Source organism: Xenopus tropicalis, chromosome 1 (assembly GCF_000004195.4).
Source record: "Xenopus tropicalis strain Nigerian chromosome 1, UCB_Xtro_10.0, whole genome shotgun sequence".
Classification (NCBI taxonomy): domain Eukaryota; kingdom Metazoa; phylum Chordata; class Amphibia; order Anura; family Pipidae; genus Xenopus; species Xenopus tropicalis.
The window spans coordinates 93,355,721-93,427,809 of record NC_030677.2 but is presented as its reverse complement, the minus strand read 5'-3'; the positions used below and the strand labels follow the sequence as shown (position 1 = coordinate 93,427,809).

Sequence of the window (72,089 nt, the reverse complement as noted above, 5' to 3'; positions counted from 1 at the left end):
GGCAGTGCCAAATTCACATTTAATGCCCACATAACATTATTCAAGTGCCAACTTCAAGTTTAATGTGAAAGGATTGTAGTAGTTTTTACTTCCCTTCTTCAAGGCCTACTTTGTAGTGTGCACACACATATACAGATATATAAAGTGGGAACAAATATATACAACAGCCCGGTGGGGACAATCTTCTATACTGGGATGAAACTACAAAGACTCAAAAGCTCCAGTATGCTGGGGGGGGGGGGGAGATAGATGTCCAGTACATAATGTTTATCAATGTATTTGAGAAATTTTTATAGTAAACTCTACAAGAGTAACATAAGTATGTTGTATTTTCTTAATTGGTGGAGTGGGGGGTCAAAGTGGAGGGAACTGGGTTACCTATTTCTAAACTCCATTTGGCAATTAAGCTGCTCAATCATAATCTTTACCTTACATAAGTAAAATGTAATTCATCAGCCTTCTAAATCTGTTTCAAAGGGGCAATCTTGTATCAAAAGGAAATTAAAAAGAGGAGCCCAAATAGAGAATCTGATACCACTGGATTTTGGAGTACTTTAGATTCCTTACTTTCTCTAGCTGAACAGAGGCAAAGTAAAGCACCAAGTGCATGGAGGGAGGATGCAGAAACATGCCTTCCCCTACCTTTTTATAAAACTATTGGTGGAGTAAAGAAGCCACAGACTGAAACCAATACCTAATTCTATAGCTCAATTCTATAACACAAGGTAGAAGCAATACACTTTTGTCACTTATGCTTAGTCTTGAAAAAAAAAAAAAAAAAGCAGGCAGAACCTCACAAGTCACCTCTCATGAAACACCAAGAGAAAAATACATCTGCTATAGAGTATGATATATTTTTTTAATTTGTATTTGCTGATGTACAGTACATAATCTTTATCACCATACTTTGAGAAATATTAACAACAAAATCTACAGTTTTAAGTGGCAAGCATGTTGTATTTTCTAAATTGGTGGGGGGTGGTCAAAGGAAAATGTACTGGGTAACCTATTTCTACATTCCATTGTGCAATTAAACTGCTCAACCATTATCTTTACTTAACATAATTAAAAGGAAAGAATCTCATACCATTGCATTTTGGAGTACAGATTCCTTACCATCTCTAGCTGATCAGCTGCAAATAACAGCACAGTTAGCATGGAGGGAGGAGGAAGACACGTGCCCCCCCATGTATTAAGTATCAGAAATCACTTCACTGGCATGCCTTGAGAGGTCCCCTTATTAACATTTGTTTTAAAAGTGAGTTGACAGTGTTCAAGCCTTATTTAAACCGTCCCCATAAGCACAGTCTCTGTAGGCCAACTAAAGTTAACACATTAGTATCCTTAATTTTTTTTTTTTTACAAGATACTGTAAAGATAGATCAAATTAAATGTTTCTTCTAAATGTACTTTATAAAGACAACAATGAGCGTCTACAGAAATTCCCCAGGCCAGTGCCGTTTTAGCAGGTAAGCAGCTGAAGTGGAATTACTAATTGTATTTTGATGAAGCTTTCTCGACACAAATTATAAATGTACTCCATAGGCTCCTATGAAGGGAGCGATGTAAGAAGACTTTTAGGAAATATTTATCTCTTCACTTAACTAAGAATAGGTAGTATTTAAATGTAGTTATCTTCATCTGGTTGAATAGAAAAATAATTACTTACAAATATATAATACAAAAGATAACCCAATACTAACCATGTACACAAGGAATTAATTGCATATGGGGCACTTGTGACTGTGCCGATATATTCAAATATTTTCATGTCACAGTGGCTAAGATCCCTTTCATATTGCTGTGTTTCATACCACTGCCCTTATGCTTTAGGGATATTTCATGCGCTACGTTCCACCATTTCTTTGTTTTCATACTCTTAAAATAATATGGATGCTCTTTTGCCATTGGCATTTCTTTAGGCTTATCAGTCAAACAGATATTAGATGAGGTTGCACTACAGGAAATAGTACAGTCTGAACAGAGGAATCTAGCCATAAATTCTTGGAGGTCTGATGGTTTGGCTCACAAAATAAAAAACCTGTGTGTGTGTCCATCAGTAGCTGTATAAATCAATGACAGAATTCTGGCTGAAATCTTGTTTTTGCATTTGCAAAAAATTGGAAAACCACTGAAACTTGTTAATTCATGTATACTGGAAAGTTAAAATTCAGTTTTCTTCTTCTTTAACAATACAAAAAACAACTTCTTGGGCATTTTCACACATGAGAAAATTAAAGTGAGAAATAATAAGTAGACAGAAGTGAAAAACACACAAAATACTCCACTTAGGGGCAGATTTATCAAAGTACGATTTTCGTACCTTTAAAAAGCAAGATACAAAAAATTGTATTAAATACGATTTTTCTGTATCTAAAAATTTGTACATGGAAGTACGAAATTATCGTGGTAATGTCTGAAAATATGACATTTTCGTATCCGACGATCATAAACTTTGATCCTTCTGTGCATGATTTTGGAAGCCTCCCATAGGACTCAATGACACTCTGCAGCTCCAACCTGGCCAAAGGAAAGTCACGATACCGAAGATTGAATGAATTTGAAACCTTCGTACTCGGCACGACAAATACAATTTTGTTGCACAGATTGTCGCACATTTTGTCTCAAAGTACGAAAAAGTCGTGCAAATGTACGAAAAAAACGCAGAAAATACGCAAAAGTTGTAACCTTTAGAAAGAATATGAATTTTTTGTATTTGGACTCAATCGTACTTTGATGAATGTGCCCCATAATATCAATTTCTCATGTGTCTAGAAGAATTTTCTAAATTTGATATTAATATGGTATTAAGATTAAAAGGAGTACTCAATGAAAAAATAAAGATAACCATGAGAGAGAGGCAATTTAATGACTGTTTAAGTAAGGCAGAATCTGCAAGCTGTTAGAATCATCTTATAGAAGCTAGGGGTATCCATGCAAGTTGACATAACAACTAGGATAAAAAAAATCTAAGCAGATGCTTAAAAATGATTTCCCATGGACCCCAATGCAAAATGTTTACTTTAGTGATAAATTAAGAGAAATGCATTAACACAATAAATAAATATCACAAACATTGGCAGAATGCTTTAATACAGTAACATAACTTTGATAAATCCACTATGTAATAGCAGCCAGCAGAAAATAGGTGCACTGTCACCAAGAAACAGGAATTCACACTGGATTATTTACAATTTACAGACAAAATGGCAGGTTGGTGCCTGCTTACCTAGAGCATCCAGGTTATTATATTCAGGATTTTATTTCATGGATATAATATACTAAAATATTTTTGTTTTATATTCACAACACAATCTAAGTACAAAACATACACTGGCACACAGTCCAGAAAATAAGGAAAAATTATAATAAAACAAATATATTTGAACACAATTCTTCTCAAAACAAATATTTTATGGCCATAATTACTGCTTTAACAGATCATAAACAATATAAATATAGAACCTTTCACAACATTAATTATACAAAAAGCAATGCACAAAAATGCAAAATGTGCAAAAGACTCGAGAACTAAATAATGACCAAGGGATAACCCTGCTTACACTCTTAATGAAGCAGCACAAGGTATTTATGTCCCTACGTTTCTTCTTTTACAGACAAGATAACTGGGTGTGCCTGATGGCAGACATGGAATGAATTAAATAATATGCTACTATAGAAATATTACATCTTATTATTTAATTATAGTTAGTGCTGCTACTTTAAAGAGTATGTGTGAATGTTAAAGTAGCTTAAATAAAACTAAACATTTAAACAAAAAAGGAAAATGTTTTACATTAAATTGACATAACTATCAAACTGTGAGAAGTCTTGCAGATGATTTTAGAGCATATATCCATGGTGGTATCTTATTGCCTTTTATATAAAGTTGTAATTACAGTGTTAGCCATTTGTGTGTTGCACAAGGGCAAGTATATAAATGTTAACTAATGAAGAGATGAAACCATTCCTGAATGGAAGTATATCATCAGCTTGTAAATGTTACAATATGGTTGAAACTAATGCAGAAAATACTTAGTTGTTTAGTTATGTTTGTGTAAGAATAAGTGGAGGGCTGCAGGGGTTCAGGATTATCTTACACCCATACACATACACAGTAGAATTGTTTACCTAAAATTAAGGGGCATATTCATAATTTATAAAATTATTTGCTAAAAGAACTGCTGTTTCTGCTTGCTCCTTACTATTCCTTTTCAGTTTTGCTGGACTACACAAACAATGTATTCAGTGGGCATCTAGCTTGCCACCTGCTTACCCCCGCTTCTAAACCACCTACCACTCTATTCCTGCTAAAGGCATTGATGGTCCAGAGGGGTCTGGCCAATTTCCAGACACAGCACCTACTTCCTATGTGTGACAATAGGGGGAACATGCAAAGCATTGCTGGAATAGGAGTCTTAATTGGAAGCCAGCTGAATACCAATTTAATGTTTTAATGATATGAGTTATCAGGAAAGTCGGGAGGCAACTGCAAATGCCACATAAAGGTTTGGGCTCTATTTTCCACAATACCGGGAACCTTGCTTTTTGGATGAGTTTTTCCATAATTTGGATCGCCATACTTTCAGTTTACTAAAAAAGCATCTGGCAACATATTTAACATCGAGTACAACATGCTGTTTTATTATTACAGAAAAAAGAATTTCTTAACATGGACTCTATGGCAGATGCTCCTCATGCAATTTCAAACTTTCTGCTTTGAAATGAAATTACATTTACAAATAACTTTTAAAAAATGTTTAATATAGGAAAGTTGCTTAGTATTACATTTTCTTTCAATTGGGCTCATTTATACACAGGGCAATTTGCACATGGCCAATAATCCATACCAACCAATCAGTGATAAGATTTTTTTCAGCCAATGAAGGCAAACATTTGCTTGATTACCAAGGATTACTGGCCTGGTATAACTTTGCCCAGTGTTTATAATATGTTTTAACAACAAATGGTCTTCTGTGTAAAAACATTGGAAAAGAAAATGCCCTTTCATATCCATCTTCCATTTTGATGGACCACTAGAACCCTAGCAACCATTGCAACTACAGGTTTGGGATCCATTATCCGGAAACCCATTATACAGAAAGTTTCAAATTATGGAAAGGCCATCTCCCATAGACTCCATTATAAACAAATAATTCTAATTTTTACAAATGATTTCCTTTTTCTCTGTAATAATAAAACAGTACCTTGTACTTGATCCCAGCTAAGATATAAATAATCCTTATTGGAGGCAAAACAGTCCTGTTGGGTTTATTCAATATTTAAATGATTTTTTAGCAGACTTAAGGTATGCAGATCCAAATTACAGAAAGATCTCTTATCAGTAAAAACCCCAGGTCCAGAGCATTCTGGATAACAGGTTTCATATCTGTATACACTTTGGAGCTGCAGAAAAAAAAGTTAAATAATTAAAAAAAAAATAGAGATTAATGGCAAATATTCTTAGACTACCATTTCCTTAAACAGTACCTAGAACAGTACCTTGTACTTTATGGTAACTAAGCTTCATAAATCCATATAGGTGGTAAAACATTCCTATATGGTTTAATATTTAAATGTTTTTTTAACTAGACATATGGTGATCTCATTATCCAGAACACCCTAGATCCCAAGCATTCTGGATAAGAAATTCCATTTCTGTAACACTCTTTACCAATACATTATCTTACCAATTGATTATGAAAAAACTAAACACCCTCAAACACCCTCCAAAAGCTCTAGATCTAAAAGAGTTAATAATTATTACTTTAATATTTTTTGTATCCATAGCTTTAACAGATCTTAACATGTTTTTGCTGCATATACAGAAAACAGCAATACAAGTAAAATCAGGGCTTGCTGTAAACTTTGCACTTATGAAGTATTCACACCTGCACTAATGCACTGTATGTAGACATTTAAATAAAATAGCTTAAATTGCAAAAAATATATCAATGCAATTTGTTGACAATACGTTGCTAAAAAAACAGGCAGCGTATTTACCAAACTTTAATTGCCAACATTTGCTTCAATTAGATCCTGGGTTCCCAAAACAGCAGATGCTGTGATCACTTGCATCTGTAATCACAGCCTTTTTTTTTGTTCTTAAAAGAAGGAGTTACAGACTCCCTCAAATCACAGTTAGCATTTTCCTTGCCAGGGGAAAACATGGCTATTAATCACAGCACAAATAAGTTGGATTTCTGTGTAGCATTATCCTTATATGAAGAAAAATGCTCTTCTTTTTCTACAATCTTCATTGTTGGGTGTGCCTTCTATGTACTCAGAATGACACTAATAGTCCCACTTAAGATACCTAAATATACTTTTGGTTTATATTTTAACAGAAATTCTAATCTTCCATTTGAATGTGTGTTAAAAACAAATTAACCATAGTATTATTGAACAAATTACATTTCAACTACATTTTCAACAAATTACATTTCATTCACAGGGATGCTTTTATAACTAGTAGCAGGGCCAGATCTAGTAGGCACCACTGTCCCCGGTGCTCGCCCCTTGCATGCACACGAGAGAGGGGGGGGGGGGTGAAGTGGCCGTCTGGGTTGCCTGGCCATCTAGACTTGAAGATAATTGACACTTTCCCTTTTAAAGGGGTAGTTCATTTTATTATGATAGTGATAGCAAACAGTGATATTTTAAGGTAATGTGCAACTTGTCGCAACTTGTCAAGTTTTTTTTTTTATTTTTTTTTACTTCTTGTTCAGCAGCTCTTCAGTTTAAATTTTCAATTTACCCTAATCAGGTGATTTAAACAACAGACTGCACAAATGGATAAATGGGAGAGGGCCTGAAACAAAATACAAGTACAGGTATGGGATCCCTTATCCGGAAACCCGTTATCCAGAAGGTTCTCAATTAAGGAAAGGCCATCCCCCATAGACTCCATTATAAGCAAATAATTCTAATTTTTAAAAATGATTCTCTTTTTCTCTGTAATTATAAAACAGTACCTTGTACTTGATTCTAACTAAGATATAATTAATCCTTATTGGAGGCAAAACAATCCTATTGGGTTTATTCAATATTGAAATGATTTTTAGCAGACTTAAGTTATGAAAATCCAAATTACAGAAAGATCCCTTATCTGGAAACCCCCAGGTCCCGAGCATTCTGGATAACAGGTCCCATACCTGTAATATATAAGTTCTAAAGTATTAATAAAGCACTAAGTAATAAATATAAGTAATAAAAAGTTTTAACACATAGCAATTGTTTTTTGGCTGCTGGGGTTAGTTTAATCTTTCCATGAGATGCAACATTTTGTCCCTGCCAGAAAATAAACAAACCAAACAAATTAGGAGACACCCAAACAGGTGTTCCCTTAAAAGACTTCAGTTATATGCACCATTACCCAATTATATCATTAGGTCAATTGGCTGTCAGGAAATGATGTGATATAAGGATTAAAATTTAACCTTTATTTAATTTTAGAATAAAACCAAAATAATATCCCTAGAAAAAAGAAACCCCGGTAAAACTAGCAGGGGGTGAAAGCCAGTCTGAATAATGGCCATAGAACATCAGTTGCTTGCCTCTAACACTCGTTCAGGCTAGCAGAAAACATTGTTGCCGTTTTGTTAACAAAGTAAATTTGTAGCGAATTTTTCCTTCCCAGCTCCAGCCTTACAGTGGTAGGGAAAGTACGTTGGAGAATTTGCAACAATTGTAACAAATCTTCTCTCGCACGGAGAAACACCATGCCTTATTGCTATTAATAGGATACAGACACGCTGGAGTGCTTATAATACAGCGCTTCTATCACAGGGTATATTCTATACTTTTCGGTCAGGTCGAGGCTGTTCACACAAACCTCCCCGTTGCATGTCCCAGACACCCCCCTGCCACGTGTAACGTTGTATCCCCCGGCAGTAGGGGATAAGCTTCAGGTCATTAAGGATCAGGACATGGTAGCTAAACAACTCACTCGCATCAATGCAGAAATTGATAGTTTGGAACATGAAGTTATAGATCACAAACGTCAGAAATATTTGAGGGACATAAACGATTATGATTTGGGGATGGTTTATAAGTGGTCTAAACCCATTCGGAGGTCATTTGGTGACAAATCCCTTGGGCTAACCACATCTGCATCAGAACTATCTGACATAGATACTACATCTATTTCTATGGATACATCAGCCAGTATGACCCCCATTACTTCCCAACAACCTTTTTTAGGCAAAAGATAGTACGGAAGGGGGGCATATCCTCGACAGAATCCGTGGGAACCCCAGAGGGGGCGGGCACGGTTCAGGGGACGTCGATATTGACGATTGTCAATTTAAGTGATCATACTTTGACCCCTGCCCAATCTAGCATACTGTCGAAAGGTTTATCTTTTCCCCCTAGTTGCAATGTATCAAAATTTCAACTCTATAAAGATCTCTTCCTTTTCTGTCGAAAACTCCTGGTGAAGAAACATTTTGCACAAGATCAGGATTGTCCTTTGAGTGAAATGAATAACCCTCTCTCGGTCATTCCTGATAGATCTAATCCCCACGACTTAGTGTGTCCAGAGAATGACACAGATTTCCAACAGGCCGTGGTGGATCTTAATGAACTTCTTCTAGAGAATCTAGAGAGTAAATCAGTAATTAAGCCGAAAAGCACTTTCATGCCCCCGAAAAATACTAGCTCTGCCGTTAATATCTTTGGTGAACTTGTGATTGGTAATTTTAGAAAATCACCCGACACTGGGCCTTCTAATTTAAGTCTAGATTAGAAAATAGCCATCAAACAAATCCAGAGTTGGGAGGATATTGTCATCAAACCCTCTGACAAGGGGGGCAATGTTGTAATATGGCCTAAGATCATGTATGTGGCTGAGGCACTCAAACAATTATCAGATGCCAAATGTTATAGTAAGCTACATCATGACCCGACAACCACTTTTAGAGAGCTTTATAACTCGATTATTCAAGATGGGTACCAGACAGGACTATTAACGAAACTAGAATATAAAGCTTTGAGGAACATACATTCCAGAACTCCAACGTTCTATATGCCCCCTAAAATTCACAAAAACATGACTAAACCTCCAGGTAGGCCAATTGTCCGGGAAAGGCAATTTATGTGAAAAAGCAAGCATATAAATTGACAAAAAATTACGATCCTTTGTAACAAAACTACCTTCCTATGTATGTGACACTAGTCATCTGTTATCCAAAATATATGAGGTCAAGGTATTACCAGGGACTATACTGGTATCATGTGACGTAGAATCTCTTTATACCTGCATCTCACATAAGTTCGGTCTCATGGCGATCCAATTTTTTCTGGAGACAGAGAGTGATTGGGATCCCTAGTACATTGAGTTTATGGTATCCCTAACTCAATTCTGTTTGACACACAATTTTTTCATATTTAACAATAAATTCTATTTACAACAAAGGGGGGTTGCAATGGGCGCAGCCTTTGCTCCCACGTATGCAAACCTATTTCTAGGGTGGTGGGAGGCTAATTGGGTCTTCAATGAAGAACTGGCCATTTACACTAAACATGTAGTCGATTGGTTCCGTTATATCGATGACTTGTTCTTTCTTTGGACAGGCACGACTGATATGTTAGAGGACTTTTTAGATAAGCTAAATATAAACTCTCTCAACATTAAATTAACTCACACATACAGTACTGAGAAGATTGATTTCTTAGACATTTCCATTCATATTACAACGGATAATAAGCTTTCGACTGATCTTTACCGGAAACCTACCGCTACTAATTCTATTTTACACTTTAATAGCCACCATTGAGATTAAACTAAAAAAGCTATCCCCTATGGTGAATTTATCAGATTGAGATGTAACTGCTCTGATCACATCAATTTTGTGAAACAATCTAAAGCATTGATGTGGAGGCTAAAGGAGAGAGGTTACAGTAGAAGAATAGTCAAACAAGCATATCACCGGGCCTGTGGGCAGACACACAGCAACCTCCTGGTGACAGGCCAAAGACAGGCAAAATTAGCAGATGTACGGTGTACGATTTATCAGTACCTATAATAATCAGTGGTCTGCTGTTAGATCGATTCTGAACAAACACTGGCACATTCTGAAAACTGACACAGTCTTGCGGAAACATGTGGGTGATTTCCTCAGCACATGTTGTAGAAGATCACCAAATCTAAGGGACAAACTTGTGTCCAGTCACTTTCAATCTTCAACACAGCCATGCAGCCAAAAACTTAAGGGAACTTATGCATGCGGCCGATGCAAGGCTTGCAAATACATATGCAATCTGAATTCAATCACCGATAGGTTTAATTTTAAGCACATTTTGAAAAACTATTTTAATTGCCGCACTGAGGGCATGATATTTCTCATCACATGCCCTTGTAATAAACAGTATGTGGGCAAAACCGTAAGGATGCTCAAGGACCGGCTTTTTGAACATATTAGGAATATTAACCAGTCAAAAACTGATGCCCTGACGGATACTAAAATGACACCTATTGCCAAACACTTTTTGGAAGCCCATGAAGGGAGAAGTGCAGGTCTTAAAATAACAGGTCTAACTAGAATTAATTTAGGACTATGAGGAGGCAATTTGGATAAAGCCCTAATTCAAAAGGAAAGTGAATGGATATTTTTGTTAAATACACTCTCCCCTAAAGGTCTCAACAAAAGTATAACCCTGAACGTATTTTTAGATTAATTACTGTTCATTAATTTTTCAATAATACTTGTGTGACAAAAAGTTGTCCCTCAGTATGATGTACTAATATCTGTATATATATATGACCATGAACTAAATCACCCGTTTTTATTAATATTATGAATATCAATTAAGGATCATAAATAACAGATTCCAGATGAATTCCCCTTGATTCCAAGTTAGGTATATATTTAGTATATTTAGAATATACTTTAAAATCCTGCCCCTTTCTGTTTGCCTTGAAAGAGATTTTCTCCTTCTGGTTATGGCTAAACTGCAGGAATCCGAGTCCCTATGTGACATCAGGTGGGCGGAACTAAGGAGGGGCGATTGGACCAATCAGAGCAGAAGAAGGATTTGAAAAACCGGCATGCAGAGGGGGCGCGCTAGCCCTTGAAAAAGCTCCATTGTGAGGAGCGAAACGTGCGTCGGGCATATTGACCAGGGGGAGGCTGGGGTGTTGATGTTGGGTGCATGTTGGGGCCTTCGGTTTAAGAGGGGTGGGAAGAAGTGGGTGCACGACTGATGTGCAATTTTTGGTTACTGCCGGGGGATACAACGTTACATGTGACGGGGGGGGTGTCTGGGACATGCAACGGGGAGGTTTGTGTGAACAGCCTCGACCTGACCGAAAAGTATAGAATATACCCTGTGATAGAAGCGCTGTGATAGAAGCGCTGTATTATAAGCACTCCAGCGTGTCTGTATCCTATTAATAGCAGTAAGGCATGGTGTTTCTCCGTGCGAGAGAAGATTTGTTACAGTTGTTGCAAATTCTTCAAGGTACTTTCCCTACCACTGTTAGGCTGGATGCGAGATAAGATTTGTTATAATTGTTGCGAATTCTCCAAGGTACTTTCCCTACCACTGTAAGGCTGGAGCTGGGAAAAAAAAATTTGCGACAAATTTACTTTGTTAACATAACGGCAACAATGTTTTCTGCTAGCATGAACGAGTTAGAGGCAAGCAACTGATGTTCTATGACTATTATTCAGACTGGCTTTCACCCCCCTGCTAGTTTTATCGGGGTTTCTTTTTTCTAGGGATATTATTTTGGTTTTATTCTAAAATTTGATAAAGGTTAAATTTTAATCTTTATATCACTTCATTTCCTGACAGCCAATTGACCTAATGATATAATTGGGTAATGGTGCATATAACTGAAGTCTTTTGAGGAACACCTGTTTAGGCGTCTCCTAATTTGTTTGGTTTGTTGTATATATAAACACTTTGTTTGCACGTTATCCGGAGATTTTTATCTCCATTTTTCTTATCCCTCTAGCTAAATATTGTTAACATTTATTTAAGGTTAACACAAGTATGGGAGGTGCAGCTACTCTTTCTTTATATACTAGTCAGAAAATAAACAACCCCGCCCCCCCCAGACAAAATGTAACTGCAAACAAAACGGCACACACAGAGAAATTGTAACAATTATAAAATGCCAAAGAGCAATTCAATTTTTCAGTGGCCCTCTTTTCCATTAATTAATGGTAATGGAATATTGAAAAATGTAACAGCAGGGATCCCAAGATAATCTCTACCCCCATAGATGATCAGCAATGACTACTGTTAGTACTGTTAGCCAAAATATCATCTTGGGAATCTGTTCCATCTCAGACCCTTACTGGTGGGGCTCTACTGAAAATTAATTTCCTCATTGTCGGAACATTTAAATCCAAATCCCTGTAGCCTATTGATTCACTACTAGCAGGAACTATATTAAGCAACTGTAGATAAATTGTGTATTGAACTACGTAGGCTGTTTATTTGCCTCTGGTATAGCGTAGCAAGTATGGTATTTGTTATCCGTTATATGTAAACTTTCAAAATCCTTTTTTGCTCTAGTAATCAAGTAGTACCTTGACCCTACCTAATCTGCATAATTCCATATTAATGGTAGAATGTTCCAAAGCATTGGGTTATTACATTTTTCACATTTTTTGTAGACATAGTAATCCAAATGATAAAGATACCATGGAAAACCTAAACCTAAAGTCCTAAATTTTGCCATTCCTGATAATAGATTCCATACCTGTATTTTGTTATTGCAACTTTGGATTCTTAATTAAAGAATGGAAATAATATAAATAAAAAAAACACCTGGAATTAAGATATATCTATAACTTTTAAAAAGGCATGCCTTGGCAGATGGGTCAGACATTTTCACCAAGCTTAAAGGTGTAAAATAACTGAATTTTGTCATGATAAAATGCAATGCAGTAAACGGAGAATTATGTTATTTTTCATTATCTAAAAAGCCCGGCTCACTGGTAGCATGATGAGTATCCAGGGAACACTCCATCTGCCTTTGCAAAAGATTAACAGCAGAGAATGCCTCATTTGAGCTTTATATTACCTTGCCACTCCAAAGCTCAACTCATAGGAGGGGAAAGCTCTCAAATGGTGACAGACTTTTGTTTTTACTTTCCTAGCAGAACAGTTTATTTCTTTGGTTTCCTAGAAAACCTGCATGACTGCAGGTTTCTTAGGAAGTTTATCAGGAAAGACACAAAGAATTAAGCTTTTTAACACATTACCCTATTTTACACCCACTGGGCCATAAAGACCCAGATTAATAAATGCTACTTCAAAGTAAACTCAATACACAGTAAAATATATATTTAATAAATATATTCTAAAATATAGCATTTACCTTAACTGTCTCTAATTGGTTCTTCTAAATTTCTTGTGCATTTTGGAATCTTACTGAAATTCAGTTTTAACATTATTAGCTGAAAAGTACACACACCTAATTATTCACAGATCTAAAACTACAAAAAGGAATGTAGGTAGAGTTATATCTAAATAATTTTCAGCCTAAGTCACATGAAGGTCTATTTAAAAGAGTATTATATAAAATCAGCAGGAAATTGTAAAGTATATGTAAACTATGGTACAAACGAATTATTGACACCGTTTAGCTGCAAGACAAAAACCTACATACTGCAAGTGCAGTGCAGTGCAATGAGGACTAAAAAGCTAACTGGAACAGAAACAACCCATGGATTTGTTGTGTGCATAACTTTGAATGCATGGTAAAGAGAGGCTATTGGTATAAATACAGATATAGTGCATGTTATTGTATAGAGTGTAGACAAATCACACTCAGCTGTTTGAAACTATGCACAATCTTCTTTCTTCTTCACTGCAGCATTGACAGATATGATGCAAAGCCGAAAGAAGACATTCTCTGTTCATCTGGAATCTGCATAGTGTGATTACTATGAGGAAAAAAAAAATTGTTAAAGGAATTGTTAAAGGAATAAACATTTAACCGCATACCAGCAAACTGCCAGATAACATATTAATTTAAGAATCTTAAGGATATGAGTACTATCAGGTAATATTACTGAAGCCATTTTTTGTTCTATTACATCTAATTCAAGGGTTAGTACCGAGACCCACTTTCAACATCATCCTATTAACAACATTCAGTAACTAGGAAGATGCAGACAATTCAGTCCAGCTTACTGCCCATCAGAGATGGATTATCTCATGGTAGATATAAGGTTGCCATACACGTTCACATTTTAGTTGTCTTCTGACAAATGTTCGGATATTGATCGTACATTTAAATGCAATGATCTAAAAGATTCAACTAAAATTGTAGGATAAAGGCCTAAAAATAACAAATCGGAGGATGTTCTAAACATGAAGTAATTGGTAGAGAACAACTGTATGAAAGTGACGTCCCGGAAATGCATTGTAAGTCACCTAAGGATATCATGAAAGATACGCAATACACAGATTTTATCGTTATCCGACCAAACTTTTTAACCTGTCTGATCGACTAAATGACTGATCGCCATGGTATGAAAATTATCGGGGCGATAATATGAAGCCCACGCACAGTCTGAAAATCACACAAAAAAAGTCCTTAATCAACCATTCAGTGTTTCTAGAACAGGTGCCTTTCCAAGTTCAGGCTCCATGACCGAGTCTTTATGGCTTATTTACCAATAAACAAGGTGCAAAACCTCTAAAGTTAACCCCTGGCGGACAAATACAATTAGGCCTGTCTGTTGTAACACTATTAAAGCACTGGGTGCATGATGCTATGACTGGGTAGAAAATGCTGTGCCAATGCGGTAAATAAAAGTCCTAATTAAGAGGGTTAGTAAATCATCACTGCTGACAAAGTGTGTTAGTAAAACTGGCTGCTGGCATTGCTTGCGCAGCATAAAGTTACTATCTGTTGAAAGTAAAACAGCAGCCATTCAACATGCATTGTTGATAAAGTGAAAATGAAAGATTTCCCAAAAACCTATTCACGTTTCTTAAAAATTTGTAAAGAATCTTCTAATTTCCCATTCATAAATAAAATAATGATATGGTGACCAGACACCATCAATATATTGTTTATACCAAATACATTAACATGTCGATTGCTTTCACTTACTTTGTCACTTTCTTCATCTGAGACAGGCTGTACCTCAGTATTATAGTGGAGCGGGGAGTACACCCAGCTCCGGTCATCTGGAGGCTGAGAAAGTGGTAAGAAGAATAGGCCATGCGGAAGCAAAGTAAGAAAAAATGAGAAAGAAGAGAAATAATATATGTAGGAGCTAAATAGCAATCTGTGCAACCAAAGGTGCTGTGCAAAGTTTACATAAAATCTTTAGCTGCAAGATATAATTTACCATTATGATTACAATGAAAAATCACTCAATTCACACTTAATCTCCGTACCACCCCTACAGTCTGTTGCAGACCCCCTTTGGCAATAAAGGAGTTAAGGCAACAGCACTACTCACTCACAGAATCAGTAGATGTGGATGTGGATTTCTTGCGTCTCAGGCGGGGAGAGTACACCCAGTATCTCCCATCTGCGAACTTGATGCAAGAAGGAATTCAAAGAGAAAGGTGCAGATGAAAGGTAGAAAAAAAGGAATGAGAAAGTGGAGTGATGTGGAAAGCCAATGGTAAACAAACAATAAAACATGTTAATGTATTTACAGTCCCATTTAGTATATCATTATAATAAAGGGCTGTGTAACATAGAGGCACTATGTAATTTGATGATTGATGATATCAGAAGGTAATTTAATGAAAGTGGCAATATCTAGACGTTTATGAAAGTGGCAATGTTCTAGTAACTCACTGACATAGGTCACACAGATCATAACCTGTCCCTTGTTTTAAGGCCATGCTCAGTTCAAATCAGATGGTCCTAAATTTGCAGACAGCAGTAAATGAAGACTGCAAATTAGCAAAGCAAAATTCAGGAGGAATTCTGGTTCTAATTCTAGGAAATAGCTATTATTGCTTGCCTGATGTCCTAATTGATATGCTTTTTTTATTAAATAGATTTCAGTACAGGGTTATGCTTGAGGAGCACTACAAATTGATGCATTTTGAAAGAAACATGTTACTTCAGGACAGTATCTCTTTAGGGTAAACCAGAGTGATATACTATGCTCCTTTTGCTTTCTTTACCAAAGTTACCAAACTCTAACCAGTGCTAGGACTTAGCTGTCCATTGATATATTATAATTACAGAGATTTCAGGGCACACTGTGAGTGATCAGTTGCTGACTTAGGTGTTTTGGGCCCACAAGGGCTGCCATCTCAAGCATCCCCCCCCCCCCACCCCACTCTAAAGCTCCTGCCTGGGTCTGTGGGGCCAAAATTAGCCCTCTTGTGAGCGTAAAATAAAACACACATAGTTCAAATAAAGACACACACAATAGTCCCTCCACCAGACGGGGCCAGTTATAGGGGCTTAATAATGAAGCTGTGGAAAATGTATGCTATGAATCATAATCCCCGAAACCATCCATTACAAAAACACTAGGACTTCATTTATAAAGACCATATAAACATACTTCCCACCCTGCCCACTCCTGCAGAGCTGCCAATTTCAGGTAGTGTTGTATTAATGCAGAAATTGCAGATTCTTTAGCTCTGACCTGTGGGGCAGCGTGCAAAGTGAGTAAAACCCAGTGCAATGAGTATGTTTTTTTTGTATTTTGAATACAAACACCATCATTTGATTTATATGTCACCTGCACTGATCCATTCTTAGTACAGCATCCAAAAGAATGTGCCATAATTAGTTTACGCAAACTGAAACAAGAATTTCTAGCATTAGAATTACCATCTAGAATTATTAAATAGGGTGGATTTTCAGTTTAGCAAGAACTGAATAGAAGCATTCTGTACACTTTCTATAGTAAGAATATAGCCTTACTTCTCCCAGTGCTAAAACTCTACCTGAATGACTGACAAGTGTCCAAAGCCTAGTAATACGAGGATGGGATCTATTATGGTGAATACTTGGGAACTGAGGTTTTCCAGAAAAGGGATCCTTCTATAATTTGAATTGCCATACCTTCAGTCTACTAAACCCATAAACATTAAAACACTTATGTCACTAATACAGATTTATGCAGCTAAGTTAGGATCAAGTGCAATGTACTGTTTAATTACTATAGACGAAATAGGTAAGCATTTAAAAAAAAAAAAAAAATGTACTCTATGGAAAGATGGCCTCTCTGTAATTCAAGCTTTTGGATGAGAGATCCCCACCTGTACCAAAAAGAGATCCCACACCTGTACCAAAAATTAAACTGTCCAAGTAGTTTTTGAGAAACAAAGACATTGACATTAGGACAGGCTGGAGATTGGAACACCCTGATTTGATACAGCATAAAAGCAGGACAAAAACAGGACATCGTTACATAGTTAAGTTGGGTTGAAAAAAGACCAGTCCATGAAGTGCAACCCTTCCAAACAAACTGCAACACACATACATAAACCCATATCGACCCATCTATACACTCACATATACAAACTATATATCCAAACATCAATGCTAATTGTAAATTTCAGTATCGCAATAGTCTTGGATATTATACTTGTTAAAGAAATCAGCCAAGGCATTCTTAAAGGTATTAACAGAATCTTCCATCACAACATCACTCGTAAGGGCATTCCACAACCTCATTGACCTCACCATAATAATACACCTATGCTGCTTCAAATGAAAGTTCTGCTCCTATAATCTAGGTGGCCTATGGTGCACTAATTGTCTTTATGGGGGAAAAAAACAACCCTGTCTATAATCCCCTCTAATGTACTTGTATAGAGTAATCTTGTCCCCTCGCAAGTGCCCTTTTCCAGAGAAAACCCCAAACTTGACTATCCTCATAGTTAAAATATTCCATCCCCTTTACTAGTTTAGTTGCACGTCTCTGCACTTTCTCCAGTTCATTAATATTCTTCTTAAGGACTAGAGCCCAAAACTGCACTGCATACTCAAGGTGAGGCCTTATCAGAGACCTATAATGGGCAAAATTATGTTTTCAACCCTTAAGTTAATGCTGTTTTTTATGCAAGACAGCACTTTGTTTGCTTTAGTAGCCACAGAATGACATTGCCTGGAATTAGACAAATTGTTATCTACAAAAATCCCCAGATCCTTCTCAATTAAGGATTTCTCCTACTATTTAGTGTGTAACCCGCATTTATATTATTTCTAACAAAGTACATAACTTTGCACTTTTCAACACTGAACCTCATTTTCCGTTTTGCATTGTGCTGCCCAGTTTTCCAATTTTGTCAAATCGCTCTGCAAAGTGGCAGCATCCTGCATGGATTTTATAGTTTTGTACAATTTAGTATCATCTGCAAAAATAGAAACAGTACTTTTAATGCCCACCTCTAGTCATTAACTCAAGTTAAAAAGCAAAGGACCAAGGATTTTGACCCCTACAGTGCTCCACTAACAACACTGGTCCAATTAGAAAATGTTCCATTTACTATGACTCTTCTCTCATTTCAAGTACAAATATTATGTTCCAGGCCAATATCCCTCAATTTTATCACTTTTTGTGCAGTACTGTATCAAATCATTTAGCAAAGTCCAAGTAGGTGCCATCCACTGCCATCCCAGAGTGGAGGTTCCTGCTCACCTCCTCATAAAAGGCAATTAAATTAGTCTTGCAAAGATCGGTTTCTCATAAAACCATGCTGGCACACTTATAATATTGTGATTTGCAATGTATTCAAGTATCATATTCCTTATTACACCTTCCAAAAAGCTTTACTGCCATCGATATCACACTAACAGGCCTACAGTGTTCAGGTTGAGAACCCTTTTTGAATAACTGCACCACTTTAGCAATTTGCCAGTCTCTCGGCACCATGCCAGACCTCAATGAATACTTAAAAATTAAGTGAAGAGGTTTGGCAATCACACAGCTAAGCTCGTTTTATACCCTGGGATAAATATCATCCAGTCCTGGATCTTTGTTTACATTTACATGTTCAAATCTCTCTTTAATTTCTTCCTGAGTGACCTATGCATAAGTAGTTATATTACTAGGATTGGGTCTATTAAAAAGGAAACCTTAGCACTTCATTTGTGTAGACAGATGAAAAAAAAGTTCAGATGTCTGCTTTTTCCCTGTTCTCATCAGCCAACTGACCCCCCTGTGATAATATGGGTCCCACCCCTTCTTGCTTAATTTTTTACTATTTACATATGTAAAAAATTATTTTGGATTTCTTTTACTTCTTGCTGTAATACCCTTTTCTATCTCTATTTTAGGTTGCCTGATAGGATACCATGTTATGATCACTGTTCCCTAAATACTCACCCATCCATATACTAGAGATAAGTTTAGCATTATTAGTTCTCACCAGGTCCAAAAAAAAAAAAATAATTCCTGCCCGATATACAGGGTGGTACAGAGCAACAGAATTTTTCTGGCCTACATGGTGGAGGGCCGCTAATGGAAGCCAGTTTTGACCACTCACCTTTTTAAACTACACCTACTTCAAACCACATCCATGTTATCACAAGAGCTTTTAAGACCATACCCACATTAATGGTGGAAGCACAGCAAAAACCCAAATAGCTGGTGCTCACTATGGGGATATCACCCATCATTAATATGTGAAAGAATTATATTATGTTATATTAAGAGACACCCTTAAATCTATATGCCTCCCCTCCCCTGTGGATAGCACAGCAACCCCCAGCATATAATTACACACCTTATGGACCATTTAACGACTATTTCCAACTGCTAACAAACTCCCAGAACAAACTCCTGCCAGGTTCACCTCCCACAGGCAGCATAAGGAAGGCAAAGTATGGCACACACAGACAGCACAGGGCAGGTAGGGTATGGCACACACAGGCAGCATGGGACAGGCAGATAATGGCATACTCTACCTGCCCTATGCTGCCAATGTGTGTCATACTCTGCCTGCCCTATGCTGCCTGTGTGCGCCATACACACAGGCAGCATAGGGCAGGCAGTGCATACAGTGAAACAATTCTGGCACTGCTCCTACAGTCTGTCTGAAGTGTGAACAATTAAGGGACTAAAAGTTATGAACAGTACAGGGATTGTATGTTTAAACAATACAGGGACTTACAGCCTGAATCTCAGATGTGAACAATGCAGGGGGCCAGTTAATCTCAGTACTGATTCCATTTAAAGCTTACACAAAGGTAAGCGGTCACAGCAGCCAGACAGGTGGGGCTGCCACAGTTGGACAGCACTGGTTTAGAGCAATGGTTTTCTAGGAATAACCAGTACAGCAAATAAGCATTGCCCCATAACTTTACACCAACTTCAGGGTTAGTTACCCATTTTAAATACACCCGAATGTGTATTTTCCAAAAATATATTATTTTTTTTTGTGGGGGGGGGGGTCAACATATTTTTTTGTGTTTTTACCCCACAAAAATGCAGTAAATGTGTTGAATCACAATTTCTATGCAGTAACTTCCTTTTGGGGACTCTGAAGTCCAGATACTTTGGTAATCCTTTGCACAATAGACATTAAAATGTTCAGTGGACCCTTGACTTTCATATTTAGGATGTTTTTTCTTGGTACCTAATGCTATGAGGGAACTCCTAGCCTTGAAACTCCTGGATGTCTTGTCTTTTTTTGTATCACTAACCTTCTCTACACCCATAATCTGCTGGATCCTATGTAGTCTGGTTTTCGGCCAGTGCACTCCACTGAGACAGCCTTATGTAGATTTGCAAACGATCTCCAGAAGGCCAAGACCAAAGAACACTACTCTGTTCTGATTCTATCCTCTGCTTTTAAAACCGTTGATCATTCTGTTATGCAAATTCTCTGTTCTCTGGGTATCTGGGATCAGGCTGCATCCTGGTTCTCTTCCTATCTTTCTAACAGCTCCTTCTCTTTTGCTTTTTATAACAAATCCTCTTCCCCCATTCAGCTTGTGGGAGTGCCTCAATGTTCTATACTTGGTCCTTTGCTGTTCTCCCTGTACATTCCCTCTTTAGGAGAACATATCTCTTCATTTGGTCTTTAATATCACTTATATGCAGATGACATCCACATATATTTAGACTCCCCTTCAATAACCAGTGATGTTCAAACCCAGATTGGTAAATGATTTCTAAAGTGTGATGTGATTTGTGCACCTTTCACGTCACACTTTACAAATCAGTATAGAAAGTGTGAGTAAAGAACCGAGCATTGTTTGAGAAACCCTACCCCTTCTGTTGTTTGTCTCTAAATATATCGCTGCCTGTCTTATCCTGTGCTAAATTTCTGGGGTCAAATTAAAAATGACTGTGCATGGCATGATTCACTGAGCATGGGCGAGATTTCAGATGCGCACAGCGCAAGGGCAGAAGAGAGACACACCAGTTTTACAACATGGCGATTTCCAGCGGCTTTTTTTTATGTAAGTTATAAAAAGTGTCTTTAGCAAGTAATTTTAAAATAATATAGAACCTGTTATGATGTGTACCATATTTGAAAACACTTCCATGCAAAAAACTGACAGGTCCTCTTTAAACTTAACCTAGCCAAAACAGAGCTCATGGTCTTCCCACCCAAACCTAGCCATTCTCCTCCTTTCACCATTACTATTGACAGCATGACCATTAACCCTGTTAATTCAACTTTGACTAGTCCCTCTCCTTCTCTAACCATATTAATAAAACTGACAAAACCTGCTGCTTTTTCCTCTGCAATATTGCCAAGATGTGGAAATACACAAAAACAGATTTAGATCTAAAAGCTCAGGTTCTCCTCATAAAATCAATGTATAGTTTTACTAGGAAAACTAAAAATTCCCCCAAAGAAATAAACCTAAATTGAGACAGCACAAAAAGTTTAAAATCCGTCTGGCATTTCATGCACAAAAAAAATGCAAAATTCTTCTGGCACTTAAAGGGTTAAACCCACCTTCCTTCTATTAGTTTAAAATGCACTTACAAAATAAATATCTGTCACAGGCACGTCATCCTCTTCTTCTGACCGCTGACTTCCTGTTTCCTCAACTGGCCCAGTCCCACCAGAGCAACCAGAGGCCTCTCTAAAAGAAGCAATGATTCAAAAAATATGTCAGACAACCCTATTGTCATAGCACTACAAGGCAAGAATTGAGAAAAATGAGATATGCTCCATAGTTGAAAATATGAGGACGAACAAAATAATTTCTTAGGTGATGCTTTGTCCATTTACCCTCCTTTATCAGTCAGTATTTGTATATAATTGTATACTTAAAGTGTACTCTGAATATTTTGCTGTCATAAAAGTAATTATACCAATAATAATCAATACCTGTCTACACCCTTCATCAACAGATTTCCTTCACCTTTTTACACTATCCTCAGGATTTAAATTTAACCAACACACATATGATCTTTAACTATTTTGTCCTTCCTAAACGATGTTACACCCCTTAATTTCTTCTATTTCTTCTACTGGGTCACTTTTCTTGTCTGCATTTTTTTTTATTTTAAATACATAAATATATACACATATATTAAGTTCTTTTGCAACTTCTGGAATTTCCTCCTCAGTAGGCTTGTGTCAAGTCTTTTCTTAAAATAGGTACACAACTGACCCTGTCTTTAACTACTAAATACCTGATGTATTTTTTTTTCACAAACATACCCGATTGCACAAATTGAAGGGAAGCAATTAAACTCTGATAAACAATTTCCAACCCCCCCTAACTTTACAGTGTAATGCAACTAATTCTAGGACTAGGTCTATCTGCTTTCCATAGTGGGTAGGCACAGATTGCATGGAAAGTCCCAGAATCTATCTCTTCAAAATGGAACAAGGTATGGGAGGGGTTTTGTTACATTGTGAGCCTAAGTAGTTGGGAAACTAGTTCCATCAAAAATAGATAGACTATCATGGTTTCATTTCAATCTGTGGAGTTGGGTATGTCTGTGTGAAAGAAAAATACATGTATATGCACCTCTTTTGCTGTGCCACTGCTGGGGGAGGGGAGGAGAACAATTAAAAATGTGTAAAAACAACATTTTTATTACCCTTGCTCTTCCTCTTGAGGTACTTGTAGAGCACTTGGACATCTAGCTTCAACTTCCACTGTGATCTGCTGAACTTCATCCTCAACATGAGATTCCTCATAAGTTCTGAGTGACAAAAAATAAGTATATGCTTAATATTCCACCCAGACCACAATCCCAGATGTCTGTGATACTATATCAAATCTGAAAACAGCAACTGAATAAACAGTTCTGAGTAACCTCTTCAAAGCAAGTTATTACATCATTATCAATTAATTACAGGCAAGCTGTTAGTTGGCCCTTCACAAAGCACTCTTAGCAATGCTAACCCTGAGAAAAGTCTGAGAAAAGCTCCATGAAAATAGTATTTACTAATTAAATATAAGATCCATGTAATTAGTGGAACAAGGGATACTATCCTAATCAAAAAGAAAAGCTAGACATTTTTAAAGGGACCAAGTCAATATGCAGAGAATACACAGTAAAATTTTACTTGCCCATTTGTTTAGCACCCCCAGCCCAGTTTGGGAACTTATTGTGTACACAATGTAATGCTTTCATTTGGAGATTTTAATCTAAGCAGCTGTGCAGATATGTAAGACTCCTTACAGGGGGACATAAGGTTAGTAGTGGAGGGTTGGTGATGGTTTTTAGCTACCACTGGAGGCAGTTAAATCAGTTCCACTTACACCTCTGCTCTGGTAAAAGACAGAACAGTTAAACACCACCAAATAGACCGGTGAAACAGTGACATTTGGGGCATAAATTTTAGTGAGTTAGATTAGATTTAGAAATTAAGTGCGCTGGTTCAACCAATTCACTGGAGTCCTGTGCCGTTTCTGCAGTTCCTATAAGTCTGAGGACAAAAATTATGCTGCCTTTAAATCAAGTTATTACAACTTAATCACCTTAATGTTTCTTTGGGCCAGAAAGGAGATAATACCATGACCTCAGATGAAACTGAAAGAGTAGAATGTTTTGGGTGGTATTATCAAAACTTCTATAATGTACTTCTGGACCTAACCAGCCACACAATGGCATCCTTTCTGAATGGTACAGAGATTCCCCACATCCCAAATGAAGGGGCCCCACTCCAAGAACATATTACTATGGATAAAATGACAGTAGGTATTGCCATATTGTCACCGGGAAAATTACCTGGTCCAGACAGAATGCCCTCAGAGTGGTACAAACAGTATTCCAAATACCATCCCAATTTCCCCAGACACCAATTTGGCTTTCTGAAAAAACTCTAGAAGTGTACTTGCACACAATAGACTTAAAGGGGTGGTTCACCTTCAATGTCCAAATCTTAAATCATCAACAATGCTCTCAGCGTGTCAAAAAATCAATTTTCCATAAAAAAAATTTAAAGGGCACTGTAAAAGCTACTTTTTATACCTGTTACATCAGTCCTTTTCATATCTCTACGATTAGCTTTCTGAAGGGATTGGAGTGGCCTATTTTCCACCTGACACGCTGAGAACTTCCTATGTCTACATCATCATATCAAGCCTTTGCCCTTATGTTTTTCCTATTGGACCAATTCACTGGTTCCTTGTGCAATCAGGCTCAGCTTATCAGTAATCAGTAATGTTAGATTTGCAGCACAGGCACAGGAACCAATGTTAGACTGACAGAAGACACAGCCAATATGAATTAAGTCTGCTGCCAATACTATGCATAATATCATATAAGTAAAAAAGCAACTGTAGTGTATATAGGGATCCCTGACCCCCCCCCCCCACAGCACAATGTCTGTGCAGAAGTGAAGGAAAATGGAAACAGAGTGAGAATAGAACTACCTCAATGATGAAATGTGGGAAGGGGCAATGGACAGAGTGTCTCAACTGACCATGTCAGCAGGCACAGGTAAATCCAAAATAGGTAGGGTCTACTCAACTCCATAGAGATTATTTGGTGTTTACCAGGGTGTCTTGGACCAGTGCCCTAAATGTTTAAATTGCTTTCCCTAACATACTCTACCCGAGTGGCTGTGGGGGGGGGGGGTCAGGGATCCCTATATACACTACAGTTGCTTTTTTACTTATATGATATTATGCATAGTACTGGCAGCAGACTTAATTCATATTGGCTGTGTCTTCTGTTTATTGAGGATAATTTAAGAGTTAAATATGCGCAGCTGGAAAGAACTTGGTTAAATTAAACTCCCGACTGTTTCTGGGCGGCTTTATTACCCCCAGGCTCCCCCCTCTTCTCACTTTCTCAGATTTTATGTTTGTTTTAACCTCTTCCCTGCCAACAACGTAGGTACTACGTTGTTTTAATAAAAGCAGTTAAGTGCCAACAACGTAGTACCTACATTATTGGTACCTAAGCGATTCTCTCTGCACCGGTGGCAAAAGCCGCCGGTGCAGAGACAGATGTGCCCCCAACTCCTTCGACAAAAAGCTGAGGGCGTTGGGGGGGTCGGTCCTGCGATGTGATTGTTGCAGGACTGTCCTACAAGTAGCAGACGCAATCGCATCTGCTGCTTGTACTGCTTCCTCCTTCCCCCCCCAGCATCGCCTCCCACCTACTTCCTCCTGAGGACTGCAGCACTGAGGGGCAGGCAAGTGATCTGATCTTCAGGATAGGTAAGTGCGATTTTATTTTCATTTATACACACTTTTACACACACTTACATACATTTACACACACATACAACACACAATTTAGCACAGGTTTTTTTTTTCCCACTTTGCACACTTATATACACACAACTTTTACATGTGCACATTTATACACAAACTCACAAAAACTTTTTCAATTTTTTTTCCCCTAAAAACTGTTTATTTTGACAGAGTGACTATAAGTTCAGATATTCTGACCACCAATTATGCTGCCATGTGACTTATTTTGTTGTTTCATTGATTTGCACAATTTTTGTGGTTTTATTGCATTTTTATCCCTATATTAGTGTTCCTGATCTGATTTTAGCATAGTTTTGCCATGTGTAACTTTGGTGTACAAAAATAACTTTCTATATTTTAAATTCTTCAGAATGTGTACTTTCCAAAAATATATGGTTTTCTTGGGGTCTCTGTATAGTTAGGGGGTGTTACGGCACATAATATGCTGTCAGGGGGCTCTGTGCAAAAGCTGAGTTGGCAGACGAGAAATCCATATGCACTATTTTAATTTTGGGTTCAGTACACACCACAAACTTTGGTATATCTATGCATATTGGGCATCAAACTGTTCAGTAGGCCTCTGGTGTTCCTATTTGGGGTGATTTGCCTTTGTATGCAAGAAATTGTGTGAGATAAATGCAGCAAACTGCAACATTTTTATGCGATTTTCTGAAATGTCATAAAAACCATTCATTTTAGGAAAGCTTTGCAGATTGGTACTGTGGTGTAGAAAGGACTCTTTACCCATGTTGGATTTGTCAGAATGTACTTTCCAAAAATATAGGGTTTTAGGGGTCACCCTACATTTTTGCAGCTTTTACCCCTCATAAAACTGCCATGTGTTTATGAATTAGGTAAAGATAAGCCATGAAATTAGTGTGCACAAGGTATATTTGGGGGGTCTCTAAGTGCCATGTGCTTTTATAAACCTATGTACAGTGGGCGTCAAACTGTTCAGTAGACCTCTGGGGTTCATATTTAGGGTGTTTTATCTTCCCCCAAAAAGTTTTTTAAGTATATTAATAGTAAAAAGATGCAGGTTGAGGGTGTGGCCCCACTGAGTTATAATAACAATATGGTTACAGCGGATACAGAAAAGGCAGATGTGCTTAACCAGTTCTTTTCTTCTGTATATACAATAGAGGAGCCAGAGGGCCAAGTCCCACCCAATAGATTCACTGTTGCCTCAGCTCCAACTACACAGTGGTTGGCACAGGATATGGTGCTTAAAGGGTTACACACGATAAATGTAAACAAGGCACCTGGGCCAGATGGAATACACCCTCGGGTATTGAGAGAGCTAGGGGCAGAATTGCAGTGGCCCTTGTTTCTGATATTCTCAGACTCTCTTTCATCAGGTATGGTACCTAAGGATTGGAAGAAGGCGAATGTCAGTCCTATATTTAAAAAGGGAGTAAGATCTCAGCCTGGCAATTATAGGCCTGTAAGTTTGACATCCGTGGTGGGCAAGTTATTTGAAGGCTTGTTAAGGGATCACATTCAAAATTATGTAGTGGAGAATGGCATTATAAGCAGTAATCAGCATGGCTTTATGAAGGACAGGTCATGTCAGACCAATTTAATTGCTTTTTATGATGAGGTAAGTAAGAAGCTGGACAGTGGGGATGCAGTAGATATAATCTATTTGGATTTTACCAAAGCATTTGATACCGTTCCCCACAAACGACTGCTTTCTAAGCTAAGGTCTATTGGTCTTAGTGAAGTCATTTGTACATGGATAGAAAACTGGCTACAGGATCGGGTACAGAGGGTGGTTGTTAATGGCACATTCTCTATTTGGAGTAAGGTTCTCAGTGGGGTCCCTCAGGGTTCTGTACTGGGTCCACTTTTGTTTAACTTGTTCATAAATGACTTAGGGGAGGGTATTATGAGTAATGTATCAGTGTTTGCAGATGACACAAAACTCTGCAGACCAGTCAATTCTATCCAGGATGTGACATCCCTGCAGCAGGATCTTGACCAACTGGCAATCTGGGCAGCTAAGTGGCAGATGAGATTTAATGTGGATAAATGTAAGGTCATGCACCTGGGATGTAAAAATATGCAAGCCCCGTATACCCTTAATGGGACTGCACTAGGCAAATCCATAATGGAGAAGGACCTTGGAGTCCTTGTAGATAATACACTTGGCTGTAGCAAGCAATGCCAGGCAGCAGCTGCAAGGGCAAACAAGGTTTTGAGCTATTTTAAAAGGGGTATAGATTCACGGGAGGAGGGGGTTATTCTTCCCCTTTACAGAGTGCTGGTAAGGCCCCATCTAGAATATGCTGTTCAGTTTTGGTCTCCAGTGCTCAAACGGGACATTATTGAGTTAGAGAGGGTCCAGAGAAGGGCAACTAAGCTGGTAAAGGGTATGGAAAGTCTCAGTTATGAAGAAAGACTGGCCAAGTTGGGTCTGTTTACACTGGAGAAGAGGCGCTTAAGAGGTGACATGATAACTATGTATAAATATATAAAGGGATCATATAATAACCTTTCTAATGTTTTATTTACCAGTAGGTCCTTCCAACGGACACAAGGACATCCACTCCGTTTAGAAGAAGGGAGGTTCCATTTAAATATTTGGAAAGGATTTTTTACTGTGAGAGCTGTGAAGTTGTGGAATTCCCTCCCTGAATCAGTCGTTCTGGCTGATACATTATATAGCTTTAAGAAGGGGCTGGATGGATTCTTATCAAGTGAGGGAATACAGGGTTATGGAAGATAGCTCTTAGTACAAGTTGATCCAGGGACTGGTCCGATTGCCATCTTGGAGTCAGGAAGGAATTTTTTCCCCTCTGTGGCAAATTAGAGAGGTTTCAGATGGGGTTTTTTTTTGCCTTCCTCTGGATCAACTAGTAGTTAGGCAGGTTATATATAGGCATTATGGTTGAACTTGATGGACATATGTCTTTTTTCAACCCAACTTACTATGTTACTATTTTGGTACCTAATGACCTGTAGAAAATAAGGTCCTGCATGTTGGAAGTTTTGAGGTGATTTTTGGAAATGCCATAAAAATCGTCAAACTTAGGAAAGCTTTGTGGCTTGGTACTTTGGAGTAGAAAGACATGGGTACCCATTTTAGATTCGGAGAAATGTGTACTTTACAAAAAATATATGACTTTCTGGGGTGAATGTACTTTTTACTAGCGTTATCCCACATATAATGATGTTGATTTTGCAGAAATGACAGATCATATGGGGGTATGTTCACATTGGGGCCCCTACATGCCACATACTTAGGTAAACCTATACATATTGGGCATCAAACTGTTCAGGTTACTTTATGACCTTTAGGAGATAAGATACTATAGACTGAAAGTTTTGAAGCGATTTTTAAAAATTCACAAATTTTGAAAAAAAACAATAAATTTAGAAAAGCATTGCAACTTGGTAGTTTGGAGTAGACAGACAGTTGTGCCTATTCTGGATTCCCCAGAATCTGTTCTTTCTAAAAATGTATAATTATCTGGGATAAACCTTCTGTTAGTGAAATTATTTGCCTTAAAATCTATTCAGTATATAAATATAAAAAGTATTCAGCTTTCTGGAGCAGTGCTTAGGAAATTTGGTAATGTACTGCAGGGAGTTTTTGACCTATACAAGTGAGAAATCTCCATAAAACTATATATATTTGGTATTGGCACGTTCAGGAGACATGGGACTTTCCAAATCAGTTGTATTGTCATGCATAAAATAATTTTTGTTTTGGGTGTGTGTTTATATTACGGAAAATATATATATATATATATTTTTTTTTTCATTTTTAACACATTTAGAAGCCTATATCTTGTTACAGAATTGGAATTACACAAAAATTATACCATATTTTAAAAGCTTAGGTTGTCCTGAAAAAAACGAAATATTGTTTTCCTGGGTAAACTAAAAGTCCCCCCGAGGAAAGGCCCCTAAAGTAAAACAGTGCAAAATGTTGAAAAACTGTCTGGCAGTAGGAGTTCCGCTTTGTCCAAAACAGCTGGCATTGAAAGGGTTAAAATTTTAAATTAAAAACCTTAAAAATTTATTTTTTTCCTTGAGCACTTTAGATCACATCTTCTATTTGTGCAACACAGAATGAACCCAATACATGAAAGCATGACTGAAGTGTGAAATTACCTACCGAGCTTCATACCCTGAAGACTGAGTGCGCCTCCTACAGGAGAAAGGGTAAGAAGATTAAAAATGGCCCAAATCACCACAAGTCACCAATTGTATAAATTCTGCATTGTCAAATGGGATTTAAACCCCACAAAAACTGCCTACTTAAAGGACAAGGAAAGGCTGCTGCTAAATTTCACACTATCTTATAGAAGCCACTTGAACGTACCTGATCGTTGATTTTTTTTTAAATACCGCCCCTCTCTTCCGTAGCACAGTCTCAAATTTACTGCTATTCTCCCTTAGTTGCGGCCACCATTTTAGCTTGAATGATGTCATTAAGATGGCGCCGGTAAACTAAATGTGCACGCGATAACGTTGTGCCTCCCCTGGATGCGAGCACATCTATGAAGCTTATGCTCTGATTTTTGCTACTTGCAACAATAACAGCACAAGCAGGCTGGTAGGACACAGCTAAATTGTAGAAGGGGGCAGGAGCTGGAGTAAAAGACACACCAATCAGCTCAAGGCAGGACTCGGTAATAAGGACCTGCTGATTGGTGTGTCTTTCTTTTTTAGCTTCATGCGTCAGCATGGCAACCAAACTGGGCTGCTGCTATTGGTGCACACTTTAAGAGGGTAGGGCTTGGCAGTGCTCGTTCTCCTGAAGTAGTAGGCTTCTGAAGTTTTGTAATGCTCTCCCTGATCCGTCATTATTCTGCTCATGGCCACCAATCTTGCCGAAACAGAGACACATCATGGGAATTTTTGTCACTGAAGTTAGCGGTTTTGCAGAAATTGCAGGAACTAAAGTGAAAATGATCTTAATACAGAGGGGAATGGCAAGGCAGATAGCATCATATGGCTTTAGAAGTTAACTCTTTCGTAACCTTTCCTTGTCCCTTATAGAAAATGTAATTTTAAACAACTTTTCAGTAATTTCAGTGACTTAAAAAGTTAGTAAAAAGTTGGAATTCACAATTACAGCAAGCAGGCAGCAAACATTTTGTTGAAGCGGTTATCAAGGCAAGATTTGCAGCATGCCAAAATCTTGTGTATATACCAGAACGGAGGACCTGATGACCATGATCAGGCTACACAGTTATAGACAGTGACATAAACAGATAAACAGGTATAGGATCTATTATCCAGAATGCTTGGGACCTGGAATTGTATAACAAAAAGGGGTAGAAATTCATTTTTTCAGTGATCTGTTATCATTTTTATCCCTGTTCTACCTCTAATTTTTTTTCTTTTCAACTGTATAAAATGCAAACTATTACCCAAATGCTGAAGTTAGCAGTTTCGCAGAAATTGCAGGAACTAAAGTGAAAACGATCTTAATACAGAGGGGAATTGCAAGGCAGATTGCATCATATCTGACTTTAGACGTTAACTTTTTCATACCCTTTCCTTGTCCTTTAAAGAAAATATAATTTTAAACAACTTTTCAGTAATTTCAGTGATTTAAAAAGTTACTTGTAAATGTAAAAAGTATGTGTAAATGTTAATAGTTGAAAGCAGTTTTGGTCTGTATGCACAGCTGGGTTGGACTTCAAATGTAGCAAATTTCACCTCTACCTCATTTTCTACATTTCAAGAGCAAAAGACACAAAGAAACCCCTTTAGCAGATGTGTGAAGTTTTTTCTTATTACTAAGTACAGAATGCTTTTATTGAGAAAAAACACCAAAGGTTCACCATCTCTTATAACAATTTTTCTACAGGTCATATAATTGTTCTTAGTTTTGACTAAGAACACCTACTGTAAACAGTTGGAATGCTGTTAAACGTTTGTAAAAACATAAATTACATTAATTGATTTGAATTAATGAAATTAAAGTAATGACAATAACCTCCCTGCAGTGTCCGGTTTCGAAGACTCAGCTGTAAGCAGGAACACTTACCGATGTACAAATGAAGGGCTCACTGGATACTAAATATGATTGTGGAGAAAGATCAGAGGCTCTTATTTGCAACTTCAAATATAAAAAAAAAACAGAGGTGAATTTATTGGAGAATTGTGGTGCACATGGGTCCTTCTGCAGATGTTTAGTTACAAAAGAAACTACACATGCTACAGAGGCATTTAAGTTGGTAAACCACAGATTCATGTTTTCTTTTAAATATTTCCCTATGTTGGACAGATATCACCTCAATATTAAAACAGTTCTTTAGTTCAACTGAGGCTACGGGAAGTCCTCGGCATATAAATTCTTTCAATAATTCAATCACAATGGTGCAATGTACTTACATTGCACCCTTGTGATTGTATTATTAAATGAGTTTTGGAATTCACAATTACAGCAAGCAGGCAACCATTTTGTGGAAGCTGTTATCAAGGCAAGATTTGCGGCATGCCAAAATCTTGTGTATATACCAGAATGGAGGACCTGATGACCATGATCAGGCTACACAGTTATAGGTATAGGATCTATTATCCAGAATGCTTGGGACCTGGAATTGTATAGTGATCTGTTAACATTTTTATCCTTGTTCTACCTCTATAGTGATCAGTGATCTGTTAACATTTTTATCCTTGTTCTACCTCTAATTTTTTTTTCATCTGTATAAAATGCAAACTATAACCCAAATGCATGATTAGCCATTTGAAATAACCGTTTCTTAACCACAATTTATTCTCTTACCGGTAACGAGGCTGTTCTGAGGTCTCGGAAGGTGATCTTTCTGGGATTGACAACGAGGTGGATGACAGTGTTGTAGCTATAGAGGCTGTTGTAGCTTCTTCAAATGATGGTGGTGTGCAGGGCAAGAGATCAAATCGACCTTCATAGTAAGAAAGTGGCAATAAGCTTCACCTTTTCCACACCATGCATTTTTACACCGGACGACAGACATGATTGTATATACTGTACCATATACAGGCTACAGAGGTCAATGATTAGAGGCAGGGACAGGACTAGGGAACTATCATAGCACAAATATGTACCCAAACTGTAAGTTTAATAAATGTTTAAGTGAAAAGATGTTTAGAAAACGTGTTTTGTATGTACTTTTTTGGCATGCTACCTTAAAGTAACATTTTTCACATGGTGCATTGCAGCAAGGGATTCCAAACTGAAGAGTAATGATGGCTTTTTTTTTTTTTTTATTAACCATAAAACTGCCAAGAAAAACATACTCCTAAAATTATTTGGTAAAAATATTATGAAGGGAAATTGTATAAACTGTGCAAAAAAGACTATTCCCATTCTACTATTTTAAATAAGCAAATGCAATTTAATTCAAAATCAATATGTTCATGAAGGTATATAAAATATTCTTTTTGATGTTTTAGGGGCATGGTTTATTTTAGCTACTGTTTTCCTTTAAAGATGATCTAAACATAAATTACCAATTAACACTTTGGCTAATAAAAGAAAATCTTATGTAATCTCAGCTTGGTATATCTTTGGGATATTATATAACTGAAAATAGATGAGACAGTATTAAGTACTTTTACTAACATTGTGCATACCATAAGCACTGTTAAGTGAGTTATATTGGTATTCCGTTTTATCACTTTATCCTCATTAGTACAAGCTTTCACTATCTGTGTTGTAATATTTGTTATTTGTATTAAATACAGTAGTGAAGTGACAGAGGCTTGATTAACCTAGTGCAACGCCACAACAGTCTTATTTAGAGATAATTTTGCAATTCCCTTAGGTCCACTACATTTGTAAATGTATTTATCTTTTTCACCTTCATCTTCCAGAGTGGGGAAACTGCGCGCAATACGCAGATCATATTTCCCGTCTTCTTGCTCTGTTGGAATCTGTCCTGCAGATAATGCTGTTGATGTCCCTAGGGGTCGGGGTACCAGCAAAGCACTGCGTCCCTTTTTGGAAGGCGAGGATTTCAGGGCTATTACATAAAAAGTAGTTATGTATTAGCAGCCGGCACCAAAACATATATATTTCAACAGTATATTTAAAGGGAATGTCAACCCCAAAAATAGTTGTTTGCCAAATAAAAGAAAACATGATTCTAAGCAACTTTCCAGTGTTAATTTTAGTGCTTTAAAAATTATTTGTAAATGTAATTGCTATTGAAGGCAGCATTTATTAAACTCCTAGTTATTTTTAAACAATGTTGCAAATGTCAGTCTCCCCCAGCAAGACAGGTCTGGCAATCTGCTGGCTTGTGATACATTGTTTCAAAAGTTCCACCAGGGCAGAGAATAAAAAAGGGTAGATTATAGTGGAAATTATATATACAAATAACGTAAAAAAATTATACATTTATAATGAATGTATATTGCATAGTTGCTTAGAATTATGTTTTCTTTTTTAAGGCAAAAAATTATATTTTGGGTTGACTTGCCTTTAAACCTGTATTAAAAATAGTACAGAATTATTATTATTATTGTTGGAATTAGTTTAAAAAAAAAGGGGGGACCTGTATAGTGTTGCCATTGAGTGAGTGATGTGGGCCTGGTTGCATATAAAAGTAAGCTAACAAAACAAACATCACTATAAAAGTCTTTATTTGATAAATGTGTCAAATGTCACAATGCAAATTTGATAAAATCCAGTGCATTCTGCTCCTTTATCTCTTTTACAGATCAAGTAGCGGTATACAGGGAAAGTATCCTGAGATAGTTCTATTACAAGCCCAACTATATATATATATTATACACACACACAGTATATATATATATATACACACAGTATATATATATATATATATATATATATATATATACACACAGTATATATATATATATATATATATATATATATCTCACATCATAACAATACCCCCTACAGTCTGCCAGGCATACAGTGCTAAAAAAAATTTTTTTTTGTATATTCTTTATTCCATTAAAAGATTAATACATAAACAAAGAGAAAAAAATAAAGGTCTGCACCCTTTTTTCCCATTACATATCAGCACCAAATACATGCAAACAATTGGTTAACACCAGGGCACAGTACTCACAAGAAGTCTTTCGAAATACTGTGTTGGTCATAAATTTGAAGAAGCGTTCAGCATAGAAACTGGGCCTGTGTACAGACACGGTGTCCTTAAAATTGAAAAATTGAACTGGAGTTATTTACAGCATTTATATGCAATATATTACAAGAAACAGTACACCATAAAAAATCATGACAGGATCCCTAGGCTTTTCATGAAAAATCATCACATAACCATGCTGCCTATTATAGGAGACATATAGCATAAAAAACAATAATAAATAATATATGGTGCTGATTTTACTCTGTGCCAAAAATTATCATCATCATCATAAAAAACAGACCACTTTATTGGAGCTCCCTATAGATCCTCCCTGGTCCCTGTCCATGGTTTAAATGAGGGGTGAGCGTCTGGTCCCTGCCAAAAGCACAATAAAAGGGAGATAGACAATCACAGCCCTGTAGTCACACAAACAAAGCCAGGCATCAGTTCCCTATCAGGTAAGCCTAGCTGCTGATTGTTTCCTGTCCTGCAGTGTAGCGTGCCAAGTGCTGCCGGCTCCCCTGCACAGCTTGGGAAAGGAGGCAGCATTAAGTTGAAAAGATGTGAGGGGTGAGTAGGGTTTTGGAAAAAAATTCAATAAATAAACACAAAACAATACTTTTCTCAGCACATTCCTTGTATATTTAGGAGTATAATGCACTGGCACATTCTTGATTTTCATATAATGTCTCCTTTAAGGTTGCAAATTAAAAAAACAGTGAGGAAAGCTGTGCTAAGGCTCAAAAGGGATCATTTAAGACTGCAATATAAAACAGGAATATGTAATGCAGATTATTAGGACTCACCCCATCGTGCACCAATGCTTTCCATGTGTGCTCCAGCTTCTTAATCAATCTGAAAGAGAAATTACAAATATTAATGATTAATCCCAACTTTAATTCATGCACAAGACTATGTAAGGGTAGCTAAGTAAAGGCAAAACGGAGACATTCAGCCTCCTTTTTGTAAGGCTTAAAGGGGACCTGTCACCTTAAAAAATAATTCCAAATTGTTTTCTATTGTGTTTGTAAAGCAAAATAAATTTTACTTACACTATATAAATTATTTAAATCTTATTTTCTTCAGCCTTGGAATTCACAATTGCAGCAAGCAACCGTTTTGTGGACACTGTTATCAAAGCAGGCATTGCATCCTGCCAAAATCTTGTTTCTGTGCCAGTATTGAGGGGGGGACCTGAATGCCCATGTCAATGCACTGGTTACAAAATGACATAATGAGGAGGGAGAGGTATCCGAATGCAGCAACATCTAAAAAGTTCTGAATTGAAAGTGAAAGTAACTGTCTGCCCCACCGGGGCAGGCAATATATGATTGACAGCTGGGATTTTTAAATGCTTTTATAATGAGTATGGATGTGTTAATAAAAAAATGATTTTTGGTTTCTTGTTTAATTTGAAAAGGGCTTTTATTATACAGCTTTTTATGTCTAGGTGACAAGTCCACTTTAAGCCACACAGGGCTGATTCTCGGATCAGAGCTTAGGGGCTGATTCTCGGCCTGCATTTATCCACAGACAGGTCTGAGTCTGTGGATAAATGCAGGCCGAGAATCAGCCCCTAAGCTCTGATCACTTTTCAGATGTGCCTGCATCTGAAGCCACTGCATCAGTCCAGGTGCAGGAAAATACAGAGGATTTCGTCAAAAAAAATCCCCACGTGCCTGCACCCAGGCCCATGCAGTGACTCAGGTTACATAAACAGGAGAGTTTCACATGGACTTGTCATGCAATTCATTTTAATATGTTCCATTACATATGGTTTAATCAATCAATTGCTCCCCACTGGGTCCGTATCCCAATGATCCCAAGATCCACTCTGGATTTGTACCAAATGATCCCCTCTACTATGGAAAGCTTTTATTCTGTTCAGCATTAATAGCTACAGACCTACAGTGCATCATGCGATCAGTTAGGTAAAGAAAAAAAGCATACATATTTCACACAGGTTTGTGTATTTAGCCTTACTGTCTGTGAATTACGGTAGTTCAAAAAAGCAGGCTCACGTAGGCATAACTGTCTTTGATAATAATTTCTGCTTTGTTTGAGCACAATTAAGCCACGTTCAGGAGAGGAGGTTGGGATAAAAAAATAGGAGCAGACAGCTAGAGCCGAGTTTCTGTGGGAACCAGGAATGCCATTTCTTCATTGGCTGCTAGAATGGGTGTGTTTGTAATCTGAGCTAAGAAAAACTGAGCATGCCCAGGAGCCAAAAGCCAAAGCAAATTCCCGAGGGAGGGGGCTGAGTGGGTTACAGGAGGAGAGGAAAATCTAAGTAATTAAGGGGATGCTGCAGTGTTACTATTAAAGGAGACATATTGGATAAATGGGAAAAACCCTAATTTTGTAGACAATTATGAATAATATCCGGTGCTGGTTTCCCTTTGTGCTAAAAATTAATCCTCTCTGTAAAAATAGCCCCTTTAGTGGAGCACCCTATAGATCCTATCACTTCTCCATCCAGTGTGAAATGAAGAGTGGGCGTGTCCTAACGGTCCCTGCCAGAAGCACAGTAGGAGGGGGAGAGCCAATCACAGCCCTGCACTCACACAAGCACAGACAGGCTTCAGTTCCCTATCAGGTCAGCCTAGCTGCTGATTGGTTCCTATCCTAAAGTGCAGGGTACGGAGGGCCGCCGGCTCCCCAGCTCATCCAGAGAATTCAGCCAGCAGGAAGTGAAACGGATGGTCGGGGCTAGTGGGGTTTTTGTGGAATTTCTCAATAAATCAGTCAGAAACACAACTTTTTAAGCACAATCCTTCTATATCTAGAGGAGTATAATTCACTGATTGTCTGTGGGGTTTACATGTCCTTTAAGATGCCGATTTGAGTTCTTTGGACCAATTCCGCAGCTTATCTGCCTGTGTATGATTGTCTCATCACATTGGCGACTACACGGGCTCATTGATGCTGTCCTTGCTCCGACTGCTCCTATGCCCGTTGTTGTAATTAGATCATTTGATTCTTTCATCATTTTGGGGACTGCATGGGCTCATTGATGCTGTCCTTGGTTCGACAGCTCCTATGCACGTTGCTGTAATGGCCAAGGGCCAAACGATAAAATTAGCCCAATATCCCCCACACTAGGTGGGCATATGGGGAGAAGATCCGCTCATATGGTGACCCCCACCAAACGAGCAGATCTTAACATGTATGGCCACCTTAAGGGCAATAGAGGTCTATAATAAGGGAAGTTGTGGATTGCTAGCCTAAAAGATAGTGAGAGCTTTATAGAAAACAGAAAAGAAAAAAAGCATAAGGAAAACAATTTTACATAGGCGATAAAGATCTTAGATAACAAATTCCACTGGGGCAGGGACTAATCTAAATGATGAACAATCTCTATAAAAAGCCATGTAAACTTGTCATTATAAATAAAGGAATTATCCTTTATTCGCTCTTAATTTTTCTACAGATAGAAACTGATTTAGCACATACTAAAGAGTATAGCCCTGTAATGTAAGTAAAACACCAATTCAATTTACATTTTGCTAATAACTGTTGTGGTAAACCGAAGGAATGTGTGTAAAAAAAAACAAAACAGAGTATTACTTCTACAACATTTGTGATTGTGAAAACAAGCTGCTAACTTACGTTACCTGTAAGATTGTAGAATATCAATAATTCCTATGTACAATAACAGACGCTCTCCTTTGCCATTAACAGCTGGGATTCCCCCCATCCTAACAGAGAAAAACAGAGGTTATTATAATGTGTTCAAGTCTTATATGCGTTGCACCTGCAGCTTCGCATCAGTATAGAGACAATATCCACCCAAATGACAAATTGGAAAAACAGTAGAAAGATAAATGAGTTTCCTAATCATAAAGAAAACCTTTTTAAAAAAAAAAAAAAAAAATACAAAGTTATCAACACATTTGCAAGTGGAACATGATATTGAAAAGAAGTTCACTCGGTTTCTCACACAGTAATTAAGGGGAATTTCTGCAATATGGTGTACAGGTATGGGATCTGTTATCCAAAATGCTTGGGACCCGGGGTTTTCCAGAAAAGCAGTCTTTCCGTAATTTGGGTCTCCATACCTTAAATCTACTAAAAAAGTATTTAAACAATAATTAAACCAATAGGATTCTTTTGGCTTCAATAAGTATAATGTATATCTTAGGATCAAGTACAAGGTACTGTGTTATTAAAGAGATAAAAGGAAATAATTTTTAAAAATGTGACTCATTTGATTAAAAGAGAGTCTATGGGAGATGGCCATTCAGTAGTTTGGAACTTGATAATGGGTCCCATACCTGTACCATTTTTTTTTTTTTTTTTAAATTGCACTGCCATATTTTGGAACATTCTAATCCCTGTTCCCAATAGAATGCTTTCCACCACAAATTTTCTAAATGTTCTTAATACCTGTGGCTCTGTACCTATAAGGAGCACATGGCAAAAAGGAATGCAAAAATGTTATTTTTTTAGTACAGCACTGGTGTTTGTTCCCATCAGTAGAGACCTCCAGGGATAAGATCAATTATTTAATTGTTCTATTAAGTAAACTCACTGGAAAACTGGTATTTTAATGAAGCACAAGCCGCGCCAGTTACAGTACTAAAAGCCTTAAACACATTTCTAGTTAAAATTCATGCACAAATGTATGTCAGGGCAGGCACCAGAAACAGGCCAAAAATCAATAAACCAAAGTATTTGGTTTATGTGCAAAAGTTGCAACATTTGTGATATCTAATTCAATGTAAACAGTTTAACCATCTATGACAAGGCTTAAACAACACAATTTAATATTATAAATAATATATTCTTTTTTTTGTAAAGGAAACAAAGGTAGAGTATACTGTACAGAAGATAAGTTAAACATTATAATGTTAATCACATAGTGTAAGAGTACCTGGTGGTCTAGCGGGGCGGCAAGGACGCCCGCCTCTCCATACGCGACGTGTGACGTCATCGCGCAAGGCGCAAATTTCAAATATTTAAAGGCGCCTGCGCATATTTTGTCGCCCAACTTCGGTTTTGCCTCCTGGTTACTGCTTTCTGCTATTCTTAATACTGATTCATGTTTTGACCCTTGCCTGACCCTGACCTTGCTGACTGCCGCCTGTACTGACCTTCTGCCTGTTTCTGACTACGGTTTCTGGAATTTGACTTTGTACTTCGCTGCCTGTTCGGTTTGACCTTGGCCTGTTCACATCGTCTCTCCTTCCCAAACCTTGCGTAAACGATAGGTTCCCTAGCCTGCTCAGAACATTAGCCCTGGTCCTTTCACAATAAGTCCTGGCGGCACCTGAGTAGTGAAAGGTGGCTGTTATAGGCAGAAGAGTGAGCTCAGACCGGGACCTTGGCTCTTGTTCTGAGTTTTGGGATACCGTGCGTGACACATAGCTTAAACTTCATAACCATAAATGTTGCTAGGTGTATTTGAAACATAATATTAATTATGTATATATCTCCAAGCAGTCCAGACCTTTAGGTACCATATGGTGCAAAAATGCAATTCTATATTCAAAGTTCCTGTTGCTTTAAATTTTTAGTAAAGTTCTTTCCATGAGGGGAGGGCTCCATTTAGATTCAATGCCAATCCGAACGATAGTCAAAACATGATTGGCAAGTTTCTGCAGTGATTTGGTAAGTCCGTTAATAGCTTTGCCAAGGAGAAAGGTGAGTATATCCTTTGTCTGGTACTTGGTGTGTCAGAAAATCTTGTACTTTGTCCCAAAGCCTTTGTATGGGGGGACAGAACCAAAATGCATGAGGTACATCACCGGGTGCCACAGAAGCTTCCTTTGTTTAAGATAGCAGCAGCCATTTTAGCTTGGTCTCCCGTAGATTCCTGCTGCAGCTCTAGGGGTTGGTAGCATAGATTCTGATGTGAGGGGGAGTGAAGGAGTGAAGTGGGGAGCAGGATAGAGCTGCACAGACTCCTGACCCCAAGAATGAAGGATTCTGGGAAGTCTGATACCGAAGAACATTTTTACAAAAAAGGAGATAAGAAATCCTGTGTTTCTTTCAACTGACCTGCTAAGGTACCCTCCAACATAAGATAGTGGCCCTTCGGGTCACTCATCATTTTTTTTTACCTGTAGGGGACAATCCTTGTGTAAAACAAAAGCTACTCCCACTTTCTTTGAATCAGAAGATGCATAATAACCTGTGGGATAGTATTTAGAGTACAATTTACCTAGGGTGAATCAGGAGAAGTGGGTCTGCAGTAGAGTGATATCTGCTTTTACATGTGCACACAAATTTCAAGGCCAGCACACAATAAAATGTTGTCGGCACCAAGAATTGTCTGAAAACACAATTTTTTCATTTATTCTGATCTGAGCACACAGTTTATAAAAATGTGCAAGTTTTAAATGTGCTGGTACCTGGGTTTAATTACGATCTGGGCACTCTCCGCAAACAGGGGTTCTCTGACTTTCGACCACACACTGGAGTGGCTGCAGAATAACTTGCTCCTCATAAAACTGACCCTTGGGCTTCTTATAACCCTCATTCACACAAGCAGGATGTTACTTTCCTAGTAAACAATTAAGCTTCATCTCCTGTAAAACTGAACTGGTAATATGAACAATGTTGCTTCTGAAGTAATGTACTCACGTATCATCTGTGTCTATAGATTCCCCATGAGCTGCTCCTCCCTGAATTGACTCCATAGCTGTTGAGTATAGAGCTTTTTGTCCCACTGGTCTTTTCTCATCAGCCTGACTCTGTGCCCCTTCTGTCTGCCGCTCCCGCTCTTGCTGCTCCATATTATGCACTCCTAGCAAAAGACTGTAATCCATAATCTTGAAGCTTTCAAGTACCTAACCAATGAATAAATGAAAAATGTCAAAGTACACGTTCAGCCTCTGAACTGACCAAAAATAATATTTAACAATGTGGTGAACAAGGTATAGTGCAGGCAATATATCGGCTACGGCTTCACAGTGTATCCAAATCAAAAACAAGGCATAGAAAATACCACTTGGGCAGCCCTTGTGACTGCAATGTATAACACTGTCTTTAATATTAACGCAGTGCTGTCCAACTGGTGGCCTGCATCCGGCCCCCCACCTGTCTGGCTGCTGTGCCTGCTTACCTTTGAGATTAACTGGCCCCCTGCATTGTTCACACCTCAAATACAGGCTGTAAACCCCTGTATTATTTAAACATGTAATCCCAAGTACTGTTCACCCCTGCATTGTTCACACCTTAGGCTCAGACTGTAAGCTCCCACATTGTTTACCTGTTTACACCTCAGACTGTAGAAGCAGTGTCAGCATTGTGTCATTGTATGTACTGCCTGCCCTATGCTGCCTGTGTGTGCCGAAGTATGGCACACACAGGCAACATAAGGCAGACAAAGCATGGCGCACACAGGTGGCATAGGGCAGGCAGAGTATGGCCTAGCTCCCAACTGTTCCGATATTTGCAGGACAGTCCCTCTTTTGACAGCTCAACCTGCAGTCCCGGATTCTTACTGAAAAGTCCCTCATTTCCTATTGATCTCCTGCACTGAATGCTAAAAAAGATACAAATGTTTCTCAAACTTAATTAAAACGTAGCTTTATGAGCTTCAGCTGCACATTGTCTCTCACATTTAATTAAGGCTGATGGCAGACGCGGCGTAGGGCTGATATTTTCGGTAAGCAGAAAAACGCTTGGCGAAAATACAGCCCTACGCCTGCTACTTGTGTCTGCACCAGAATGAACTTTGCATTCTCTCGCGTTTTTTTGCGTATATCGGCTACATGTGCCTGCACCCGAGCGTATCTCATTTATTCGGGTGCAGGCACAAGTAGCAGGCGTAGGGCTGTATTTTCGCCCAAGCGTTTTTCCGCTTGCCCAAAATAACAGCCCTACGCCGCGTCTGCCATCAGCCTAAATAAGTGGTAAGCCCAGAAAGTTAACAAGCTACACCTGCACTTAGATACAACTGTAACTAATAAGCTAAACAGGTCTCTTGAGTGAACTGAGACTTGCAGTTTAAAGAACAATAACACATAAAAAGACCCCAAAACCACCAGAAATGTGTTCAAACTTTAAATGACCTGCCAAATTTAGTCAAACGGGAGTGGTAGTTAGGGGGCATGGTAAAAAAAAAAACCAAAACTCTTGTGATAACATGGGTGTGGTTTAAGTGGGTGCAGTTTAAAAAAAGGGAGTGGTGAACACTGACTTCCCTCCACCATGTAGGCCAGAAAAATTCTGTCATAAAGACAGAATGTCATAAAGACTTCATTGCTGCTGTCTGGAAATCATATTTTATTTTTCATAAAACATTTACAGTATTTACAGTATATCCTAAATCAGTGCTGTCCAACTGGCGGCCCGCGGGCCACATGCGACCCGTGACCCCCCACCTGTCTGGCTGCTTTGATGGCTTACTCTTGTGTAAGCTTTAAATGGTATCAGTACTGAGATTAACTGGCCCCCTGCATGGTTCTCACCTCAAATTCAGGCTGTAATCAGGCTGTATTGCTTAAATATGTAATCACCTCTGTTCACACCTTTTAATCTCTGCATTGTTCACCCCCTGCAGTGTTCACACCTCAGGCTCAGGCTGTAATCACCCACATTGTTGTCCTGTTCACACCTCAGACAGACTGTAGGAGCAGTAGAAACCCACAAATAATCCCTGCACACTACAAAAAGAACATATACTGAGGTGGTACGGCAATTAAAAAGTTTTTTAATATATAGTTATTGTGCAGACTGTAGGAGCAGTGCCAGCATTGTGTCACTGTATGCTGCCTGTGTGTGCCATACAGCATAGGGCAGGCAAAGTATGGCACACACAGGCAGGGTAGGGCAGGCAGAGTATGGCACACACAGGCAGCATAGGGCAGGCAGAGTATGGTACACACAGGCAGGGTAGGGCAGGCAGAGTATGGTACACACAGGCCAAGTATGGCACAAACCAGCCAAGAATGGCACACACAGGCAGGGTAGGGCAGACAGAGTATGGTACACACAGGCCAAGTATGGCACAAACCAGCCAAGAATGGCACACACAGTCAAAGTATGGCACACACAAGCAGGGTAGGGAAGGCAGAGTATGGCACACACAGGCAGGGTAGGGCAGGCAGAGTATGGCAGTTTTTTTCTGTACTACAACCATTAATATGGGTATGGTCATGTGATAACACGGGTGTGGTTTCAAGTGGGTGCTGTTTCAAAAAGGGGAGTGGTCAAAACTGGTTTCCATTATCGGCCCTCCACCACGTAGGTCGGAAAAATTCCGGCCCTCGGTACCACAGAAGTTGGACAGCACTGTCCTAAATGATTAGAAAATGCTTGACATTTTAATGCTAGCGTCATAGAAACAAATTAAGAAAAAACATTATTTTCCGGTGATAACTTACCAAACAGTCCCTCTGCAGAGTTTTAACCAAAGCATTAAAGGTATCATTGTCCAAAAGAAGCCCTTCAGGAGCTTCATTCATGAAGTCCAAGTCTTTAAAGGTAGGGCACCGTTTCTCCCTCTCTTTCTTGGATGCCCGCCGCTTGTAGGTGGAGCCCTTTAGATCATACTTGAAGTGCATTCGCACAACACGTGGCAGGATATTGTTCATGACAACTACACGGATGTTCTTTCCACCTGATTGCACACAGTACAATCCATAAAACTTGGGCAAGAGAGTTCGTGGATTCTGGTTCAGGTTCTGTCAGATCAGAAAAGCGCAATATTCAGGTTAAATATACTGCACCAGTGTGCAGCAGTATACTCATTTTGGACCATAATGGAGACTTCTGTTAGAAGTGTCTGCGACACTCACGTGCTCAGTGCACTCTGAGCAGCTGTTGAGAAGCTAAGCTTAGGGGTCAAGCAAAAAAAATTATGTTTTTCGGTCATATAAGCTGATCCTAATGGGATGATGATTAAGGGTGCAGACACACGGGGTGATTAGACACCACGACTTTTTACAAACTCACGGTGACAAATCTGCACATCGAAAACTCATGAGTGCTTAGAATCGTCGACTTCTATTATATGCTATGGAAGAAAAGTTGCTGCGATTAGTCACCGTGACGGAATTAGTTAAAAGTTGCAGAGACTAATCGCTTTTTGTGTCTGCGCCCTAAAGTCTGATGCTACTAGCACTGGTTTCAGAGCTGCCATGCAGTAATCATCTGTGTTAGTTACTAATCAGCCTTATATTGTGACATTTATATCCTATATATACAGTATATCGTGAGTCACTCCCAAAACTCAGTAACTGACAGCAGCACAGAGAATGTGCAGTGAATCAGCAAAAAAGAAGACAGGAGGCTACTGGGGCATCTTTGGAGGCACAGATCTTCATTGCTAAAGGGCTGTGGCTGACTTGGGCTGGTACAGAAACACAAAATATAATTTACAACATTTCTAGCTCATGTCTTTAGTTAAGCTTTAGTTCTCCTTTAAATTATTATGTATTATGTTGGCAAACAGTACATAAACCTTACCATTTGGTGCCTAACAATGCATTGTTGATGTACCACAATCACCATAACACAGGTAAAATGAGAAAGAGCATGAAAAGAGGTTGTCTTTTGAATACATCAATTATTTGACTGCAAAATAAAAAAAAAAAAACTAACAAGAACTATCCTCCCACCCTTCTGTAAATAAAAATAGAGAGACATAAGCTAAGAAAAAAATGGAGAGAGAATCATTACTAAACAGAACAGAATATGAACATTAAATATTAGTTACACCTTTGAATACCTGACTTTCTGTCTACCAGCAGAAAACTGAATACTGTATTATGACAAAAACACTTTAAAGCCAATCCCCATGTCCAATACTCAGTCATCTAGTGCCACGCCAGAATATATAAATAACAGAAGGAAGAGAAATCATATAAATTAAAAATGATTAAAAAATATGAAGCATGCAACTTTATATCAACTAAATAGGTCTAAATCACCAGTTAATATTATATTTATTACTCTTTCAGATACTCAGAATACATGTGTAGAGCATCAGCTGCAAAGGCAAGCGCAAAAAGACAGAGTGTAAGACAATCAATCATTTTTGGACACCAGTTGGTAAGATGCTGAAGCTAACCCCCTTTTTCAGTATAAATTATGGAAATGTTGTGTGACTGTACATAGAGGGGCTGTAGAGGCTTATTCAGCCTTGCAACATCTACTGTATTAAAGGCCCAGGCATTTTTGCACATAGAAACTTGTTTTATATCCCCACTCCTTGGTATTTCAATAGGGGATGATTTGTTGCCTGCTTGGACAGCAAAACAACCAGAATTGTGCCCACTGTCCTAAAAGGGAATTAAGTGGCCTTACCAGTATTTAAACTTTACATGGAGGCTGGTCATCTACTCATAACAGATTTTAGGCAATAGAATAATTTCCAAATGGAATGGAGCTTTGCCTTTTAGTGAAAAGATGTAAGGTATATTGATTTAATACAAAAAATTATGTGTAACTGCATATAATGCATTTTAATTTGAAATTGTATAATGTATGTACTAACAAAGTTCACATACAGTCATGTTATTTATAGTGGAACAATATATTGTTAGTTAGACAACAAATAAAGTTAGATAAAACAAGTCATAGTCAACAATATACAATAACATAAATATATTACAGTAGATTCAAGAGTACTTGGGATTAAAGTAAGTATTGGTTTCTCACAACATTTTAAGCTATTATAAGCTTTTACTTCCAAATTTGTTACATACAATCAGTATTTTGACTGAAATACTGTTTATTATTATTACGGTTTTATTATTATATCATATTTTAACAGGAGTGGAGAGAATGCAAATGAGTGTTGCGCATTTACTTCACTGCAGTGGGAACCCATCAATAGTTATGAATGATGTCTTGGTTCAGATAGCAAAACGCATGTAAACAAACAACTTTCTTGGGTGTTTCCATTTACCAGTTTAATATCTAGATGAAAAGGAGTGAAGTTTTAAGACATACCATGTAATATCCAGGAAGAAGTTTCTGTAGAAATTCAGCCTCCTTGTGCATAACTGTCTTTATTATGAATTCATCATCACTGGTAACATAAAAAAGAGATCCACTAGCCCCAGGATTAGAGAGCTCAATCAGTGGTTCATTACACAGGGAATACTGTCAAAGAGAAAACATGTAAATTATATCAGCACATATTGTAAACAGAAACATAAAGAAACTCTAAACAACTAGTCTGGCAGACATTTAAATGTATTAAGACATCATATTGTTTTTTATTTTTTACCGTTAATGGAGACAATTAACATGTTTGTATGATTTTTATATAATATGCTGAAAAACTCAAATAAAAACATTTACAAAAAAAAAAATGTATAAAGACATTGTGGTTTGTACCACATAAAAGAAAAAAAATTTAAAATTTAAGAGAAAATTTACAATAAAGATTTTTTTTCTTATAAACAACTGGAGTATATTGTCTTCATAATTTTAACATACATTTTTTCATTCAACAACAAATATTAACTAGACTGTAACAGGTTAGGCACAATGGATTATTAAGGACAGAATAACATATTTAAAACATATACAGATCATTCATATCTCAAATATTCAGTCCTGGGTACCTCGTTTAACATATGGAGACTTAAATTACTCCGAAAGTTCCCATATTTTTTTATGAAACTCAATTTTGTCATCTAATAGTACAAAAAGAAAGGACATTGATTGTATTTGGTTTATACAAATTTTTAGTTAAGCTAACCAGTTTAAGCTATTTTCCATCTTGCTGCTGCTAATATTTGCATAGCTAAGGTATTTTGATCTTTGAATAAATCTGTAATAGGAAGAAGTAACAAAGCTGATTGTAGACCAGGAGTAATATTTTTTGTAAATATCTGTGACAATAACTGGAAAGTTTCCATCCAGAATTTGCATACTACTTTACCTGACCACAAAGAATGGTTATATGTACCTTGATAAGTGCAGCTTCTAAAGCATGTAGGGGGAAAATTAGAAACATATGGATAGGAGTAGTGTACCAAACTAATATAAACTTGTAAATTTTTCATGCTGTTGACCATATTTTTTCCCATCTAGTGGTCTGGATAGGACACTGTAGATCAATTTCCCATTATTGCATATTTTTAGCAGCAACATTGGAGGATATTGTTATTGACCAAGTATAAATCTGGGAGACTATTCCTCAGGTTAATTCAGATAGCTTGCAACAAGATTCAAAAGGGGATCCTTCCACCATTGGTGTTACAGGCCCTTGTGTTGTGTAAAAGTGAGCAATTTGACAATAGCAAAAATATTCGGATTTGTAAAAGTTTGTATACCTCTAGGGGTAAGTAAATCACCTAAAATTATTATCTGAAAAGCTGAAGGTGAAAGTCCAGGGGGAAATCAGAGTTGCATAATATGGGCTGTAAAAAACGGTGTGTTTTATGACCCAACTATATTTCACAGTTTGAGGTAAAATAGAATAAGAGGATTTTGTATGTGATAAAATCATGTTGAGTTATCCAAAGAAGGGAAAATGTTCAAATAGGGGAAATTGTGGCGTTTTCAAAATTAACCTAAAGAGTTTTTGCAGGTTGTGTATGACACTGCTCTAACTGGCAGATTTGTAACAGAGCATGAGGTTAGGGACCTTCAACCCCCATTGCTGATATAAAAAGGGTAGATTTGCTAACTCAATGCATTTTATGTTCCTAAATAAATTGTAACATTGCCCACTGCAATAAAGCCAATTCTGTGATATTAACAGGGAATGACAAGGCCCAAAATAAATATGAAAGTTATGGTAAGTAATGCCCCTGAGCATTTGGGAGAATTTGGCTTTATATAAAGTTGAGTAAGATTTTATAATTTATACTAAATACACTACCGATTGGTTTCTCCATTGACATAAGAAATTACGTTCTAGAAGTTCAATCTGATGCGAAGGAATATTGATTGGGAGTGCTTCCATTTTTGAGATATTGACCTGAAGCCCTGAAATATAGAAAAATGTCTCAAATATGAAAAATATGTAAGGAAGACTCATCAGTGGTTTATCATACAAAGATTATCTGTGTATAAATTTAATTTATAGGCTCTAGATCTTTTGTTTTATCTAGATATATTAAATCATTCCTCAGTAGTGCTGCTAGGGGTTCAATGGCTAATGCGAATAAGAATGGAGATAAAGGACAACCCTGATGAGTCCCCCTAATGATCTTAATAGGAGAAGGTAGTAAATTAAACATTTTTATGGTAGCAGTTGATTTATTATATAACACTCGTAGACCATCTAAAAATGAAATGAAATATTAAACTGGGGAAGTATGTTGAATAAATATGTCCAGAATAGAGAACTGAAAGCTTTGAAAATATCTATCATTACTACCAGAAGAGGGAACTTAATAGTGTTGGCATCTTGTATAATATTAACTAATCTGCAAATTTCATCTATGGTTTGTCTGGACATACATTTAAGGCCAACATTTAATACAGAAATTGGTCAGTAATTCTGAACAGTCTTTATTGAGTTAAGGTAAAAGGGAGATATTAGATAGCAAGTCCTGCCAACATGTAATTGAATAGAACTGTCAAATGTGGGGTAATAAATACATTTTTTTTTATAATAGCTAGGTAGGAAACTATCAGGGCCAGGGCTTGAATAATTTTTTAGGTTTTGGATGGCTTGCTTAACTTAGCTCCGAATGTGACAGTTTAGGAAATATGACTTGGTTCAGGAATGCAACTCTTATGTGACAGGGTTTCGGAGGTGAATAAAGTCGTAAAATTTGTGAAATACCAAGATAATTTTAGGGGGAGTGATAGTTTGTTTGTCTGTTTTTGTATGAATAGTTAGAACACAGCAAAAGCCATTTTCTTGTTTTAATTTATTAGCTAATAATCGATTTGGTTTATGTTGTGACCAGCAAATTGATTTCTCTGCCTTCTCTTGTAAAAGTAACCTTAAACTGGCACTTATAGATACTAAATTATGTGTTGGTTCTCTAAACCCTCATCCTCATCTTAAAACAGCTACTGATCACCATTTCATGAGCTGCACATATAGTACCCATGGATAGTTCCTCATCTATATCTTTTTCCCCATAATCTTGTAATTCATCAATGACTGCATTAGTAATTGAGGTGTCATATAGGAGTGTCTTGGTTGTGGATTCCCGGAGAGTTTAAAAAAATGCTACAATGGGAGCATGGTTAGACCAATTTATGGGTAAATTCGAAGTTTATATATTCTAAGGTTACTAGTGCTGTAAAGATGTAATCAATTCTGGAATATGAATTATTTACAGATAAGAAAATTGTATATTCACTATCTAAAAGTTGTAACCTCTTTGTAGTTTCTTAAAATATTGAGGACTGGCTGGCACCCTCAGGGTTCTGGGGCTTGTCTGATCCATTATTGCATAAAATTGTCGAAGGGTGCATAAAGTTTGAGAAATGTCACTGAAACACCTTAAATGGAGCCTTTCAATAACAAGAAACGACTCTCAGGATCTAGGATGGAAAGCTCTAAATGAAATTGTATATGGTTACAAAAAGCTATCGCAACACCTCTTCCTTTAGTGCTGTAGGTAGTAGCATACATTTGTGAAAAGTATTTATGTAACTATGGTTTAGGGCCTATTGTGGTTTAGTGACTTTCTTGCAGAGCTATAATATCAGCATGGAGTTTGTTTTTATACTTTCCTGCTATTCCACATTTAACTGGGCAGTTTAACCCTTTTAACATTAAGGGACCAATTTACTAAAATAAGTTTTTTTCTGGCCTTAAAGGACAAGCCAACTCAAAATATAATTTTTTGCCTAATAAAAGAAACCAAAATTATATGAAGCTTTGCAATATACATTTATTACAAGTTTGTAATGGTTTTTGAGTTATTTGTATATATAATTGCTATTAGAAGCAGTGTTTGCCTGTCCTTTTCTATTCTCTGCCCTGGTGGCTCAGACTGTTGAAACATTGTAACACAAGCCAGCAGACTGACAGACCTGTATTGCTGGAGAAGCAAAACCTTTACAACATTGTTTAAAATGTAACAACCAGGAGTTCAGCAAATGCTGCTTTCAATAGCAATTACATTTACAAATAACATTTAAAGCGCTGCAAATTTTTAATTATTTCATATTGGAAAGTTGCTTAGAATTATGTTTTCTCGCCCTTCTAAACTCTTAAGGTATAAAGACAACAAAAAGTTATATTATGGAATCCACTGAAAAGGCTGTTAAAATGTGTGACTAAGTTAATGTGAAAATATGAATATGTGTTAGTACTAGACAGATATGACTTGCTGTCAGATGATGCCTTAACTTAACTGCCAAATAACTATGTATATGACTGCTATTTTTTTCCCCTCCCTCCCCTTTTTTTCCTTCTGTCCCCCCCCCCCCTTCTTATGAAAATCAAAAATAAAGAATATAGAATTATGTTTTCTTTCATTAAGCCAAACATTATTTTTGGGCTTGACATGCCCTTTAAAAGTCAGATAAACTCAACATGGAATAAATTTGAGTTGAACTTTATCATTGTTGAATTTATAAAATGCCACGATAATGCTGTTGTTATCGGTCATATGAAAATTTTGAGTTTACGGCAATCACAAAGTTTTCGAGCTGAAAGTATTGCTAAAACTCGAAAATTCTAGTTTAAATGAACATTCGTTTTGATGAATCCTGTTTTACCAAACAGGAATTGTTCCAGCAGCCATTTTAGGAGCATTGCCGCTTATTCATGGAAAACAATAATGTTAATTTTCACTTAAAACTGGGTGAAATAAAAAACAATGATGGGATTAACTTCCCCTTGAAAATGTGTGAAATTGAAAAACAAGTAAAGAAAAAATTGGACCTTTTTCTCAAAATTGCTTAGTAAATGTGCCCCTAGGTGTTACAATCATTAATTCTATTAAAAACCAGAAAAAAACAAAGAGAATGAATTGGCTTAATGTGAATTTAAGAAAGTGCAGGTATGCTATCCAACTCAGCTGTAAGTTCCATATCTGAAATTTTTTGTTCTATACTTGCCATATTATCCTTTTGTGGGGAAAGATAGTGAGGAACTAAGGGGCACATTCATGAAAACGCGAGTTCGAATCCCCAATAAATTCAATACATTTGGATTGGATACAATCATTTCTTAAGATCTAAAATATCACGAAAATGCTTAAGAAAAAATCTTATTAGTCACGATAATATTGTATTGGCAATCCGAAAGTCGTACCAAATGATTGGAAACAGCGGGAAAACCTTTCCGATTTTTCCACGCAAGCGTACGAAAAAGTCGCACAAGCAACAAAAAATTTGCTCGGTTTGAATGAACACTCCAAGCGTTCGTGTATTAGTAAATCTGCCCCTAAGCGTCTAATATCAAGGTTGTAAATAAGAGAAACCATAAACTATTAACTCTATTAACTAAAAAAGAAGAAAAGTCACTGTAAGATAAATAAAAAATTAGCAGTAATTCCAAAAAAAAGGTGCCTCAGGAGGTTCCTTATTTTGATAATGTGGGATTCACAGAACCAAAAGATACCTATAGTGTGATGGTGACCATTCCTTAATCAAGGTGTGGACTACCAAGTGAACGCTCTTATCCTTGCATGTAAAGCAAATGAGAACCAGAGTATGTTAATTTTCTGGAAATTCTATGGTCAGACATCCTAGCTCAGTGCTGTCCAACTTCTGCGGTGCCGAGGGCCGGAATTTCTCTAGCATACATGGTGGAGGGCCGCTAATGGAAGCCAGTTTTGACCACTCCCCTTTTTGAAACCACACCCACTTCAAACCACACCTATTTTATCACAATGGTGGTAGCACAGCAAAATCCCAAATGCTTGGTCCTTACAGTGGGGATATCAACCATCATTCATATGTGAAAGAATTATGTCATATTAAGACATACCCTTAAATTCCATATGCCTCCTCCTCCCCTGTGGATAGCAGAGCAACCCCCAGTACATAATTACACACCTTAGGGACCATTTAATGGCTATTTTCAACTGCTAACAAACTCCCACAACAAACCCCTGCCAGGTTCACCTCCCACAAGCAGCATAGGGCAAGCAGAGTATGGCACACACAGGCAGAGTGTCATACTCTGCCTGCCCTACCCTGACTGTGTGTGCCATACTCTGCCTGCCCTACCCTTCCTGTGTGCCATACCCTCCCTGACCTATGCTGCCTGTGTGTGCCATACTCTACCTGCCCTCTGCTGGCTGTATGTGCCATACTCTGCCTGCCCTATGCTGCCTCTGTGTGCCATACTCTGCCTGCCCTATTCTGCCTCTGTGTGCCATACTCTGCCTGCCCTACCCTGACTGTGTGTGCCATACTCTGCCTGCCCTACCCTTCCTGTGTGTGCCATACCCTCCCTGACCTATGCTGCCTGTGTGTGCCATACTCTACCTGCCCTATGCTGGCTGTATGTGCCATACTCTACCTGCCCTATGCTGGCTGTATGTTCCATACTCTACCTGCCCTATGCTGGCTGTATGTGCCATACTCTGCCTACAGTACCTATGTCTGAGGTGTGAAGAAGTGAACAATGGGAGTGATTACAGTCTGAGCCTGAGGTGTGAACACTGCAGGGGGTGAACAATGCAGGTATTAAAAGGTGTGAAAAACACAGGGGATTACATGTTTAAACAATACAGGGGGATTACAGCCTGAATCTGAGGTGAGAACCATGCAGGGGGGGCAGTTAATCTCAGTACTGATACCATTTAATGCTTACTCAAAGGTAAGCCATCAAAGCAGCCAGACAGGTGGGGGGCCACACAGAGGGGGGTCGCGGGCCGCCAGTTGGACAGCACTGTCCTAGCTCAAGGTGAAGGTGGTAATGATTTAGGTGACCTTGACAGTGGGGAAATGGAGTGAATGTTTTTTCTTTTGGAGGTTTTCCTTTCCCAAATTCCCTGCAAAGGAGGTAATTTCTCCATAGATAGTTTTGGTGGTGAGGGAGTAGTGGATAGGCCCCAGTTTGGATAGAAGAGCTGGACTGTGACTGGATATGAAAGAGAGTACAGGACTCCATTTCTCATCACCTACAGTTTACATGGAAATTCCCAACAATATTTTAAACCAGCATTTGTTAAACATTATGCAATTGTCCGCAAGTCTCCACATTTTTTTCAGGGCGGTAGGGGCCAGATCGAGGAATATCTGTAAAGGAGTGCCGTCAATCAAGCAGACCACAGTAGATCTTCTTTGGTTTCAAAATAGTGAAGACAGCCACCGCATAACAGCTGGGGGTTTGGGTAGCAATTATCTGTGTACTCTGCGGACCAATAGTAGCTCTGGAGAATATTCGGTAATAAAGAGAGGGTAGCTGAATGTTTTTAGCAGAATTAAAGTCTTAAAATGTTCCACAAACCTATTCTAAAGCAAGGTGGGAGCCCTCAGCATCCAGGCCCTCCCGATTACAGTGCTCACCTCAGCCCTTGAGTTAAATGCCTTTTTAACTAAGGAAACAGGGCTACTGAAAACAGCTTTTAGTACAGGCTGATCCAGGGACTGGTCCCACTGCTATCAAAATGATTTTTTTCCCCTCTGAAGCAAATTGGACAGAGTATTCATACACATTCGGTAATGTCCTCCCATAAACACGTGTTAGGGTTTTTCAAGCATAGTGGAGGCACTGTAAAATCCTCCAGGCTTCGCAAATCAATGAAAAATTCACTATGGAGAATTTTGATCAATGAAATAGACAAGTGTCTTTTTAAACCTATGTTTCTTAGTTACTATGTAGAAACAACAAAACCTAAACCAAAATGTTTGATTAAAAATTATGTTTTGCACAATAATAATGTACTGTAATAATGTTGATCAATGGGTATCCTGCCCCTTTAAGCTAAAAACTTCTAAAAATTTCTGGTCAGAACACATTTCCACCACCTGGCCCTCTAGCACCCAGCACATTGATTTGCAACTGTAAGGTGAGTGTTACATATTCACTGGCATAATTAGACTTCAAAGATCACAGCAAAGTGATTCCACAAGCGCAGTGATCACCAACCAGTGGCTCGTGAGAGACACGTTGCTCACCAACCCTTTGTATGTTGCTCTCCCAAAGCAGGTAGTTATTTTTGAATTCCTGATTGGTGGCAAGTTTTGGTTGAATTAAAACAAGATTTACTACCAAATAAAGCCTCCTGTAAGCTTAAAGTGCGCATAGAGACTACTTAATAGCCAATCTTAGCGCTTATTTGGCACCTCCATAAACTTTTATGATGCTTGTGTTGCTCCCCAAGTCTTCTAACATTTGACTGTGGCCCACGAGTAAGAAAGGTTGAGGACCCCTGCACAAGCACGAGGCTGCACTTACCAAATAATCATCTGGACGAATTCCAAAGAGTTCTCGAAAATAGCGAAATGCAACTGGTGCATAGGTTTTAAAACGGAAATCTGGGTAATGATGGGCAGGCGTGAGATTACTGCCTTCACTATGAAAAAATTAAAAAGGTTAAATCAATGTTAATTATTTAGACAGAAAGACACAAGATAGAAAAGAAGTAATACGCATACATTTACCTAGGGAAAAAGATGCTCTCCACCACATAAAAATCCTGCATGAGGACATCTCTCTCTGGCTTAGAACTCAGGTTTCCCACAGTGTAGCCAATGCCCAACTGGATAGCACCTTTGAGGGTGGATGATGTTGTCTGACAGAAATAAAGACAGACTTGAGAAGACCTGATATTAATTAATAAGATCATAAAAGAATTACATCAGAAAAACAGGTGTATTAAAAAGAATATTAAACTGAGCAGTTATAGATCAGACAAGGTGCACAGGTTTCTAATGTATTCCTCTTTCAAATATAATTACAGGTATGGGACCTGTTATCCAGAATGCTCGGGACCTGGTGTTTTCCAGAAAAGGGATCTTTTCATAAATTAGCTCTCCATACCTTAAAGGAGAAGGAAAGGTTAAAACTAAGTAACTTAAGCTTTATCTGAAAGGTCTATGTAAATAAAGTCAAACACTCATGCTGACTGCATCCTGCAGCATTCTATTTAAGAGTGGTGAGTGGGGAGGAATTTAGACTTCCCCCTCCAGCATCATAGCTTTGACATCATTCAGAGGGCAGCAGTAAGGACCGGGCTGATTTGTGCTCTTTGATGCTACACTGTGCACCTCATATTGCATTCTTTATGAGGTGTACCATTGCAGTCATTCTCCCGGAGCAGAAGTGCTGCCTGAATGCCAGGGCGAAAAGTAAATGATCCTTTATATATGGTTTCTACAACTAGATGAGTAGTGAATACCAATTTTTACAGCTGATAATTCAGTTGCTGCAGTGCAACCTCACAAAACAAATGTGCTTAGAAAGTAGAATGTGTTTACCTCATACTATGCAATGGCAAATCCTAACTAAATTTAGCAGTTTCTAAATGTCAAAAATCTATTTTAAACACCCAAAGACTAGTTTTCTGATGTGGTGCTGCAGCCAAAGCACAACAATCTGGCATAATTCCCTTTTTTTAATTTAAAATGCAGATTTGTTTTACCCATAATTACAGCATTATTTAGCTTAAATGAAAAATTGCATGAGACTTAATTCACTGCACTAAAAACTACCTCTAGCAGTACTGGCCGTAAACACATTAAGATGACAAGTGTGAGGGAGTGGGTTGACGGCGGGGTGCAATGGCGTCACATATCTTGAAACCATCACGTTGCAAATATTGTCACTAACAATGCATGCTGCGGCATGCTTCAACGGATCCTCAAATTTCAATGGTAATTATTAACACAACATGTGAATTAACACCTGCTTAATTGGGGGTGTACGGTAAGGGATCCTGTGCGTGTAACACCTTGCAACCTATTCCTAGGCAGACACAAGTATAGACAAGGGCAGGTAGGCACACTTAAAAGTTTTTTGACTATCACAATTTTATGCCAAAATCTGTATCTAGCTCTGTCACAGGTCTCCTGAACTGTTGATACCTTTTATGATGACAGATACTTATCATTTATCAACTTTTAAAGTTGGAACTAGTCATGCACAGGAGTACCAAGAAGTATGGCTTCATAAACAAAACCATTATATTTCATATACATCTCTTTTTTTTCTCTACTGTTTAAAGGTGTTTTTTATTTATAAACTGTTTTTTTTAAAGAAAATTATTGTAAGCAATTTTCCAGTACATATATATTAATATTCCTTGACAGCAAGTGACAGGCTTGTTACTGCAGGTGAATGTGTGCGTGTGTGGGGGGGGTGGGTGGGAAATAAGGGTGGGTCCTGAATAATATAGGTGAATTGACATGTCTAGTGATGTGGCGTTTAGACAGTGTAGTTTTTTTGGTTTTTTTTTTAGTACAGTTGATAAATAGATACATGTTCATCTAAACAAGTCCTTTAATAATTTAGTAACCTTTTTCTCAGGGTGGCTCCTGCCCTAAAGCAAAGTGAGAACCACAGGAGGCGGTGATCGGCCAGTTACCAAGAGTAGCAAAAAGCTGCCTCAGGACTAAATTTAAGAGCGAATATCCATTTATTAAAACAGAAATTCAGCTCTTCTAGTGCACAGAGTGCAATAGTGTTCTCTGCACCACTGATGCGGCCCCAATGCAAAAAAAAATAATCCCATTGTGGGCGAGGAGGGGTGGTATCGGGGTTGCTGCCTCATGCATCAGCAGCCCTAGAAATGCCCCTGCCTTTTCTGGACTCTCTCAAGTTCTGTATGTACCTAGTAAAACTGGAGCCCAGAATTGCATTTCCCACTTCATATTATGCTTTAGAGAAGTATAGTTTGATACTTTCTACTAATACTTTCTTTTTAAGCTAGTCTATTGTACAGGCTTGCTTAAGCATGATGTGTTTTAATGAATTAATAAAGCTGATCTTTTAAGTGGATATCCTGCCATCTGGCGTGTTTGGAGTTTTCCTTTGTTTTGTATCATCTCCCCTAGCTAAGGGTTCGGGTCTTCATGCACCCAGACCACCTTTTGGACACGGTGAGTTCCTTCCTGACTATAGCCTTTATCAATTGTGTTGGGACCTTTACCGCTTCTACCTAGCGATAGATCTGGGGTGTACACACCTGGGTCTTTTTTCTGATTTGGTACGGACTTACCCAGCACCAGAAAGGGCTTTGTAAATTTAAACTGGAACTTTAAACAAGTCTTTTGTTTTACACTTAGTTCTTTTCCTTTTCTTTGTTTGTAAATCCTGATAACAGATTATTATATTCCTAACCTTTTTGTAAGTGGTTTCACCAGAAGCATCAACTCCGCGATGCCCAATCTTTTTACCAGTGCCTTGCTGTCCAGATGATGATGAGACCTTTGTAGACAGTGGATAAAATAAAAAAAATGGAAGAGTCATTTGTATGTAAACATAGGGAGATTTAGCAAGTATTTTACACTACTGCACTGACAGAAAAAAAAACTAAGGGAGAATACCACTCAACCAGTCCCATGGTCAGTGCAAACTTACAAAAGGCGGCATTCACCTGTCACTGCACACACTGGGTGCATATTGGGCCCCCCCAAAAATGCCAAAATGTAGCCCATTTGAACAATGAGTACCTGAGTACCCCTGGATAACATTAACCTAAAAAAAATGCATATTGTTCCCGAGGAGTGTTTGTACAACTACAACTTCCATTATAGAATAATTAAAGTAGTTAAACAAAAGAACATGCTAAAGATCAAACCATTGCTAACAACAGATATAGTAATAAACGTGTCATTCTCATAAGTGTTGAATTAAAATTGATTTACTGTATGCCAGTCATTACCGCATAGAAGCGTCACTGAATGAAGCAGAGAAACTCACCTCCAACATGGTAGCTTTTTTCTCTGCCATATCTGTGGAGATAACAAAAGTCGAGTGTAACAGACAATTACATAATAGACATAGGAACTGTAATGGTGCATATAGAAAACTGCCATCTGAGCAAGAAATGTACATGCCAAGAATAAGAAGAGAGGCATACTTAGTGAAGACAACTGACATGACACTATTTATGTCAATAAAAAAAAAAATATGTTCTTTGCAAGAGGCAGAGGATGATAGCGTAATTGAATCTTTTAACAATTGTCTGAATTCACGTACAGGTATAGGATCCTTTATCCGGAAACCCATTATCCAGAAAGCTCCGAATTATTATAAGTAAATAATTAAAATTTTTTAAAATGATTTATTTTTTCTCTGTAATAATAAACAGTACCTTGTAATTGACCTCAATTTACATAATCAATCTTTATGGAAGGGAAAATAATCCTATTGGGTTAATGTAATGTTTAAATTATTTTAAGCAGACTAAAGGTATGAAGATCTAAATTATGGAAAGATCCCTTATCTGGAAAACCCCAGGTCCCGAGAATACTGGATAAAAATCCCATACTTGTACTATCAATTGCCAAATTATTACTTAAAATAAATGAATAAAACAATTAAATGCAGAAGAAAACATTTCTAAAACATTGGCATTGGAAGAAACTATAAAAATGCTTAGGGACACATTTATTAAAACTCTAACATTTCTTTTTTTTTTTTTCTTTCATTTTTTCCATTTAAACTTGAGCCCACAAATGTTTTACATTTACTAAAAAGTCTGAACTGAAAAAGTCTGTGCAAGAAAAATCTCGAAGATCTCAAATTTTTTGACTTTTCGCAAGAAAACCGAAATGTCAAAAATCCAAGACCTCAAAAATTTTGAAAAGAAAAAAGGATCTTTCAGGAAAGGAACATCTGTCATTGACTTCTACACATCTCACCAACTTTTATCAGGTGAATTGTTGGATTCGGGTTTTTAGCTGTGGTCACACAAATCTCGAAAAAGTCACAATTTTTTTCCCTGCAAAAATATTTATTTTATTTTTTACTACATGCTTAATGCATTAATAAGTGCAACAAAATGATTTTTATCAGTCCCCTAGTCATCAGCAATTCTCATTAGGGGATCTGCATGTTCCTACAAGCTGCAGCAGCTAAGTGTATAATATTTAACAAGGCAACGCAACATTATCTAATAAACAGCTATAGTTGTTGAAAACTGAACAAAAGTTTGCCGACATGCACATAACTGCCTCTTAATTAAACCTTTCCCTAGCCAATATTTTTAGATGATTCAACTTATTTCTTTTTTTTGAACAATTCAAATTTAATGAACAAATTATACATGAGATGCAGTACATGTACAGTCATAGCCAAAATTGTTGGCACCCCAGAAGTTTTTCCAGAAAATCAAGTATTTCCCACAGAAAAGTATTGCAGTAACACATGTTTTGCTATACACGTTTATTCCCTTTGTGTGTATTGGAACAGAACAAAAAAGGGAGGGAAAAAAGCAAATTGGACATAATGTCACACAAAACTCCAAAAATGGGCTGGACAAAATTATTGGCACCCTTTCAAAATTGTGGATAAATAAGATTGTTTCAAACATGTGATGCTCCTCCTGGGGCAAGTAACAGGTGTGGGCAATATAAAAATCACACCTGAAAGCAGATAAAAAGGAGAGAAGTTCACTTAGTCTTTGCATTGTGTGTCTGTGTGTGCCACACTAAGCAAGGACAACAGAAAGAGGAGAAGAGAACTGTCTGAGGACTTGAGAACCAAAATTGTGGAAAAATATCAACAATCTCAAGGTTACAAGTCCATCTCCAGAGATCTAGATTTGCCTTTGTCCACAGTGTGCAACATTATCAAGAAGTTTGCAACCCATGGCACTGTAGCTAATCTTCCTGGGCGTTGACGGAAGAGAAAAATTGATAAAAGGTTGCAACGCAAGATAGTCCGGATGGTGGATAAGCAGCCCCAAACAAGTTCCAAAGAAATTCAAGCTGTCCTGCAGGCTCAGGGAGCATCAGTGTCAGCGTGAACTATCTGTCAACATTTAAATGAAATGAAACTCTATGGTAGGAGACCCAGGAGGACCCCACTGCTGACACAGAGACATAAAAAAGCAAGACTACAGTTTGCCAAAATATACTTGAGTAAGCCACAATCCTTCTGGGAAAACGTCTTGTGGACAGATGAGACCAAGATAGAGCTTTTCGGTAAAGCACATCATTCTACTGTTTACCGAAAATGGAACGAGGCCTACAAAGAAAAGAACACAGTACCTACAGTGAAATATGTTGGAGGTTCAATGATGTTTTGGGGTTGTTTTGCTGCGTCTGGCACTGGGTGCCTTGAATGTGTGCAAGGCATCATGAAATCTGAGACTTACCAAAGGATTTTGGGTCATACTGTAGAGCCCAGTGTCAGAAAGCTGGGTTTGCGTCCGAGATCTTGGGTCTTCCAGCAGGACAATGACCCCAAACATATATCAAAAAGCACCCAGAAATGGATGGCAACAAAGCACTGGAGAGTTCTGAAGTGGCCAGCAATGAGGCCAGATCTAAATCCCATTGAACATCTGTGGAGAGATCTTAAAAGTGCTGTTGGGAAAAGGCGTCCTTCCAATAAGAGAGAACTGGAGCAGTTTGCAAATGAAGAGTGGTCCAAAATTCCCGGTGAGAGGTGTAAGAAGCTTATTGATGGTTATAGGAAGCAACTGATTTCAGTTATTTTTTCCAAAGGGTGTGCAACTATTAAGTTAAGGGTGCCAATAATTTTGTCCAGCCCATTTTTGGAGTTTTGTGTGACATTATGCCAAATTTGCTTTTTTTCCTCCCTTTTTTATTCTGTTCCAATACACACAAAGGGAATAAACGTGTATAGCAAAATATATGTTACTGCAATACTTTTCTGTGAGAAATACTTGATTTTCTGGAAAATTTTCTGCGGTGCCAACAATTTTGGCCATGACTGTATATTGCTGAAACAGGAACAGCATCTAAACAGGGTTGCATACAATTTTGGTAAAATCATGCATGGATCTATGAAAACAGTTGTGTCACCCCCACAATGCTGCCAGGATGGCACTTCTGAAATACATGCAGCAAGACTCAACAAATTCAGCTGCGTAGGCCTGATTCTACCTATCATCAGCAGAAAACAGATGTAGACCAGGATTAGAAGTGAAAGGATTTAGAAAAGGAGGAGGGAATGAGATGGCAACAGTGAACAGATTTAGGTCTTAGCAAAGAGGTAGTCAGGAGATTAAAATCAGCTGCTGACGTGATTTCAAGACAAGTTATCTCAAAAACGTATAGCTTCCACAAAAACTGGCTGGTAAGACGACAGTCTGTACTATATTCTTTTAAATATATATTATTTTATCCATTTTATATATATATATATATATATATATATATATATATACTTTTATCCGTTTTTAGATTGTTTTGTTCACAGTATGAACATAAAAGTAATTGTAACATTACAGCAAATGGAATAAGAGTTAACCTTTTTTATGCCATATGTTGTTGCAGAAAAATACTTTTTCTGCCAACACAGTGCCTCGTACGTTGTTAGCAGATAAAGGACGTATGGATCGTGTCTGCTGCTTGAAGAGAGTTTCAGGGGGACTATCATGTCGGTCCTGCGTCACGATCGTCGCAGGACCGACCTACAAGCAGCAGACACAATCGCATCACATCTGCTGCTTGTACTGCTTCCTCTTTCCCCCCCCCAGCCGCCTCCCACTGACTTCCTCCTGAGGACTGCAGCCAGACGGACCAGGCAAGCGATCTGTTCTTCAGGACAGATAAGTGCGATAATTTTTTTCATTTACACACAATTTTACACGCATTTTTACACACACAATTTAGCACAGGTTTTTTTAAAATTTTGCACACTTATATACACTCATATACACACTTATACACTGTCACACAACTTTTACTTGAGTACACACATGTATACACAAACAATGTTCACATTGGGGTCCCTACATGCCACATACTTAGGTAAACCTATACATATTGGGCATCGAACTGTTCAGTGGACCCCTGGTGTTCAAATTTAGGGTGTTTTATTTGGTTACTTTATGACCTGTATGAGATAAGATACTATAGACTTCACAAATTTTGATAAAAACCAATAACTTTAGGAAAGTATTGCAACTTGGTAGTTTGGAGTAGACAGACAGTTGTGCCCCAGAATCTGTTCTTTCCAAAAATGTATAATTTTCTGGGATAAACCTTCTGTTAGTGGAATTTTTGGCCTTGAAATCTAAAGTATGCAGCTTTCTAAAGCAGTGCTTTGGAACTTTGGTAGTGTACTAATGGGAGTTTTTGACCTATACAAGTGAGAAATCTCCATAAAACTATATATATTTGGTATTGGCACGTTCAGAAGACATGGGACTTTCCAAATGAGTTGTATTTTTGTGCATAAAATAATTTTTGTTTCTGTTTTTTGGTTTTTTTTTTAGACATTTAGAAGCCTATATCAGAAGCCTAATTCAGAATTGGAATTACACAAAAATACCATATTTTAAAAGCTTAGGTTGTCCTGAAAAAAATAATATATATTGATTTCCTGGATGAACTAAAAATACCCCCGAAGAAAGGACCCTAAAGTGAAACAGTGCAAAATGTTCAAAAACTGTCTGGCAATACAAGTTCCGCTTTGACCAAAACAGCTGGCAGTGAAAAGGTTAAGGGTAGAAAAAAGTCCAGAAAAAACTAGTGGTTGCCAAAATTAACCCATGCAGAATTATTTTTATTCAGCTTAGTGCAGGAGTGCCCCAGGGCTCTTTACTCAAACTTCCTGAATTTCTCAGTAAGTAACACTCTCTGACCCCCTTCAAAAACAAACTCAGATCCTACCTCTTGGAGTACTAGAACACTACCTGCTCAGTCTTGAAACTTGTGCCAATGTGTACTTTGCCTTCTTATTTGTGCCTGTATGTTATCTTCCCACTCAGACCTAAGATCTATAGGGCAAGGATTCCTAACTATGTCCTTTACCATATGGCACTTAATTGCTGTATGTTTCTTCTTTTTAATTTATTTACAGGTATGGGATTGGTTATCCAGAATGCTCGGGACCTGGGGTCTTCTGGATAACCCAAGAGGGTTATTTTGCCTCCAATAAGGATTAATTATGTCTTAGGTTTTGGATCAAGTACAAGGTACAGGTATGGGACCCATTATCCAGAATGCTCGGGACCTGGGGTCTTTCCATAATCCTACCTTAAATCTGCTAAAAACATTATTTAAACAGTAATTAAACCCAACAGGATTGTTTTGCTTCTAATAAGAATTAATTATATCTTAGTTGGGATAAAGTACAAGGTACTGTTTTCTTATTACAGAGAAAAAGGAAATCAAGAATGTGTATTATTTGATTACAATGGAGTCCATGGGAGATGGCCTTTCCGTAATTATGAACTTTCTGGATAATGGGTTTCCGGATAAGGGGTCGGATACCTATACTGTTTTATTATTATACTGTTTTATTATTAAAGAGAAAAAGGAAAAAATTTCTAAAAATTAGAATCATTAGTTTAAAATGGAGTCTATGATAGATGGCCTTTCCGTAATTTGGAACTTTCTGAATAACAGGGTTTCTGGATAACAGATCCCATACCTGTACAATATATTATAATGTTGTCTTACAATAAATAAAACTGTAAAGTGCTGTGTTTCCTAATAGGACTTCATAAATAAAGTTATACATACATTAACATGTATTTACAGTGCTCCAACATATTCTGCATCGCTGTACAATAAATTATATTAGATTAGATTAAACTTTATTGTCATTACAAATGTATAAATACAGGGTAACGAAAAGAGATTTAGCATCTAATCAGAAATGCAAGGGACAGCATTCCCCCCCCCCCCCTCAGACTGCACACTACCACATGGCACTTAATTGCTGAATATTTATGCTTATTAATTAAGCAATTTTCCAATATGGAATAATTAAAACTTTGAAGCGCTTTAAAAGTAATTGCTTTTGGAAGCAGCATTTGCTGAACTCCTGGTTGTTACTTTTTAAACAATGTTGCAACTGTCTTCTTCAGCAAGTCAGGTCTGTCAGTCTGCTGCCTTGTGTTACAATGTTTCAACAGTCTGAGCCACCAGGGCTGAGAATAGAAAAGGACTGGCAAACACTGCTTTTAATAGCAATTATATATACAAATAACTCAAAAATCATTACAAATTTGTAATAAATGTATATTGCAAAGTTGCTTAGAATTTTGTTTTGTTTTATTAGGCAAAAAATTATTTTTTGCGTTGCTTTGTCCTTTAACTCTTTAAAAGTGCCAGCAGAATTCGACATTTCGGTTCTCCTCAGTGCCAGACGTTTTGTAAACATTCTGTGCTCTCTGTAGGGGCTTTTACTAGGGGAAGGGTTAAGTTTAGGTAGGCAAACTATATATTGTTTTTTTCTGTATTTTTCTGTATCTTCTGGAACAAGATTTAGAGCTTGAAATACAAAAAAAAAAAAATATGTATATGTATAGTTTTATTGCGATTTCTGACTTCTATAGATCAAAAACTCCCAGCAGTAAATTACTAAATTTTCAAAGCATTACAGCAGAATACAGCATACTTTAGATTCCAAAGCCAAAAATCCTGGAACATTAGGTTTACCCCAGGAATCCATATATTTTTGAAAAGTACACATTCTGACGAATCCGAAATGGGTAACGATGTCTTCCAACTCCTAAGTACCAAACGGCAATGCTTTACTGAATTTAGCATTTTCTATAAAAAATTAAGAAAATTCAAAAAAATTGCATGAAATCTTCCACTTTCAAGCATCATATCTCCCACATAATATTAGGTACCAAGAAAATACATCCTAAATATGAAAGCCAAGGGTCCACTGAACAGTTTGATGCCCATTGTGCATAGGATCTGGAATTTAGAAACCCCAAAAGGAAGTTAGTACATACAAACTGCCCCGGAGATCTCTTTAGCTACTGAAAATTCAACACATTTACTGCATTTTCTGTGGGGTAAAAACACAAAAAAATACATTGACCCCCCAAAACCATGTATTTTTGTAAAGTACATTTTTGGGCGAATTCAAAATTGGTACCCATGTCTTTCTACTCCAAACTACAGAGTCATAATACTTTCCCAAAATTGCCAGTTTTGGTGAAATACCTGAAAATCACATAAAATCTTCCACTTTCAAGCACCTTATCTCCCACATAACATTAGGTACCAAGAAAACAAACCCTAAATATGAAAGCCAAGGGTCCTCTGAACAGTTTGATGCCCATTGTGCATAGGATCATCAATATATCTGGCATTTAGAGACCCCATAAGGAAGTTAGTGCATTGAAATTGCCCCAGAGGTCTCTTTAGCTACTGAAAATTCAACACATTTACTGCATTTTCTGTGGGGTAAAAACACAAAAAAATACATTGACCCCCCAAAACCATATATTTTTGGAAAGTACACATTCGGACGAATTCAAAATTGGTACCCATGTCTTTCTACTCCAAACTACAAAGTCGCAATGCTTTCCCAAAATTGCCAGTTTTGATGAAATACCTGAAAATCACATCAAATCTTCCACTTTCAAGCACCTTATCTCCCACATAACATTAGGTACAAAGAAAACACATCCTAAATATGAAAGCCAAGGGTCCACTGAACAGTTTGATGCCCATTGTGCATAGGACCACCAATGTATCTGGCATTTAGAGACCCCAAAAGGAAGTTAGTGCATACAAAGTGTATATGCTGAAATATAAGCTACCGACATGTGCATTATGTGCCATAATATCCCCTAACAGTACGGGGACCCTAAAAAATAAATTTTCTGAAAGTACACATTCTGACAAAACAAAAATGGGTAAATACATCTTTCTACTGCAAACTACCAAACTATGCTAAACAGAATGTTTTTTATGGCATTTCTAAAAATTGTCACAAAGCTTGCATTTTACCACATTATGTACCCCCACATTTTGTACCGTATCAACATAAAACATTCTAAATATGAACACCAGGGGTCTACTGAACAGTTTGATGCCCTATATGCATAGATTTACCAAACTATGTGGCGTACAGGGGCACCCAAGTAAAAATAGTGCATATGAATTTTCACATAAGATGCTCCGGCTCATGCAGTTTTTGCACCCGGTATGTGTATTATGTGCCATAAGACCCCTAACAGTACGGAGACCCTAGAAAACCATATATTTTCCAAAAGTACACATTCTGACAAAACAAAAGTAGGTAAATACAACTTTCTACTGCAAACTACCAAACTACAAAGCTATGCTAAATAGAACGGTTTATGTGACATTTCTGAAAATTGTGACAAAGCTTGCATGTTGCCCCATTATGTACCCCACATTTAGTAACGTACCAACATAAAACACTCTAAGTATAAACGCCAGGGGTCTACTGAACAGTTTGATGCCTAATATGCATATATTTACCAAACTATGTGGAGTACAGAGGATGCCAAATTGAAATACAGCAGACAAAATGTCCATGTGAAAGACAAGTAATAAAGAACAATGTGAAATGCAATAAAATTGATAAAATAAAAAAAAATCACTAAATTTGTGTGTATACTACGTAAAATGTGTTTTGTGTACATGTGTGCAAGTAAGTGTAAGTGCTCTAAGTGCTGTGAATGTGTGAAACCCCCCCAAAAGTGTATGTGTGTAAGTGTAAGTGTAAGTGTGTATTAGTGTAATAAGTGTGTGATTGTGTATTTGGCACTTACCTGGGGTCTAGAAGCTGAGGATCTGCAGGAGAGACACGAGCAGGCACAGCAGCTGCAGCCCATGTGAGGGGGCAGTGCAGGAAGCAGGGGGGCCAGAGGGGGAAGCTAGAGAAGGCAGAGGCACTGCAGGGAAAGCCTTGAGGATGCAGGTATGTGCTATGGGGCCCCTGGGCGATCGCACCCCAGCGGCCACTCGTCCCCCCCTGTGCTCGTTGCCTAGGGGCTGGGGAACGAGTGGAGAGCCGCTCCTCCACTCCCGAACCCGGAAGTGCAGCGGGACGTAGAATCTACGTCCTGTTGCACTTAGGTACTTTGATACACAGGACGTAGATTCTACGTCCTGTGGCACTTAAAGGGTTAACGTCCACTTTTTATTTATAAATTATGCTGTGGTCCTTGCAAATAATTCACTCTACCTTTACAAATATTATTCTTGAACTTACAAATAATTTTTATAGCTGTAATATAGGCAGCCATCTCAGTGCATTGTCCCTGATTCTGAGCTTTCGGAAGGAGCCAGCAGTGCACAACAGAACTGCTTCCAGATACGGTATAGTTTCTCCTATTCAATGACCCAAGTCGCATAATAACAGTTTTCTTCCTCTTGGATGCTATTCTCATGTCTACTACTAGGTGTCTGTTTAAACCAAATCCGAATCCTTAAAATCATGTGACTTATTTGTCAGCCAGAGGCATGGATTTGACCAAATGCGAATCCTGCTGAAAAAGGCCGAATCCCGAACCGAATCCTGGATCTTTCTGTAATTTGGATCCCCTTACCTTAAGTCTAAAACGTCATTTAAATATTAAATAAAACCAACAGGAATGTTTTGCCTCCAACAAGGATTAATTATAGCTTAGCTCTCATCAAGTACACTGTGATGCTCCTGCTTTGTAATTACAGAGAAAAAATTTGAATTCTTTGCTTATAATGGAGTCTATGGGAGATGACCTTCTCGTAACTTTCTGGATAGCAGGTTTCTGGATAAAGTATCCCATACCTGTACCTTTTTTAATTTTTTATTCTTTTCAAAAACACTCAAAATTGTTCTGTGACTTTAATATCAGATTAAATTGAAGTTAAATTTACTCAAATGAATTTTTAGAAATTTAGATTTTCATATTTTTTTTTATAAATACTAGGGTTCCTTTATGAAAAATATGGTCTAATAAAGGGTTGTATCTGAGTCTTTTTGAATGCAATTCAAAATTTCTAAACATGCCTTGCAATCACAACTTTCTATTTGCCAAATTATATTAAAATATATTTGTGGTTTAGAGACTCTTGGTTTTCTTAGGCTAATCTGGTCATCAAATTTACCATTCTGGTAAATGTCAATACAAATGGCATGACAGCTTCCCAGGTTTAAACTCAGAACAGCATATACCTGAAATAACAACCACTTTCCGCTCAAGTGAAATATTTACAAAACACTGGACGATTCTAGCTGCCGATATCAGTCCCTTAGACAACCCCAACCGTCTCTCTTCATAGTTTAATTGTTCTATTCCCTTTACAAGTTTAGTTGCACATGTATTCTCTCCAGCTCAATAATATCCTTCTTAAGGACTGGGGCACAAAACTACACTGCATACTCATGGTGAGGCCTCACAAATATCTATAAAAAAGCAAAATGATAATTTGATCCCTCTAATGTCCTTTCTTATACAAGACAGTACTTTATTTGCTCAGTGTTTTGCACAATTTAGTGTGACCAGCACAAAGAGAGACAGTACTTCAATGCCAAGTCAAGGTCATTTATAAACAAGATAAAAAGCAAAGAATGAAGGACAGACCCCTGCGATAATCTATTTACAAAACTGGTCCAATTAGAAAATGTAATCTATCCTTCAACCAGTTTTCTATCCAATTACTAGTATGATAATCCAGCCAATATTGCTTAAATGAATCAGTGATCTTCTGTGTGGTACTGTATTAATAGCTTTAGCAAAATCTAAGTAAATCAAATCCACTGCCACCCAAATGTCTAGGCCTCTTCTCACCTCATAGGCGATTCACAGCATATCACGCTGTGACATGATATGTAATCCAGTATCAACCACACCAACTAGAAATTATTATTAATGTTCCAGTATCTTATCTCTTATTCCATTATTCCAAGACTTTTCCTTTTGTCAAAAAATGGCACCACATTAGCAACTTACCAATCTCTTGCCATAATGGCAGATATCCTAAAAGAATCCTGGAAAATCAAATAAAGTGGTTTGGGAATCACAGAGCTGTGCTTTGTAAGGGCAGTGGCACACAGCGAGATTAGCCGCCCGCATATGCCATCCCACTGGCAATGTATATACTGGCAATGTATATCGTGGGATGACATACACGTTGCTTCGGTGTTCCAAAGTCCCTAAAGTTACCTTGCAAGGAAACTTTGTGGGTAACTAATCTTCCCATGTGCCACTGTCCTTAGGGTAAAGGGACACAGGGAGATTTGTCATCCACGGTTAAATCTGGGCTACCTTGGGCAACAAAACATAAGCGGTGCTTCATTTTCAGAAGTACCTTGGAATGAATGTCATCTGGTTCTCCAACTTTGTTTAGTTTCAGATGTTCTAGTCTCATTTGCACACGCGTTAACAGACCTTATTCTACCATATAGTGATACCGCAATCATCAGCTGAATACAGGTAAGATGCAACATGCAGTGTTCTATCAGTAATCAGCAGCTCAGTGCAGTGCCATGGGTGCTGTCTTTATATGGTATAATGAAGTCTATTGACTTGTGTTAATTTGCAGTGAAACGTTAAAAATAAACACTGCAGAAGATCACATAAAGAATAACTGTGTTATGTGTAAGAGCCTTTACAGTACCCTACCTTAGAAAAAATGTACTTAACTGGCAACCCTGGACTTTTGACAGAACCAACACTGGAATAGCATTTATGACTGACTTGTATTGAACATGTACAGGTATGGGATCCCTTATCCGGAAACCCGTTATCCAGAAAGTTCTGAATTACGGAAAGGCCATCTGCCATAGACTCCATCATAATCAAATAATTCTAATTTTTTTAAATAATTTCCTTTTTCTCTAAATAATTAAACAGTACCTTGTACTTGATCCCAACTAAGAGATATTTAATCCTTATTGGAGGTAAAAAAAAAAAAAAAAAAGCCTATTGGGTTTATTCAATATTTGAATTATTTTTAGAATATTTACATTATGGAGATCCAAACTACGGAAAGATCCTGGATGATTATCTGGAAAACCCCAGGCCCCGAGCATTCTGGATAACAGGTCCCATACCTGTAGTTGTAAAGCCTCCTCTTTTTTCCAAAGAAAATTGGTTCTACGGGATCTCGTCATTTGTATATAAACCATTTCCATGGCTCTGCACATGGCATCCATTATGTACAGGGCTACAGTGCATCTGAAGGCACTGCCCTCTATGCATTGTGCCGGATTGTTAATTTTGAGCACGGGAAATCCAATCAAGGCGCAATTTTGACACACCATTTTATGAGATGGTAACGGATATGTCCAAACTCCAAATTTCGTATTTCAACAGATGCATGGTGTATCAGTGGATGAGGAAGTGTAAAAGAACTACAGTTCCTTAATTCACTTCTGATGTAAGTGTAGACCTTATCGCATGTAACAATCAAATCTGCCTGCACATGCATATGACCAGTCCAGTGGTATCCATCTCAGCAGTTCATCTCAGCAGGCTGAAGGTTTGGCCACACAGGAGGTAATGTGGTTGAAGCAGCAATATAGATTATAAAATTGACTCAAAGAAAGCATCAGAAATGGGTGGAAGTCATTTACTCACGCTTAAATAAACCGACATGTCCATTTTTCTCATCATAACCAGCACTCCAAACATACACTGCCTATTTTTACCAGCTGCAGTTAGCCAAGAGCCCTCTAATCCCGTCCCTCATTAGATTTATATCACAGAGAATAATGTATAGGTATGCATGCTTAGGATGCACACTGTACGCCGCTGTCAAATGCTGGCCACGGAGATCGCGAAATTATACATTTAATGCGATGTACCGCTATACGGTGTTCATTACATCCCAGCACTGTAACTATGGAATCATGATGTATTTATCCTTTTAAAAAACTAAGAGTATCAGCTGCCAAAGTCAATATCACCTGCTCCGAGGTCTCCTCCGGCACCCTCTGCTGCTATTTCGAAGTCCCCTCCGCATCCTTCTTCTTCCTCCGGTTCTTCCATCCTCCTTTCTCCGTTGCGCTCTTTCACAGCTAAGCCTAAGTCACCGACACCTCCGTCATCACGCAACACGGGATATTGCTCTAGAATGAGCGACCAATAGAATACAGCGGGGTGGGACGGTCAGACATATTTACTAAGGGCGCAAAGCAGTGTTGCTCGATATGTTAGTAATGTTGTAGTCTGTGTAAAACAAAAAGGCATTGTATGTTAATATTTTAAATTAGACCTAAAATTACAGCAGGTATTAATAGAGTTTTAATTTTTACATAAGATATACTACTAAATCATATCTCCATTTTTAGCAAGGGAGTGTTTCTCTTTAAACTAGAGACAACACAACTTAGGTTCTTTAAATGGCTTAGAGCTGTGAGTAAAAGGAATTACTGTGTAGATATTGTTTTGTCTGTAAAGAATTCAGTCAGAAGATAAGTAAAAAAGACAAAAATTAAAGTTTTGGTTTTTTTATAATGAGATTCAAGCTACATTCACAGATTTGAAAGTACTGGACTGAGAAGTTCTCTATAACCATGAGACCCTGGCGTTTATATGGTGGGGTCAACAGATTTCACATTAGGGATCAGAAATGTAATGTTAATTTACCAAGCAGAAGGATATTTACCTATTGGTTCATACCTGACCTCTAGCTCAGACTGGTAAGACATTGTACTTTATTTGGTCTATTTTGCTGTAGTCAGCAGCAGTCATTAGAATGGAGGAAGAGGTAGTAATTATTTGCCTTCCTAGCCCCAGAACCCTCTTGGTCTAGCAAGACCC

General features: G+C 37.8%; 1 protein-coding gene across 3 annotated transcripts; it reads right to left on the bottom strand.

The window, feature by feature from the left end:
• Nucleotides 1–11,996: 11,996 nt before the first annotated feature.
• pip5k1c (phosphatidylinositol-4-phosphate 5-kinase, type I, gamma) lies at nucleotides 11,997–71,409 on the bottom strand. Of its 3 annotated transcripts, XM_018091058.2 has the most exons (19): nucleotides 71,234–71,409; nucleotides 58,343–58,374; nucleotides 57,761–57,847; nucleotides 55,084–55,214; nucleotides 54,878–54,995; nucleotides 46,546–46,698; nucleotides 43,974–44,273; nucleotides 41,227–41,432; nucleotides 38,256–38,339; nucleotides 35,448–35,496; nucleotides 34,624–34,708; nucleotides 33,385–33,546; nucleotides 32,328–32,466; nucleotides 29,703–29,735; nucleotides 22,968–23,072; nucleotides 21,898–21,997; nucleotides 15,439–15,513; nucleotides 15,080–15,163; nucleotides 11,997–13,901 (listed from the first exon to the last, which is right to left on the bottom strand). In XM_018091058.2, the coding sequence occupies exons 1-19, from the start codon at nucleotides 71,313–71,315 to the stop codon at nucleotides 13,899–13,901; spliced, it is 2,028 nt and encodes a 675-aa protein (XP_017946547.1). In that variant the 5' UTR covers nucleotides 71,316–71,409; the 3' UTR covers nucleotides 11,997–13,898.
• Between the last annotated feature and the right edge of the window lie 680 nt (nucleotides 71,410–72,089).

Excerpts from the sequence above, each read along its gene's own strand:
- pip5k1c (XM_018091058.2), bottom strand. The coding sequence starts at position 71,315 with ATGGAAGAACCGGAGGAAGAAGAAGGATGCGGAGGGGACTTCGAAATA. Across the intron at positions 54,996-55,083 it reads GAGAGCATCTTTTTCCCTAG|TGAAGGCAGTAATCTCACGC; the intron begins GTAAATGTATGC and ends ATTTTTTCATAG. Across the intron at positions 23,073-29,702 it reads TCTTCAGGGTATGAAGCTCG|AACTTATGAGGAATCTCATG; the intron begins GTAGGTAATTTC and ends TTTGTCACTCAG.